Source organism: Ambystoma mexicanum, chromosome 12 (genome assembly GCF_040938575.1).
Source record: "Ambystoma mexicanum isolate Mex_15411 chromosome 12, UKY_AmexF1_1, whole genome shotgun sequence".
Classification (NCBI taxonomy): Eukaryota; Metazoa; Chordata; class Amphibia; order Caudata; family Ambystomatidae; genus Ambystoma; species Ambystoma mexicanum.
The window spans coordinates 1,209,116,021-1,209,188,109 of record NC_090936.1 but is presented as its reverse complement, the minus strand read 5'-3'; positions in this window follow the sequence as shown (position 1 = coordinate 1,209,188,109).

The window sequence follows — 72,089 nt, the reverse complement described above, 5'->3', positions numbered from 1 at the left end:
CGCTAATGTGCTGCTTTGTGTCTGATGTGCCATGTGCAGAATCTGTGGTGTGTGTCCTTTCAGGCCATGTCCTGTGCTCCTTCCCTCCCTCGCTATTGTGCTGCTTTGTGTCTGATGTGCCATGTGCAGAATCTGTGGTGTGTCCTTCCAGGCCATGTCCCGTGCTCCCTCCCTCGCTATTGTGCTGCTTTGTGTCTGATGTGCCATGTGCAGAATCTGTGGTGTGTGTCCTTCCAGGCCATGTCCTGTGCTCCCTCCCTCGCTATTGTGCTGCTTTGTGTCTGATGTGCCATGTGCAGAATCTGTGGTGTGTGTCCTTCCAGGCCATGTCCTGTGCTCCCTCCCTCCCTCCCTCGCTATTGTGCTGCTTTGTGTCTGATGTGCCATGTGCAGAATCTGTGGTGTGTGTCCTTCCAGGCCATGTCCTGTGCTCCCTCCCTCCCTCGCTATTGTGCTGCTTTGTGTCTGATGTGCCATGTGCAGAATCTGTGGTGTGTGTCCTTCCAGGCCATGTCCTGTGCTCCCTCCCTCGCTATTGTGCTGCTTTGTGTCTGATGTGCCATGTGCAGAATCTGTGGTGTGTGTCCTTCCAGGCCATGTCCTGTGCTCCCTCCCTCCCTCGCCATTGTGCTGCTTTGTGTCTGATGTGCCATGTGCAGAATCTGTGGTGTGTGTCCTTCCAGGCCATGTCCTGTGCTCCCTCCCTCCCTCGCTATTGTGCTGCTTTGTGTCTGATGTGCCATGTGCATAATCTGTGGTGTGTGTCCTTTCAGGCCATGTCCTGTGCTCCCTCCCTCCCTCGCTATTGTGCTGCTTTGTGTCTGATGTGCCATGCGCAGAATCTGTGGTGTGTGTCCTTCCAGGCCATGTCCTGTGCTCCCTCCCTCGCTATTGTGCTTCTTTGTGTGTCTGATGTGCCATGTGCAGAATCTGTGGTGTGTGTCCTTCCAGACCATGTCCTGTGCTCCCTCCCTCCCTCGCCATTGTGCTGCTTTGTGTATGATGTGCCATGTGCAGAATCTGTGGTGTGTGTCCTTCCAGGCCATGTCCTGTGCTCCCTCCCTCCCTCGCTATTGTGCTGCTTTGTGTCTGATGTGCCATGTGCAGAATCTGTGGTGTGTGTCCTTCCAGGCCATGTCCTGTGCTCCCTCCCTCGCTAATGTGCTGCTTTGTGTCTGATGTGCCATGTGCAGAATCTGTGGTGTGTGTCCTTCCAGGCCATGTCCCGTGCTCCCTCCCTCGCTATTGTGCTGCTTTGTGTCTGATGTGCCATGTGCAGAATCTGTGGTGTGTGTCCTTCCAGGCCATGTCCTGTTCTCCCTCCCTCGCTATTGTGCTGCTTTGTGTCTGATGTGCCATGTGCAGAATCTGTGGTGTGTGTCCTTCCAGGCCATGTCCTGTGCTCCCTCCCTCCCTCCCTCGCTATTGTGCTGCTTTGTGTCTGATGTGCCATGTGCAGAATCTGTGGTGTGTGTCCTTCCAGGCCATGTCCTGTGCTCCCTCCCTCCCTCGCTATTGTGCTGCTTTGTGTCTGATGTGCCATGTGCAGAATCTGTGGTGTGTGTCCTTCCAGGCCATGTCCTGTGCTCCCTCCCTCGCTATTGTGCTGCTTTGTGTCTGATGTGCCATGTGCAGAATCTGTGGTGTGTGTCCTTCCAGGCCATGTCCTGTGCTCCCTCCCTCCCTCGCCATTGTGCTGCTTTGTGTCTGATGTGCCATGTGCAGAATCTGTGGTGTGTGTCCTTCCAGGCCATGTCCTGTGCTCCCTCCCTCCCTCGCTATTGTGCTGCTTTGTGTCTGATGTGCCATGTGCAGAATCTGTGGTGTGTGTCCTTCCAGGCCATGTCCTGTGCTCCCTCGCTATTCTGCTGCTTTGTGTCTGATGTGCCATGTGCAGAATCTGTGGTGTGTGTCCTTCCAGGCCATGTCCTGTGCTCCCTCCCTCCCTCGCTATTGTGCTGCTTTGTGTCTGATGTGCCATGTGCAGAATCTGTGGTGTGTGTCCTTCCAGGCCATGTCCTGTGCTCCCTCCCTCGCTATTGTGCTTCTTTGTGTGTCTGATGTGCCATGTGCAGAATCTGTGGTGTGTGTCCTTCCAGGCCATGTCCTGTGCTCCCTCCCTCCCTCGCCATTGTGCTGCTTTGTGTCTGATGTGCCATGTGCAGAATCTGTGGTGTGTGTCCTTCCAGGCCATGTCCTGTGCTCCCTCCCTCCCTCGCCATTGTGCTGCTTTGTGTCTGATGTGCCATGTGCAGAATCTGTGGTGTGTGACCTTCCAGGCCATGTCCTGTGCTCCCTCCCTCCCTCGCCATTGTGCTGCTTTGTGTCTGATGTGCCATGTGCAGAATCTGTGGTGTGTGTCCTTCCAGGCCATGTCCTGTGCTCCCTCCCTGTGGATGGAGGGTGGACCCCACATAGGTGTCAGATTGCGAAACATGGTTCCTTATTAATTCTTTCCTTCGCGCCAGAACTCTCCTGCAGAAAGAGAGTTGCTGAAATCTAAGCAATGCGCTGGCAACATCCTTTGCCAGAAACTGGTCAGCACGCTTGTAGATCAGCAACTGGATACCACAGCTTGTACATGTACACGGTGTTGCATGTCACAATAGCACTCTTTTTAGTTCAGTAAGAACCTTTGTAATGGCAGATATACACACGTAGTCCAATGCATTTCGGATGGTATCATCCAGCTATAATGACCTTTCTGTGAAAAACACAAAAAGGAAATAGAATTGTATAATAGGAATCACTATGGGCCTCATTACAGTCATGGCGGTACGGAAAAAAAGTGCCTGTAAAAACGGTTAGCGGCACCTCTTCGGGACCAGCATATATAATTCCTAATTCACTGCAGCACCAGCACCGTTAACAGCGGTGCTGGCGCTTCAGTGATTCCATTCCCGGGACTCCACGGGAATGGGAACTTACCGATACTCCGCTGCTCGTTATATCCCGGGATATCGGGGGGCAGAAACGGTAAGCCGAGATTGCCTGTAGGCCGCCGGTAAAACCAGCAACCTTGTACGAGGGCCTGTGTGTCACGAAATCCAATCATTCAAGAAATGTGATTACTTGCCTTTCCGGTGCCGTTTCATGTGTCATTTATTTGTCATAGGACCCCATCACAGTTTTGCCAGTATGGTAAAAGTGCCGATGAAAGTGTCGGTAATTCCAGCACTGGCCGTTTACCGCACGGGCAAAACACAAGTTTGCCGGGCGGGACACTGATTTACCTCCAGCCAAGAGCTGGAGGTAAAAATTGCGCCCACTGGCAAACAAATGCCGGAATTCCGGCAAACCCCTCCCTGGAGTGGGGATGTACCGGTGTTTCCGCCACTTGGAATATGCAGGTAATTCCGTCATTCAAAGATTGCCTTGGGACTGCTCTTGGGCTGTAGCGCTGCATGGTATAAATCAACATAGCATTCTGAGTGGCAGAAGCGGTATGGCCGATTTGGTGGCCTCCCACCAGATTTACCAGAGGGATTCCACCATAACTCTAATGAGGCCCATAGTCCTAGGAGCTTGTGTTACATATAAAAAATGGAATCCAGAATCATATCTCAAAAAATGGTCCCTACAAGGAATAAACTCTCCCTGAACAGTACACAGACACAGAACCTTTTATTATTAATGACAATGGTTGTGTGGCAGCCACCCTTATTTGAAAGTGAGATTATTCTCAACATATGACTTACCAAAATGAGAGCTGCTATATTGTGGATTCCCCACCAAAAGTGTAGCACAAAGCAATGTGTGGAGCATAGGGATGGGGTGGACTATGCATAGTTGGTGCCAATCGAGCGCATGCACGGCGTGTGATGTCATTGGTGTGAATATGTCAATGATGTCATTAAATCATCAACACATTGACATCATCACATGGGTGCCACAGTAGTGAAAGACATTTAGTCTGGTACCTTGAACATTTTGAAACGGAGTGAACCGAATTTTAAACATAATAAATGTCATTGAGCACCAGTACTGCTGACAAAGAAACGCCAAAACATCTTTGACACTACTTTAAGTTGTGTAAGGGCAATATCTCGAACTTTGTCATGTAATTTACATTGTATCATTCAAGAATGCTGCTGTTTAAAAGTTCTATTGAGGATACCCAAAGTATAGTACTTTCAAAATGACTTGTTTACATGGTTGTGTTTGAGGAGGATAGGGTATATACCCAACATTATATCAAAGTAAAAAAAAAAAGAGCAGAACACATACCTATTAGAATTTTCTGAAGTTGCTACAAATATTCATAAATTCAACATACCTATCACAGTTATTGCCCGCGTTTGTACCTCATGAGCTTAGTAGTTTGGCTACCATTGTATCTATCACATCACCTCGTTGATTACAAGGCAACAGTAATACTTTGTGCACGTCCATCAATATGGATATATATATTATTTCATAGGAAACAGCTCAAACTGAGTTCCTCATTCATCCCTCCTGGGATCATGGAGTCAAGTCTGTGTATCCTGAAAGATTCTCTCAGATCTAAACTTTTTTTAATGTTGAATTAAGCATTCTTGGTCCGTATCACCTCTAGGACTTGAAACTGTAACACTCACCTGACTCCCACGGGGGCGCTGGCCTGGTTCGCGCTGCTGTGACCTCGTCTAAGGTGATGCGCAGGGTTCGGAAGACGGACTGGACCGGGCCCCAGATCTGGCTTGTCTGACTCATAGAAGTATCCTTCTGTAGGTGAGAATAGGGGGTTAACTGTCTGCGGGGTAATGCAATTGGCCTCCCACTTACCCCTCGCACCCTCCTCAAAACCCTTCTGTGCTTCCCCGTAGCGTCTCACCTTAGGGTCTGGAAGGACGAGCTCTCCATCCTGCTTCTGATGCAGGGGCGCGTTGGTATCCAGTTACGTCACTGGATTTTCGGATGGGTGAGAACCAAACTTGCTTGGCTTCCAGGTAAGTTTTTTTCTATAAGTGGTTCCCCTTGTGTCCATGCATTAATGTTCTAATGCTAGTGTCTTTTTCCCCATAGGGGCCGGGATACGGAATGCCGGGGAACAGGCACCGACCCGAGGTAAGCGATGAAATCCTTGTGGAAATCAGGTAAGTCTTTAATGAGTGTTTTGGTAATGTCTTTTCATTCACTCATTAACGCTGATGTCTTTTTCCCCTTAGGGGCCGGCGTCCGAAAATGCCTGGATGCGGCGCGGACCCGAAATGAAAAGGGAATGACCCAACAGGTAAGTCTTGACATGGAGTTTTAGCTTCCCTTTTCCCTTCTTTCTCTCACCTTTGTTCTTGTCTTTTTCTCCCTAGGCGCGGGGGCGCGACTGCGAATCCGGATGGTCGCTGCTGAACATGGAGGTGCCCTGTAAAGGTGAGTAGAATGCGGCGCTGCAGCGATCGGTGCGATGTGCTTTTAAAAATAAATGTCTTCTTTTTCAGGATTGTCGGCGAAATGTCTCTGGGATGCAGATTTAGCAGGTGAGGCCTTTTCCTTCTTCTGTTCTCTTGTTCCCTTCCTTTGCAGGAGATTCAGGATGCTGGCAGGTGTGGCAGAAGTCAAGATGCAGGAGCAGACACGGTGAGCGTCCAGCTGCTAGATGCAGAACAACGCGAAGCACATGTGGCTGATCGGGTGTGGTTTAAATAGCCTTGGAAGAAGTTCCTAGAATGTGTCCTTCCTCCAATCAGGTATGTATCCTTCCCCGACCACGCCCGGATGGTAAATGAGTCCCACAGGTAAAGTAGTTCCTTTCAGGCCTCAAGGAGGCCGGGGTTCTGCAGCATTGTCTGCATCAGGTAAGTTCACCCAAACACTTTCATAATGAGCCTGGCGCCTATGGTGCCAGGACTGACGTTTTCTATGCACTGTCCAAAGGGCCCCTATAAGGGGTTGCTGGGACCTTCCCCGGGGACTTGATGTCCGCTTTCGGGGACGCAGGGCCTGAGCCGGCTCCCCTGGAGCGGGCATCGTGACAGAAACCTTATCTGCAATACTGATCTTCAGCTATTATTCCAGCATCTACTTTAGACTGGAAAAGAGGATGGAACCATGAGGATGTGGAAGATGGTTCACAGGATTGCAGAAAAACCTTACATTGGTAGGCTACTAGTTGATGAAATATGATCATGTAGTACCACCCAGAGGGGTCAGGAACGCAGTCATCAGCAGTGCACACATATGTCATCCATGGATCATGGTCACTAAGCGACAAGTAAAGATGTTCTGTGTGCCTTCGGTGTGTAGGGAGACATGACCCAAAAACTGTGTGATAAAAATAATCCAAGAAGGCCTAACAACCAATGCACAGTTTTGCAAGGAAACACAAGGTTTGTTATATGCAAAGGTCTCAAAGGATCTCATAGAACCAAACTGATAGAGAGCTTGTCATGCTCCAAGAAGTTACAGGTTATATTTCAGAAAACAGCCCATTATCATACATGGGTTACTACTTCATCCCACCACCCTCATTGGCTACCACCTATGTGACATGCTAATAAAACCCTCTATGGTCCCTGGACTGATTGACCACAACTTATCTAAACCCATTCTCCTATTCACGTGGATCACTACATCATCACTGTTAAATCCTAGTGAAGGATTGACCAACAGGTATATTACTGCACTTGCACATCTTAACAGTCACGTGATGTACACCCTTCCGACCCAGGCATGATCAATTTACTGCCATCACCTCTGCTCCTCTTATCCCAAATCACGGTACGTTCCAGACATAGCTGCCCCCTTATCTCCTTCCGAACCCCAGGTGCCCAGTAATGACGTGACCAGTGTATCACTCTTGAAGCTGAATCTCAGGGATTTATTTGCTATGGTTATGTTTCTACTTGTAATTCAAATAGGATGATCGCTCCGTGGGTGAGTACAGTAGTGCTCTAAATCTTCGCCTAGCCTCATGGCATCACAAAACCGTGTGCCCTGTTCTCATTAATTTGTCCTTTAAAGAGCACATCCCTACCTAAGTTCCCCACAACTAACATTACATTCCCCAGCCCTTTGAGCTCTGTAGCTGGATACAATTAGCATTGTGTCTGCACCTTCCTTGTGTCTCTGACCTCGACTTCTCTCTTGGGGCTGGAAAGGGAATTTAACTTGGGATTAAGGCATTTTGTTCATCATGTGCTAGTCCTTGGCAGCACTCTTGCCATATTGACCCACTGACCTCACGTTTACCGCAATACCTTGCTGACTCCATCATCTCTCTCCACCTACTCTGCTCCCTTTTCACACCTCACTCAAAACATAACCTTGTGTATTATTTCTAAACACTGGGCCTATAACACACTGCCCTATCTATAACCTCTGCAATGGCAATATTAATACATTTGTTGCTATTTGATGTATCTATTAGGTGTCAAAACTAACTACAAGTGATGCATGCACCATCTGCCACACAAAAATCAACCTGCTCACTCTGTGGCTCTATTAATAGGTTTTTCTCAGCCTAAACCTTTTACATGGCTGGGACACTGTAAATGCATCCCAACATTCCCCCCCTTAGTTAATACTACATTAACTAACCCAGCTCATCCCCTTCTTATATAGTCTTCATTTTTGGGCACCCTGTCATGATGCCTACCCCTGGGCATCCGGATCGAGTCCATCAGCCCCGGGAGCAGGCATCCAGATACTTATTAAAACCCCAACAGCCCCGGCTGGGGGCTGTTTGGATTCAGTCCTGGTGCCTCAGGTGCCAGGCTCATCATAGAAATCAGTCCTGGCGCCATAGGCTTTACTTACCTTATGCAGACCATGCTGCAAATGAGTCCAAGCCAACATGAGGCCTGGATGGGACTATTTTATTACAGGGACTATTTTTCACTCGGGTGTGGTTCTGGGGAACTTCTTACCTGGGACTACTTTTCAGGCTATTTAAACCACGCCCGAACAGCAGCCCATGCTTAGTGTTATTCTGCATCCAGCAGCGTAACGCTCTCCGTGTCTGCAAGTCAGCATACAGTCTTCAGCCACGGCTGCCTCGAATCCGGAGCTTCTAGACAAAAGGAAAAGAAAGGAGAAGAGGTTAGATCACGGACATTATTTCATTCCTTACCTGATTCCGGACCCAGCACATCTCCGAGCCTGGAAAGGACATTATTTAAGCACGCGTCGCTTCGCCAGCAGCAACGCCACGTTATACTCACCAGTCCACCGCATCTTTCGACTTGGCGTTGCCTCCATCATTTTCATCGTCGAAACCCAGCACCTGGGGGGAAAACAAAAGGAATAACAAGGTGAGCCAAGAAAACCGACAAAGACAATCTCTTGCCACCATAGGCTTACCTGCTTTACCACCGGAGGTATTATCCTTTAATTCACCGTATCTTCCTATGCCGCACCTATAAAGGGAGAGAAAACAGCAAGTTAAACTCATGCAGCTTTTACCGGACAGTGTTTGGTAATACAGACTCTTACCTGAACGCCATCAGCTGCCTCCAGACAATATTCTTTTGGACCCAGCTGCAACCTAACGAGGGAATGGAACAAGAGTGAACATCGGACATCTTGAACTCTTTGAACTTTATAGACACTGGAGTCAATATTCCTCCGGAACTCCTCCAGTACCTTCAAACCAGTGAAGTAACTGGTAGCTACGCGCCCCTGCATGCCATGCAGGATGGAGAGCTCATCATTTAAAAACATAAGGTGAGGTTACCAAGAGGGGATATTGGAGGTGATTAGTGGGGAGAACGAGAACAGTTGGGGGGCCATCCCTCCACGGGTGGCTAAATCCCTTTCTCCACTTGCAGGAGAATACTTCTACGAGTCCAGCAGACAAGATTAGGCGGGCCAGTCCAGACTGTCATCTCTGCACTATGCATCACGTTGGTGGAGACCGCAGCTGTCCGGGTCCGATCAACGCCCCTGTGGGAACCAGGTGAGCATAACACACCCATTATAAATGTCATATCATACCCATGCCCTACACACATGGCGTAAACTTCACCCCTTGGGCATATTCTTTTAGAGTGCATTTCATAAAACAACAACCCGCATCTCCTGCTAAGTCAAACCAATGCTCTACATATTTCTCAGGATCAGATGGAGGGGTGGTCCAGGTGCCCGGCATCCGAAATCCTACTCTACCCTCACCATTCTTGGCTTTACAATGCCATCCCACTTATCAGTCTGGGGGTGCACATGACTTCTGAGAGGAGGAGCTCTACCCGTTGTGTTAGTCACCGTCATAGTTGCACGCTTTGGCAGATACTTAGTACAACAACTCAAAATCATCTGGCATGAGCAAAAATCACGAGCAGAAACACCATGATAGGATCCAGAAACTTTACTGCTATTTCCAATTTACTCTGATTTCTTCTTCATGGCAACCTTCAAGTTGCGAAGGACCCCTATCGCCTTGGTCAGGGACTCATTATCAGCATCAATTGGGGAGTTTTATGTGCACCAAGACAAGACCATTTTCTTGCACACACCCCCCTCGATAGCCGGTACCTTATCATCAGTTTTATATCCCGTAATTCAGTCTTAATTGAGTTGAGACCCTGCTCTGTCATATTCACTAATGGAAGCATCTCCGACCTGGTGATCTGCAGCCTCTGGGAATTTGGTGTAGTCTGGAAACCCAGCACCAGGAGGGAGGCAGAACATGTTTCTGTCCTGGTGAACAGACGTAAATCATCTGGGATCACCATCAGTTTGTCAGATGAGTCCTTTGACAAGTAATTGGATCTTTTCTGGTGCTGAAGCCTTGGTGAGTGACAGGCATGCTTGTGGCACCGCGGCTTAGTTGCTGCTGTGGCCGGTGAACAGAAGCTTCTCAAAGATGGCAGGAAGTGGAGGTATGCGTATTGTCCACACACCCAATACACCTCCATCAACGCCACTGTGCCTTTGTTCAGATCAGGAATAAATAGGGTTTTGTTGCAACACGTGTCCGTCCCTTCATGTATGGTGCCATTTCTTCGGAAGCAAAAGGAATAATTCAGCGGCATCTGCCCTTTTGCTGGCTTCTCGATTAACTCAATCCATGACAGCTTTGGCACATAATCTCCCCATATTTTGCCACAGTTCTGACTGACGTGTGCCACTAGATTCTCTGAGAACCCCAGTAAGGCTCCTGCTGCACAGCTCACCAATCCTGTCATCCATCTATTGTTGTAAAATAAAGCACCTTCCACTTTCAACAATGGTCTTATTTTACAACAGGCTTGTTCTTTGTTCTTGGCACACTCTTAATCTTCTCTGTCCATTATGACTGCTTGGACCATGTGCCCTTGGAAAATAATTTACTCTGCACAGGACCAGGTCTACTAAATAGTGGGCTATAAGAGGCAGTATTTTATGACATAATGTGGAGCGGGACCTTAAGAAGATTAATTACTCTAAATGTAACCCATACAATATTAAAGATCTACAACTTAAAGAGATTGAACTGTTAGCCAAAAATGAAGACCTAAAATTGAAACCGGCTGATAAAGGCGGGGCAATTGTTGTAATGGATACTAGTTTTTACCACAAGAAATGCTTGGAAACGTTAAGTGAATATTAGAATTCTCATCAAAACCTGTGTAGTGAAGGCTTACGATAAGGATTAAACATGTCAATGACTGGGTTCTGGATTGGTGGATCAAAGTAACTTGAGCATACCTGTCATGTGAGGTATCAAAGGGCATCCAAAGCAGCTCTCGTTTGACCTCACCCTCCTCACCTCGAGCATGTGATGATAACACATGGTGTCTGTCTCAGGGTGGTTCACATCTGCCATGGTATCCATAATCACTCCTTTATATTGATTGTACTCTATTTCTGTCTCAGTTTCCCTCCTGGTCCAAGTCATCCACAAATTCTGTACATCTGTGCCATTCCCATAGCCCCCTTTATATGCCCCAAACATATAAAATAAACACAAAGAGACAATATAGAAAAAACATAAACAAGATAACATATGCAACATATCATATATATTATACCCTGCATGAAGTCTTGAACCTGCAGATGGGTAGAAAAAACAGAAAAACATGCAGAAAAATAAACACCTTTTTATCAGTTTAAAGGGATAGATCACTTGCAGCATTGTTATCAACCAGGATGTTAAGTTTACTATTGCTTTACTGAATGGGTTCTTCATATTCCTGAGTAGGTGGAGTGGTAGGTACCAGGTGCTTTCTGAACATCAGACAAGTGAACCTAGTACCGCAACTCCTTCACAGGTACTGTGAACAGGGTTAAATAAAATACAGTGTACTGGCCCTGGGACCTCTTTTTGTACCATCGCCTCGCAAAGTTCCTGGTGTACACCTCGTCCCCGGGATACAACTGTGGTGCTGGTAAGCTCACTGGATCTGTTGATAATGTTACAACCGTGTCATCTCTTCTAGGAGCAATCTGTCAAAATAAGAGTTTAATGCTTTTGGTTATTTCCCTCAAATACCCCTGAAACTCCTCCCCCAATACTTCTACTGCCTGTGATCATCTGATGATGTCCGTGTAGGTATGAGAGGTGTCTTCCTTCATCTCCCCATCATAATCTCAGGCGGGGACAACTGGTGGTCCTTACTTGGCTGCATTTTCAGGCTAAGGAGAGGGAGACAATTCCACCAATTGTTCCCTACTGTATTACGAAGTTGAGATAATCTTGTTTCCAGCCATCCATTCAATTGCTCCTCAAGTCCGTTGGCCTGAGGGTGGTAAATCGAGCAGACCTTGTGTTGTGTAGGGATGCAATTTCCTTAAACGGATTGTTAAAAAAGTGCATACTGTTTTCTAACTTTAGACATTCACATATTCCCCATTGAGGAAAAACCTTGTGTACTAGAAATGTAGCTGCTGATTAGCATCTGGTTGTGCACAAAGGCCTGCTTCAGTCCATTGTAAAAATGGGCAAACAATAAGATACTGGAAATTACTGCACCTGTTTAACATGTCCACATAGTCAATGGGTCAAAAGGACAATTCACCATACATTCATTAGCATATTAATGCACGTTGAAGACAAACCAATCCTCCAGAACATCGGCTGCAATATGCTGCTTAGAAGTATGTTCTGGGTAATGCAGTTGCTCAAGAGCATGTCAGGCCTTACACCATGTGGATAGTCCAAAAACTCCCCCTCCTCCTCCTTACCTGTCAGATCCTCAGACGAAGATATGTGTCTTTTTCCCTTCTTTCTGCAGAGTACTTGTTTCTTATGAAGATATGGCCTCCCTCGGGCGGACGTCACTCTGCCGGCTCGTGGGAGAGCAGAACAGCAGGTGACACCCTCCCATGAGAGCTGAAGAAGAGGAAAAAGCCAAAAGGCACAAAAAACCTCTTCAGATCAGTGTCGAGGATTTCACACAGAAGAACAGCAGTCTGGAGGCAGTTCAATGGAGGCAAATCAGTGATGGAATTGAAGGGGAGCAGCCTGGTATCGTGCCTTGAGAGCGTGGAAATCCGGTCATGGTATAAGTAACTGAGAGCTCTGGGAGACAGTCCAACCCCAAACAACGTAGCCAGGAGAAGGAGGGCACCAAAGGACAGAAACAGGAAGGTAAGTGAAGTATAGAAGTAGCAGCCAAAATAGATTGCAGGAGGGAAAAAAAGGATAAAGAAGAACCAGGAGCGGCAACCGAGGAGGAAAGGAGAGCTCCGGAGGGATAGAGAGAGAAGCCCGGAAGCGAGTCAATACCGAAAGTAAACACAGCATAAACGCTGCAAGCAGTGGCATAGAAAGACAAGAGAGAGCGAAAGAGGGATGGAAAGCAACGGAAAGGAAATGCAGAGAGAGAGGGAGAAAGAACGAAGCACGAAAAATGGGCAGAAGGAAATCACAGAAGAGCAGTAGCTCATAGACCCAAGGAAAAGTGAAGGGTTGCAACGCACCATTGCAGGGGGGGGTGTGGCTAAGTACCTGCGCTGGCAGAGAGGAAAAGAATACTAGATCTACAACACCCGGAAGTGGGAATGAAAACAAAGGCACATTAATGACGTCTGAGTGTTCATTCTCTCCACAGCCGCCTGGAATGTCGGCGCATGACAGAGCAACCGTGAGTAATTCCTGTGGCATTACTACTTTATCTGGAATGTTTTGTCTCCATACCAAGTCCGTTGGTGAAAGTGAACCTCCTTTTAACCCACAGGTTCTTCTCATCCTTGGGTGCCTGACTTTGTAGATCAATTATTTGTGTAAGTGGTACTGCTGTATATCATATTGCTAACTGCAGCTGTCTCAGGATATGAAGTGATATCTGATTCCCGTAAATACGCTGCTTCTTTGGCGGCATCATTGAAGAGTGAAACAGTGGGCCTCATTACGACCCAGGCGGTCCGGAAATAACGGTGGCGGTAAACCCGCCGCCACCGTTGTTTCCGGACCGCCTGAGTCCAACCCCTGCAGGCGGGAGGTGATGTTCCCGCCAGGTCTGACCTGGCGGGTTTAACACCTCCTGCATGCAGGCGGACGAGGAAACACTGGCAGAATTACGAGATGCTGCCGGTGTTTCCATGATCCCCATTTCCATCGAGTCCCATAGGACTCAATGGGAATGGGGATTTACACCATTCCGCCTCCGTGATTCCCGGAAAACCGGGGTTGTAATGCCCTGGTAATTCCGGGAATCACGGAGGCAGAATGGTAATACGAGTCCGGCGTTAACCAGGCGGTTTTACCGCCTCGGTTAACGCCAGACTCATAATGAGGCCCAGTGTCTGTATTTTTGGTGTGGGTGGTGCATTCAATCACTGCCACTAGATTTGGGCAGGACAAGGCATGAATTAACCTTTTCAACAAGGCTTCGTGCTGCACAGGCATGCCACCTGACCTCCTAAATCCTCTCCATTTCCATCTAGCCAACCCTAAATGTACGGTGGTGGTAACATATGTGCAGTCAGAGTATGTTGGTACTAAATACCCTTGTGATTTTTCGAATGCTTCAATTAATGCAATTAGTTCTGCTGACTGTGCAGAATAATGTATTGGTAACCTCTTTTTAACTAGATCCTCATCTACAAGGGGCATCACTACTGCACCTGTAAGTCTCTGTGTTATCTCCTGATTGATCGTCGAGGACACATCAAGGAAAAAGACCTCCTCTTCTTCAAGTGCATCCTCTCTTGCCTCTATCAAATCATCCTCAAGACCTGCATATTTAACGCAATCATGCACTGCCTCTCCTTGCAGAACAGGTTTTGCAATAAATGCGGCAGGGTTTACTGTACGACACCTCACAATGTGAATGGACAGGCTTGATAAGATAACTTCATATGCAGAAGCACTTCGTGCAGTTAGAGTGGACTTGGATCGCCCAAGAATTGAAAATGCTATGTGCTCTACATATAATGTTACTGAGCAGCCCATGGTAATTGTGGCAGACTTTTCAATTGTGAAGGGCGCAGACGACAGTGCCTGTTCACAAGAAAATAGACCCCGTATCGCTGAATCTAATATTCCACTGTAATATGGAAAAGCCTTGTGTCCCATGGATGTTAGCTGGGTCAACACTGCTCTCATGACTTGTCCATTGGAATGTGAAAACAAATAGAATTCTTTCTTATAATCGGGAGTTGCTAGTATTGGTGCATTGCTTATGGCCTTCTTGAGTTCCCGAAAACATCTAATAATTTCTCCTGTCCATGTAAGTGTTCCTTTGCTTTTCTGTGCTGCCTTAAGTCCCTGCAGCAGAGGGTTTGTGTAACTAGAATAGTCAAAAATCCATGCTCTACAATAATTACACAACCCCAAAAAAGGCTGCATTTTTTTAACTGTGGTGAGTCCTGTACTACAGCTGCTCTCTCTGGGGTTACCCTTTCCCCTGCAGATGATATAATCTGTCCCAAATACACTACTTCCTCTGACAATATTGTATTTTGTCCTTGTCTACTTTGTATCCTTTCCCTGCAAGCAGTGTCAGCTGTGTCACTGAATCCCCTCTGCGCTGGTCTTCGTCGTTCTACACACTAGGAGGTCATCTACATACTGAATAATAGTGCTCTGTACATGTATGTTACCCAAGTCCATATGAAGTACTCGGTTTAAAATGCTGGGGTACTTGTAGTACCCCTGAGGAATACTTGTGTGATGGATGGAATCGTTGCCCGTGATACATAAAGACTGTGCAATATTGAGAATCAGGGTGCAATGGAAGGGAGCAGACCAAATTTTTCAAGTCACTTAAAGTAAAATATTTTGCTGCAATGGGTATGTTGCAGATGATCGTGGCAGTAATCAGTACTACTGGAATTTCATCTTCTACAAAATTATTCAATGGAGGAGCTCCTGTATTCAACTCATCCCCTTTGCTTTTTTGACAGGGTATATCACTGTATTGCATGGTGACTCTGGAGGTACTATGAAACCCTGTTTCCACAATGCCACAGTTGTCTCATGTATTCCCTCATCTACTTCTCTAGATAATGGATACTGTCTTTCTCTGGGTAACACTGTGCCCTGCTTCAACGTGATGTACACTGCTCCTATGCTATTCAAGAGCCCTAAATCATGGGAATCGTCAGTCTATAAAATGTTGGGTACCTTCTCTGTATCTTCCTGTACATATGTAGGCATAGATGTGACAATAAGTATAGGATAGGGTATCTGCCTATGCTGAACCATTATTTGCATACCTCAAATGCATACATGGAATGCTCTCCATCATTATCAATGTCTTCAAACAACTGTCCATCCGACCCCCCCTTTAATGGGTGGGCCAGACCAAAATACAAAATTGTACTCCACTCACCTCCCACATTAGTCCCTTTTAGCACTACCATGTCATTCTCAATCATCGAGGCTTCCAAGTCTAGAGTGATAATGGTACCCAGAGCATAATCTTGTGGAACTGCTGGCCTAAACAAAAATTCAGACAGCAATCCCGACAGTTTATTGCTGATGCCAGGCACCCTACAATACTGTTGCTGCATATATGAACAAATCCTCGTGCAAGGGTATCCCTTTAGTAGCTCTGTCGCTATGCAATGCGCAGGTTACTGCCACAGCCCTAGGATGACAAATTGCTCCCATGGAACACACTAGCCATTCTTCCATGAATGAAATAGTCATGTTTAACTTGCTCAGCAGGTCCCTACCTAACAAGTTCACTGGTGTGTCCACTGAAAATAATAGCAGGGCTGACCCTCTTGAGTACCTACATTGATGGGTAAATCTTTGGTAAAGGGAACTGACTGTATTGCCCCAGAGAACCCCTGTGTGCTATTACCTTTCCTGATAAGGGGATGTGCCCTTCCTTTATGCATGATTTTGTTGCACCTCTATTAACCATAATAACACATGATTTGTTACCTGTCTTCACACCTACCAGGGTTTCCACTTCCGGGTCGGCAGTGATCGCCAGGACTGGGCATGTCAGGGCTCTCTATAGGCTGTCCTAATCTAGATAAGTGCTTGGCCCTGCATAGCGCATCACAGTGTCATGCGGCAGAGGGTTTTTATGCCATTGTTGGGGTGCTGACTGTTGTGTTTGCGGCTGTACATCGCTGGTGCAGCATCTGGGGCTGCATTTGTTATGGTGGTGATGCCTGATACTGATACTGTGGCTGTTGTCCCTGGTGGGGCTCCTGCGCGGTACTTGGGCCATGCTGGGTGCTTGGAGGCATCATTCCCAATTGTGGATTATATGTACGCAGAACTGCTGGTCCGCTGGGGTAGGCGCCGGGATCATAAGAATATGCTTGTCTACTTCTACATTCTCACGCAAAATGCCCTATTCTCCCACATGACCAACACCGTCCTGGGCCACCAAATTTCAGCCCCATCCCTCCATATACTTCTGCTCGACCTCTTTGTCCTCCTTGAAACCCCCCTCTGCCTCATTGATAACCTCTCGGATTACCTCTTTAATCTGGATTAATTTGGTTTGCCTCTGTCCAATCCGGTTCCATCGTTGTGTCCATCTGCCCGACAGACGGGCTCATAATCACTGCTGATTCGACACTCAACTTTGCTCATTTCTTCGGCACTAATTTAGCTTCAGCCTTCTGTGCATTATCCACACGTTCATTCTCCTTCTCTCACCTTTGCCTACAGTGGTGTATTATGATTACCTTAATCTATGACACCCCTTAGCCTCAATCCTCATCACTTTGTCCAAATCTTTCGGTACATCCTTTGGGATTATGTTCTTTAACATTTGGCAAAATATTGCTATGTTTTTGTCCCATGGTTCCCCTGTCTCAGCTCTCCACATCTCCTAAATTTGGTTTATATACTGTGCAAGAACGTCCTCTGATTTCATAGTGTGTGCCATAATCAAATTTATATCCGGTGTGTCGGGGTACTCTGCCCTTAGGACAGCCCATACTTTCGTCCGACAATCATTAAAATGGGCTCCGTCATAATTAGCCATCATGATTGCCGGTCAGATAGCACAGCAAGTAGAGTGCTCGCTTTGACATCTGCAGAGCCTGCTGATGCAGGTTGAAATCCTGGCATGGCCAACCTCAGATTCTCATCCTTCTGAGTTTGATAAATGAGCACCACACACCGTGGGTAATAATAAGCAGCGCTCCGATGCCTGAGGGTTCGTAGCGCTATAAAAATGCTAAATTATTATTATCATTGCACATTTGTACTCCTTGGTATCCTGCTTTCCTCCAAATATTGTCTGCTTGGCCTCCAAACAATGCAGCAAACAAACTTTTCATATCTCCTACCGCTAGTGTAATGCCTTCTGTCTGCTTTTCAGGTATATATATCCACTTGCATGCTCCTCCGATGAGTGATGGCAGTGCCTTCATCAAATTGTTTCTATCCATGCATGGCCAGAGCACGTAGTGTGCTCTTCCAGGGGTCTTAATGTAGCAATGGAAGCTGTGGTCCCATCAGCTTGGCTGATAACGTTCTCCCCTCTCTCTTCCCTTCTGGCACCACCACGCAGCCTGGTTATGCTCTGATTCTTAGACCCCATAAACTCGCTACTCTTTGTGTCACACTGGGTGACATCTCTTCCCCCTGCTCCTCATCTGTTGCCCATTCCTCCTCATCTGCTACTCCTGTGTCTATATCAGTGGTCGAAGTGAGGGGGAGCAGTCGGGAGCGGTGCTCCTCTACTTCTTTTAATTAAGGGTGACAGTTCCTATACTTTTATTTTAAAAATAAATTGTTCCGGAATGGTTTCGTTTTAAAATAAAAGTATAGGAAGATGTTGAAACTTGCACATTCAGCGCACTGCACTGAGCGTTTCCCTAAACAGCAGGAGCATATGTTTTGGTGTTTGTATTGTGTGTGGGAGGGGCGAGGTGATGGGGTTTGTGGTGAGAGGTGCTGGCCACTAGGGAACATAGTTCCGCTACTTCTTTACGTACACTTCGACCACTGGCCTATATCCATTCTAATCGATTCATAGTTTAAACTGTAAGCATGCTGAAGCCACACTCAATGTGTCTCATTGTTGCAGCTATCATTTATACATGTATGCCCTGAATCGCTGTACTGTCAATTTGAAAAATAATTACACCCGCTTTCCATTAATCTGTATCGATTGGCGCTCTGCGCGCTACTTTCTGTTCCAGCGTTACCCGCGCAAGCTCTGCCTCTGTCCTTTGGATCAGTGTTTCTAACGCTCTCTGTGCCCTGCTCTACATCTGCATAACGAATGGGTCGCACGTTGCATTCGCTGCTGAGGGCTGTGGGGCGTTTTCATAGGTGCCGGGGACTCTCTGTCATGGGGCTGCAGGTGGCACATACTCGGGATTAGTATAACCTGCAGCTGCTTTCATGGGCTGACATCCCTGCGGGGGTGGTGGGGCTGTGGGGATTGTAGGAGCATCATAGAATGCGGGGGCTACACATGGTGTGGGGTAACACACAGTGCTGGGGTTACAGTTTCTCGACCATTGGGGTCATCAGGGACATCTTCTAAATCCTCAACCACCCACCAAAGCTCAAGAATGCACTGCCTTCTCCTCTTGTACTTTCCAGCTAGATATGTGTACATATTTCCCACCACGTTCTTATTATTTGTTCCTCCTTCGAGCCAAGGTTTATGCATCCCTTCTCTCGTATCAGTGACCCACTCAGTGACCCACTCGCAATGATACTTAGCCGGTACTGCAGAAGCATGGTACACAACTATTTGAGAGGGGTCCCTCTGGTTATCCACTTGTTACACTTTTTTCCCTCCTGAACACCGGACCAGTGGTGCTGTTCTACCCCACCGTCCCAACACTGCCCACACTTCCTGTTCTCCCTCCCCTTTCTTCTCACCACACTCACACCACACCACTCTTCATAGAACTCACCGCCAATCCACACTACAACACTTCCATAAACACCTTAAACCACGCATCAATAAAACACAATTATATACACAATGGTTTAGACCCCTCCTCAACCTCCTCTTCGAGACAAGAGAATGTATCTCCTTACACCCCCTTAGGCCACGCTAAGGGATCCCAGGCCTGCCATACATTGGACCTACACAACAAACCCACAGTTACTTACAGAATGGTTTAGACCCTTCCTCTGTCTCCTTGCCTTGGGATGAGGGAACTTCCCTTCTTCCCTTCCTCATACTCTCTTTTGCCGAGTGGAGGGATTGCAGGTCCTTCATATAGTGGACCTCTACTCTGCTTGCAGCGCTGCCTTTTACCCGCAATGGAGGAGATCCTTTATGCTCTCTCTTTCTTTTTCTCACACTATACTACCATGTCTTTTACAATCCACCTGCTCGCAATCAACTCACTCCCCATGCACTCTTCCATCGTTGTTTTCTCCCACAAAGGTGCACTTACATTTATGCATTCTCCTGAGCACCTCCTTTGTGGGGTCCCCATCAATTACCTGCACAACTGGGCATAGCGCCCCGCTTCAAGGAGCCGGCAGGCCTTCTGGCAACATAGCTCTTACAAATCTCTTTAAGTCGTGCACGAGGGACTGGTCACTGCAGACGGGCGTCGCAACCCAGGATGCGTGGCTGGGACACCCCGACCTCACGGAGAGTCTGGGATGATGTCAGTGTCACCAATTTTGTAGAGGTATGTGACCCAAAACCCGTAACGTAAAAATAATCCAAGGAGGCCAAACAACCACTGCTCCGATCTGCAAGGGAAAACAAGATTTATTATGTGCAAATGTCTCGGACAGTCCCGTAGAACCAAACTGACACGGAGCTCGTTACACCCAAAGATGTTACAGGCTATACAGTGGAAAACCGCTCATTATTATACATAGGTTACAACCTCATCCCACCCCCCTCAATGGCTACCACGTATTTAACATGGTAATACCCCCCACAGTCCCTGGATTTATTGGCTACACCTTATTTTAGCCCATTTCCCTATACACATGGCACACTATATCATCACTATTGAATCCTAATACATGATTGGCTAACAGGTATATCGATACACTGATAAATCTGAACCATCATGTGATGACCGCCCCTCTGACCCATGCACATTCAAAGTAAGACTGGCAAAGCCAACTCTGCTTTGATAAGATAATGGGCCTTCTCATTATACCAGACGCTGTGGCGTACACTGGCCTCACTCTCGACCTTGGACTAAATTTACAGGCATATCCTCTGCTCCTCCTATCCCAGATCACAGTACGTTCTAGACACGGCTGTCCCCTTATTTCCTTCCGTCCCCAGGTGCCCAGTAATGACGTGACCAGGATATCACTCTTGAAGCTGAATTTCAGGGATTTATTTGCTTTGGTTATGTTGCCACTTGTAATTTAAATGGGATGACCACTCCTTGGGTGAGGTCAGTAGTGCTCTAAATTCTCACCTGGCCTCTTGGCATCACAAAATCATGTGCCCTGTTTTCATGAATTTGTCCTTCAAACTGTGCATCCCTACCTACGTTCCCCACAGCTAACATTCCATTCCCCACACCTTCGAGCCCTGCAGCTGGAAACAATTAGCATTTATCTGCACCTCAGCTTCTCTCTTGGGGGATGGAAGGGTATTTGTCATGGGACTGGGATAAACATAGCCGCAGCTCAACATCAGGGCCTTCTTTCTGTTCATCGCGTGCTAGGCATTGGACTCCAATATGGTGGCACTCTTGCCACGTCGACCCGCTTGTGCCGCATTTACCACATTAATTTTCTGACTCCATTTCATCTTTCCGCCTACTTCAGCTCCCTTCCCGTTGCAAGGGTGTAGAAGGAGAAGACTGATAGACAGGTGACATAGTGGTTGCTACCCCTGTAAGGGTGCAGAAGGAGGAGACTGACACGCAGGTGACATAATGGTTGCTACCCATGTAAGGGTGCAGAAGGAGGAGACTGACACACAGGTGACATAGTGGTTGCTACCCCTGTAAGGGTGCAGAAGAAGGAGACTTACACACAGGTGACATAGTGGTTGCTAACCCTTTAAAGGTGCAGAAAAAGGAGACTGACACTCAGGTGACATAGTGGTTCCTATACACTTTTATTGTTTAAGAAAATAAAGAGAAAACCTAATCTTCCCTAATTCTGGGAAGGGTTTCCCCTACCTCAACTCAAAGTCTAATGGGTCTGTCAAAATGTCCTTGTAGATCAATAGTCCACCATCCCGTGTCAAAAACCCTACTTTTGCCTCTAATACTTAATACTAAACTAAACATAAAGTACGTTTTCATGGTCCAGAAAAATGACTCCCTTGCCCAGGTCAACATACAAAAGTTCAAAACAGTTCTCCTTGGCAGATACCCTGACTACTTTCTAACAGTTCAATGCATGAATTCCTTCTCCTGGAAGCTTTGCTTTAGACTTCGTACAACTTTGGTTACTGGGAGAATGCCTCCCTTCCCTTAGTATCTTGACAGTTCCACACAACCAGGGGGAATGTCTCCCTTCCCCTGGTCTTTTTTTCACAGTTCACAACACCTGGGGGCATGTCTCCCTTCCCCTGGACTTCGCAGGGTTGATAGTCCTAAACCAGAAGGGGGATTGACTCCCTTCCCCTGGCCTTCTCAGGCTTGATAGTCCTAGACCACAAGGGGGAATGACTCCCTTCCCCTGGCCTTCTTTATGGCTTTTTTCACAGTTCACAACACCACAGAACACCACACCAGGAGGAATGTCTCCCTTTCCGTGGCCTTCTCAGGCTTGATAGTCCTACACCACAAGGGGGAATGACTCCCTTCTCCTGGTCCTGGTATCTTTTCAGTTGTTAAAACAGTTCCAGATCACCAGTGGGAGTGGCTCCCTTCTCCTGGTCTCTCTGTCTCTCTCTCTCTCTCACTTTAGTTTCACACTTCAGATCCTCCAGGGGGAATGGCTCCCTTCCCCTCGTCTACGTCTCGTGTAGCTTCAAATATACAGTTCTCAAATGTTAGAAGGGTCCCATTACCCTAGCCTCTCTCTCTATTCAATGGGGTCCACTTGGTTCACTCTCCTGTTTTGAATGGCCCTGAGGAGGATGCCTCGCTTCCTTGTTTTCCAGGCTCTTCAGTTCAGCTCTCTTGGGTCACATTCTCGTCAAGCACAGATATGAGGAAGATGCCTCGCTCCTTGATGTGGGTCCCCGACCCCTGTGTCTCTTACTCTCGGGTGGTCAGTGGTTTTCGTTAGGCCACTGGGCCAAGGAAGTGTGCCTCTGATGCAGGACCACTTTGCTGCCTGCCCAGTGTTCCTACCTGGTCTCCCAAACCTCCCCGTACCTGTTGTTGGAATCGGATAGCTCTCTGGTTCTTTCTGGGATCGGGCATGCCTGCCCCAGCACTGGCGTTCCCACTCCCTTGGCTTGCTGGCTGTTTAGTACTGCAGTCAGCCTCTCAGAGCCTCGCCACCACACGGTTCTTCAGTACTAGTGGGGAGGTTCCTTTTTGCTTGGCCTCCTCTGGGCTTCCACGGGTGGCTGCCTGCATCCGCCGCTCTGCCTGGTTCTTCTGTGGTTGCGATTTGAAAATCCTGGGTTTGTCGCGGGATAAAGACTCCAAGTCCTTCCTCGGTTTCCCCTTTGTTATGCAGGCTCCACTGTGCGACAACGTCCACACCTGCAGGAGTGGCTGCCATGTCAGCCCTTATTCCTACTGTGGGCCACCACATCCCAGTCCGTGGGTCAGGCAAACCCTCAGGACTCTCAATGATATTCTAAGCCCTAGTACCTTTGGTTAGGTTAACCTCACAGATGTTACAGAAGTACAAGGGTCTACTCTCGCTATGGGAGTCTATGTTGGAAGAGGAGTCTAAGGACTACATGGATGTATAGGGCATGGGTGGGTATACTGCTTTCTCCCGAGATGTTCTCCCGATATGTTCCCCCTTGTCTCCAGAGGGGAGGTCTCTTCCCATGAGATCATCCCACTGAGCACCACCCTAGGGGGCCTATTGGGTAATGGCCTCACCACACTGGCTTCATGGGGAGGGGCTACCACTCGGGGAGAATTGGCAACATCTTGGGATTCGTTACACCGCACTTCACTCAAAACATAACCTTGTGTACTATTTCTAAACCAAGGGCCTATAACACACTGCCCTATCTATAACCTTTGCAACCGCAACATGAATACATTTGCTGCTCTTTCTGTGTTGCTGTTTGATGTATCTATGAGGTGTCAAAACTAACTACAAGTGATACATGCACCTCTGCCGTGCAAAACCCAACCTGCTCGCACTGTAGCTCTTACTAATCGGCTTTTCTCAGCCTAAACCTTTTGGCCTGGCTGGGATGCGGTAGGTGCATACCAACCGGTGGACCTTCCAGTTGAAATGTAGATTAAGGGTCATTATGCTGTTTCCGCAGTGCCAAGGTCATCAAGGCTTCAACAGCTCCTCTATGGGCCCCTGGAGCCCCCTAAGACACACTGGGGCATGGTGGCAATTGAGCTCATAGGGACCTTTAAAACCCTTACACCTACACACTGTATGCCATGTTGGCAATAGAGTTCTACAAGAAGTAGCCCACGGCCAGGTTGGCTTAGCTGTTTCTGTATTTAACCTTCATGAACAATGGCGTCCCAGGCAGAATGTGCAGCTTCTTGAAGAAATGGAGGCTTGCCCTCTACACGGTCACTCTTTATCATTCACAGGTGCACGGACTTGCTTAGCCGTTTAGCAGAGTGCTGGTGGAGGTCATCCAGCAAGGTTTGGCCAAATGTCTGAGGGTCGAGGCCAAAGTGATGACAGTGGTTGGCATGTACAGGAATACCGCCCACACCCCAACCACTCTGTGAGCAATATTCTAACCTTCCACCTTATGAGGGGTTGCATACTCAGTCAGCTAGGTAGTAAACCACAATGGTTGGCTGGTAATGTGGAAGAGTCCAACATGACCACGGGTGACATTAAAGCTGTACGTGCTGGCATCCGCAGGGTGGAGATGAACAGCCAGGTCAGATATTACAGCAACAAGGGCGCCATGAACCCAATCTAATGGTAGAAAACGACCTGAAGGTGAAGCTCCGGGGCTGCCCCGGTAACGGTTGATAGAGAAGTATCAGTAATCGGAGAAGGCTTCTTCACGAATTCCTGTGGCTCTGTGGATTTGGCAGCCTTTTACAGGAGCCATATGAAGAGCGCATATCAGTAGTCGGATTCTCTTCACTCTCTCAGTCCTGCACTCTGGTGAGGGGACTTCAGGGATTTGAGTAGTGTCTCTGGAGATCCAGTAGGAGTTCACCAAAGTTTTGGACAGATTCATACTTTGGAAGACCATGCACGGCACTCAGGCTTAATGTCCCAGGGTATTGGCGGTTTGCAGTTCAGCAAGGTCGCAGCATGGAGTCATCGCATTCGGGTCCCCCAGGTTGATGGTAAGGAAAGGTTGCATCAGGCTCTGGTTTCTGGAAATCGCTACAGACATCTTTTCTTCATCCTCCTCTTCTTATTCAGCTCCAGTGGTCAACTTGGCAGCAGCTTCTAGGTTCAGAGTATTTATCAGGAGCTAGAAACACTTGTGTACAGGCGCGTTATAAATGCCACATCATATTATATCATATCAGATATCATACAGCACAACTTCTGCAAACTCTCCCTTTTACAGTTTACAGAAAGGGGCAGCCTGGCTGTCCAATCAGGACCACCAGTCCCCCATTGGGACTTGGTTCCTTTCAGACAAGGTGAAAGACAAAGGGCTGCAGAGCTTTGGACTCCTCCCTCACTTCCCTTCTTCTCAGACAGTCTGGAGTCTTGGCAGGGAATACAAAGGATTCTACTGAACTTCAACCAAGGTTATTCCCAGCTATAATGGCAGGAGTAGACCTACGAGACAACAAGCAAACAAAAAATGGGGAGAAAAGAAGCAGCCCACCATTATATCAGAATGGTGCCCTCCTGTGAATTAGCAAGGCCGATTAGCCTTGGCCGAAATTAATACTGTATCTCTGTAATAGAATAATTTACAAAGTGTCCGTAAGTTTATACTTACCTTTGAGTTGCTCCTCTAACAAGCATATGTTATTTTACTTACTTTGAATGTTGTTTGCCCCTTCTGAAAAGTAATACGCAGTGGTACTGTTTTATTATTCTGAACTGAATGAGTGTAAACACTTAACAAAGAGGGTACACATTGCAATACATTGGGCCTCATTACGAGTATGGAGATAGCCATGCCGCTTTTAGTGGCATGGCTACCCCCATACCGGGTACCGGGTTCCTGGAATGGGGAAATACCGGGCTATTCCGACCTTGAAGGGCCCAGTAATTCCCTTTCCTGGACTCGGTACATCCACATTCCCATTTGAGCCTCCATAGGGCTCAATGGGAATGGGGAGGATGCTAACAACGGGCCCGTTAATGACGGGCCCGTTGTTAGCATCCTCGTCTACTTGTTAAACGACTTCAATTCAGCAATCCCACTAAGTCAGTGCCTTGTCTGGGACACCCAAGGGAAGCCCTTATTTATATATTTTTATGACAAGTTATACTCTGGATGATAAACCCTTATATAACGCCCCTCTCTTAAAATCCCCCTGACCCCACTGAGCCAAGAAGTAGGTTTGTTTTGCAAATTAAAAAGGTTTATTTGAAAAATTAAACAATAGATATATATCACACTTTTATAATAAATTAATATTTGATATCACACTTAGACATATGACAGTGAGTGATCAACAATGGATGATGTTATACTAGCACACTGGTTTAATTACTTAGGAGTAGTATAGAGGATAAGGTAGCTGAGAATGCTTTATATGGTACAAGGAAATGCAAGGTGTAAAAGAAGCAACACAGGAATAAACTTGATATGATTTCAGCAAAACATAATATAATCACTTTTCCCCTTTTGGCAATTCACCCCTCCTCTATGCAATGTAAGGAGGTGGAAGTAACACACACAGTCTTCAGGAATACAATCACAGTACAATACGAATTCAGTTCCCCCCTAGCAAGCTTAGAGAAACAGGGATGATTTTAAACACAGGCACAGTACTTTAAAGTTGGTATGCAAAGAAGGGAAAAATATGCTAAAAATGATTTTAATTCCCTCTAGAGGTTCAGGGTGAGTGAGAGATACTTTAAATCAGTTCAGGCCAGCCCTACCAATGATTCAGGGCTGGTTACCAGGTTGGAAACGGAATTCCGTAATGGAAGCAAAAGACAAATATTTTTACACGTGGCTGAAATGAAACAAAATGTCAAATTGTGGCAATGTAGTCGTGTGCGTCGAGCGCAATTACGAAGGAACCATAAGTCTGTTTACAGCCTGTTGGAAAGCTTAGAATTCCAGCTTTAAAATAAAAGTTAAATCTCGCTTCTATCACAAACGGTTCAAGAGATACGGATGATTTTGTGAAGGTAGATTCTCAAAATAAAAGTAAAGCTCAGAATGACAGATGACAGTTTTGCAGCTTTGAATCAACAGGAGGGACACAATTTCTATGATGCAGTTCTCAATAGGTTAAAATATTTTGGATTAGATTATTTTAAATTAAGAGATTGGTTTTGCACAGTTCTGGCTGAGTACTCGCACTATATTTTGGACAGGAATGCGACTTCGTCACGGATCGGGTCAGGATTGGCTGTGGTTCTCTCGCCACTGGGTCCTGGTTCTGTGCACAGCGATCTGGGTCAGCTCTCAGTGATCTGGTCTGGGTCTGGTCTCTCTGGATCTCTGGTCTCTCTGGATACAGCACTGCTTTCTGGGTCTGCTACCGGTTCTGGCAAAAGTTCTTGGCAAATAATTCAAACAGCTCGCCCGGCTGTTGAATAGTTTGCAAATGATTTTGAGGGCTGTTGAGAATACTTTTTCTTGCAGTAGGCCTTCTTGGTTCAAAGTTCTGTAGTCTCTGGAGATTGATGGATTTGAAGTCTGGAGTCTCCCGGCAAAGCGTCCCGCAAGAAAGGGGAGAGTGAATCTCCCTGTCTGGCTTCCAGTGGCTCTTTTTATGTCTTTTGAAAATGGGTGTGGATGATAACTTTCTTTGCCCAACCCACTCACGATTTGATAGGTCAAGGATTTCTCTTTGACCTGATTTGAGAAGGGAGCAGTAGGTCAGAGTGAGTCATCTTTATGGCATAAAGAAAGAACACTCCCCTTTGCTTTTACCTTAGAAAATCATTTTCATAACTGAACACATTTCCCAGATACACAAGTGGTTCACATTACATATACACACCATATATCACATAAGGTAGTTTCTGTTCCAACTCTGATGTTTCTAAGAGCTTGGATTAAGAAATGACAAAATTTTGCGCTTTTTGGTTGGTTTACCAATATTGGATTTTTACCCAAATGTACACAGAGGTACCCTGTCTCTCTACACATATTCCAGTACAGTAAATTTCCATGCCTCTAGCTTAAACCCAGTGTCTGCAACATGAATAAATTGCGGGGTTCGGTCCCAGAACATCGTACGGAATTGACTTTAGACTCAAATTGTAGGTACATATTCCATTTTAAGGATCTCCAAATTGTACATTCCTGTCATCTGGTTACAATTAGTTATCAGTGTTTTTATAAAACATATATTTGCCTTCAATTCAATTCACAAAAAGTGTCTGGGTCCGCCCCCAGAAGCTTGGTGAGTCAGAGATCACATGTCTGGCTTCTCCCAGAGCAGTGTGTTGACAGTAAACACCTAAAATCTGCATACCCTATTCAATGGAAAGAGTCTACTGTGTTGACTGAGGTCAGCAGACCAGGGGGCCACTCTGCATTTGGTTAGCATGACCATGTGATCTCCTGGGCTGTTGCTGGTAAGGGCTGGTGTGAATGCTTCCCATGGACAAAGGCCCTTTGAACTGTTTTAATTGAATCAGACTGCCTCCTGGGAACAAACCTTTGAAGTCCCAGCTAGCTCAGGATGCTGTTTAGCTTCTGCAACACAGGTCCCCAGTCAGAGTTTAGACGGCTAGCGCCGGTTTGTGTCCAATGCCGGTACTGCACCTATTTTTGGGAACTGTCTTGAATTAATACATTTCCAAAAGAAAGGATTTTACTTGATAGTATATGATCCTTGCTTGACATGGCATTTATGTGGATCTGTAATAGAGTAAAGTAAAACACTCAACCATAGTTGGATTTTAGTTTGGTGTTTCCGGGCCCATGATCTTAGCAATTTTTGACATTAATAAAAACGGGTTTTGAACAGAACCATCTTTCTTTGCACTGGTGGGTGGCAGGTCAGGGGACCATTTTGCTGTGCGCAAAACTTCACGGTTCTCCAGGATTCTGGCGCAAATGTGGGCTTTTCCGCCCTCTTGGATTTCCTAAGCCCACAGCACCAAATGTTGCAGCATAATAGTCCAAACGTGGGTCAGGACACCCAACATACTAGCGGGTCCCGCTAAGGACGTCTGGTTTTACCAGACGTCCTTAGCGAGACCCGCAAGCAGACCTCGTAATGAGGCAGTAGAGGGTTAATGGTGCCGGCAGCTCTACCAGCGCTGTTAACCCTCTACCGCCTGGGTCGTTATGAGGCCCATTGTGTCTTTCTTAAAGTGTACTATTGGGTTTTGACTTCCCTGATTTGCTTTATACCGTTCTAAAACAGTCTTAGGGTTTATACTTACCTTTAAGTAGCTGGATGCTCCTTTAAAAAGTCTGCAAATCATTTTACTGTAACAATTGTTGGTGCAAGCCACAACTAGTTAAACAGTGGAACTGTCATTACTGTCATTTTACTGTATCAATTGTGGGCTCCAGCAACTACTATTTAAGTAGTCACTACTAAGTATCGGTACTATTTAATTATTCTTAACTGAATAAGTGTAAAAGCTTACCAATAGGGTTTACCCACCTTGAATAACAGAGTGTCATTCTTAAAGTGTATCATTGAGTGTTGCCTTCCCTGATCTGCTTTATGCAAATCTAAAACAGTCTGAGAGCCTCATTACGAGGTGGGCGGTAAGGGGTTAACGGCGCCGGAGCTGTTAACCCCTTACCGGCCTATTACGAGGTCCCCTCGGGGGACCCGCTCTGAATGTCTGTTTTTACCAGACGTCCTTAGTGGGTCCTGCGAGGGGGCCAGCATGCTAACAATGGGCCCGTCATTAACGGGCCCGTTGTTAGCATTCTGTCCATTCCCATTGAACCCTATAGGGGCTCAAATGGGAATGGGGATGTTCTGGGTCCGAGTTCCCTGAATGGGGAAATACTGGGCCCTCCAAGGTCGAAATGGCCCGGTATTTCCCCATTCAGGGAATCCGGACCCGGACCCGAATTTGGAGGCAGCTATGTTGCCTCCAAACATGTAATTGAGGCCCTTAGAGTTAATGCTTGTCTTTCAGTTGCTTGTAGCACCTCTTAAAGGTATATGGGTCTTTACTTACCTTGAACAGCTGCTGCTCTTCTAAACTTGTAACATTGGGTTTTGCTTTCCCTGAATTGCTTAGTGCGTTCTAAAATAGTTATTGAGTGTTCATACTTATCATCGAGTCGCTTTAAGCCCTCCAGAAAGTATATAAGTTTCATTTCTAGCTCTGAACTTTGTTCTTCAAAGTAATATCTGTTACAAGGTGTATACTTGTAACTGGGTTGGTTTATTACGTGATTTCTGTAACTGAGTGTCACTGATTAACTGACAGGGTCTACTACCCTTGAATTACTGATTGTATACTAAAAGTATATATTACCTGATTTTACTCCCCAAAAATAGCTGACTGCCATTCCTAGTGTGTTGTAGTTTTGACTCACCTTGACTGCTTATTGTAATCAAAGTAAGGTCATACTTTGGGGCTGTATTGAGTTTTTTTTTATTGTGTTGATATAATATGTTATAGTACTTACTTACCCAAGATTTATCTCGGTCTCCTTGTATTTAAAGAAACAACTTATTTTTTTACAGTACATAGTGTTTCAGTGTTTATTTGGACCATATGCATGCTACAATTTCCTTGACCAAGCTACAGCCCTCTCTCCCTCCTAAGAAAACCTGGCTGCTCTGTCTACACTACCAAATGTTCTCAGGGGTACAGCCTTATACTAAGAGTGGAGTTTTGTACTGCCTCAGATACAGTTTTATAAAGCCCTTAGTTGATATGATAAGTCATTTATAACGTGCCTGTACACAAGTGTTTCTAGGCACGACAAGACAAGGAGGTGGGACAGAAGGAGGACAAAACACCGATCTTACCAGGCCTTGTGTCAATCAGATTGCGCAAGTGCAGGGAAGAGAAAAGGGGGAAGTGCCGGGGGTTGGGGGGAGGGAGAAGTGCAGATAACTCAATAAGTGCTACCTGGAAGGTGAACTTTGTCTTACTGTTGTATGTGTAAGGCAATAGCTCCCTCTAACATTGATAACAGGGAAAGCAGACAGGAGGGCTTCGGACAAACTTACATCTGGCCTTTTAGTATATAGTATGATGAGTTTGGCCTATGGGGGCGGGTAGACCTTTGAATTCCCACAACTTTATTGCACGTGACATTTGGGTAGCATTTACCATGCTGTCTCTGTCACGACTTGCAGCTGTGAGGTCTACTTCATAGTACCCCCTGGAGGTCTCTCTCGTCTTTTACCAGTCGGGCCTCCTTTGCAGAATTGGAGTCCATTGCCCCTTGTTGTCCTCCCCTTTTCAGGACTGGTTTGCACGTCTATCCACTCATTTTTTTAAGAGCTTTCTAAGCTATCATCCCTTTCATGCAGCCCCCTAGAGGAGGAAACGGGTATTACAAGGGAATGAACCTATGATTTAACTGGTGTAAATTTAGGAGGTTTTATTCTTCTCTTGGAATTGAAAGTAAAGAGGGGGAGTAAACCTTCTTCTGTTAACTTTCCAGACTCTTCTTTGCAATATTTTTTGCAAATAAAAATGATGATGTATTTTATTTAAATAATGTATTTATTTTATTTTAAAATTATGATTATTTTTGTCAATATTTTGAAGAAATATTGGTAAGTAGGTGTGCGATATTCCCCTCATGAAATAATGTGTTATCCAAGCAGCCAGAGGGGTCTGTGCTCTGATGGCACCATTCCATCAAATCCTCGTGAGACATCTGTGCGGCGCTACTTCCGCTCAGGCGCTCAACACCAGATCACAAGAAGACGGCGCTCTCAAAGAGAATGTAAACACTGCTTTCCACAGAGCACCTGGCACGCGTCGAAGATAATCCATGAAGGGGGGGCGTCGAATGACACCCCTGGAGATGAGCACCAAGAGCCAATTCTGCTGTTAGCTGACAATGTCGAATCCTGAATCCTTTTATTTCAAGATCACTACAGAGTGAAACAAAGTTCAGGAAGGTCCTGGTCTCCCGCATTGGACATGGCTCGTCCCAGGATATCGCCAGAGTTTTTCTTGTTGTTATTTTTCTGCAATACACGCTGGGAGGTCACAGTTACACTCACGCCCCTCGTGGCGCTCTTTGCCACTGCGCTCTACGCGGGGATTCTGAGATGTCCAGCGGAGGTCCAAGACATACACGAGATGGACTGCACACACCTTTGCATACTGCAACCATGAAGGAAACACACACCTCAACAGACAGCTGGTCTGTGATGTGCACCTTCACGGCAGACGCATACCTCAGTTCACGGCTGTGGTAAGATGCAGCCACCCAGGTGTCTAAACCTGCTTTACCGCACCAATAGAGACTCCAGGTACTGCTCGGTGAAGTACACGAGGCCACTCACACAACACACTGCAGTTTGGAACCAATGCAATACTAAATCTGTAGTGCCACCTGACAGCAGGCATCCTCTGCGGTCACGGCGGGTGACACCCTGCCACAACTCCACAATGCCGGATTAGAGGAGAAATAAATATGCAAACAGGCTGAAAGAAGCACCACCGGAACAATGGGAGTCCTTAATCAGCACTTGACTTGTTTGTGCCCGGGAATCCTATGAAAGAAAAGGGTTTATGAAAACGAACGTGCCCTTTTAAAGATTGTGTGAGCTCTGTGGGAGGTATTGAAGGTCTGCATTAGAGGGCAGTTAATAATTCCTCTGGTGAAAAAGCAGAACAAGCACGTGATGGATGAATTGCCTTTGAAGGGTGTGAAGTAGCATCTTCTGATGGGTGACATTGGCCAGGGTGTGAAGTAGCACCATGGTGATGGGTCACCTAGGGAAGGGTGTGAAGTAGCACCATGGTGATGGGTCACCTAGGGAAGGGTGTGAAGTAGCACCATGGTGATGGGTCACCTTGGGAAGGGTGTGAAGTAGCACCATAATGATGGGTCACCTTTGTGGGAAGGGTGGGAAGTAGCACCATAGTGATGGGTCACCTTGGGAAGGGTGTGAAGTAGCACCATAATGATGGGTCACCTTTGTGGGAAGGGTGGGAAGTAGCACCATAGTGATGGGTCACCTAGGGAAGGGTGTGAAGTAGCATCTTGTGATGGGTCACCTTGGGAAGTGTGTGAAGTAGAATTTTGGTGATGGGTGACCTTGGGAAGGGTGTGAAGTAGCACCATGGTGATGGGTCGCCTTGGGAAGGGTGTGAAGTAGCATTTTGGTGATGGGTGACCTTGGGAGTGATGTGAAGTAGCATTTTGGTGATGGGTCACCTTGCGAACTGTGTGTAGTAGCACCATGGTGATGGGTCACCTTGGGAAGGGTGTGAAGTAGCACCTTGGTGATGGGTCACCTTGGGAAGGGTGTGAAGTAGCATCTTGGTGATGGGTCACCTTAGGAGTGATGTGAAGTAGCATCTTGGTGATGGGTCACCTTGGGAAGGGTGTGAAGTAGCACCTCAGTGATGGGTCACCTTGGCGGGAAGGCTGTGAAGTAGCATCTTGGTGATGGGTCACCTTGCGAAGGGTGTGAAGTAGCACCATGGTGATGGGTCACCTTGGGAAGGGTGTGAAGTAGCACCATGGTGATGGGTCAGCTTGGGAAGGGTTGAAGTAGCATCTTGGTGATGGGTCACCTTGGGAAGGGTGTGAAGTAGCACGATGGTGATGGGTCGCCTTGGGAAGGGTGTGAAGTAGAATCTTGGTGATGGTTGACCTCGCGAAGGGTGTGAAGTAGCCCCTTGGTGATGGGTCACCTTGCGAAGGGTGTGAAGTAGCATCCTGGTGGCGAGTCACCTTGGGAGTGATGTGAAGTAGCATCTTGGTGATGGGTGACCTTGGGAAGGGTGTGAAGTAGCATTTTGGTGATGGGTCGCCTTGGGAAGGGTGTGAAGTAGAATCTTGGTGATGGGTCACCTTGGGAAGGGTATGAAGTAGCACCTTAGTGATGGGCCACCTTGGTGAGAAGGCTGTGAAGTAGCTTCTTGGTGATGGGTCACCTTGTGAAGGGTGTGAAGTAGCATCTTGGTGATGGGTCACCTTGCAAAGGGTGTGAAGTAGCACCTTGGTGATGGGTCACCTTGCAAAGGGTGTGTAGTAGGACCATGGTGATGGGTCACCTTGTGAAGGGTGTGAAGTAGCATCTTGGTGATGGGTCACCTTGTGAAGGGTGTGAAGTAGCACCATGGTGATGGGTCACCTTGTGAAGGGTGTGAAGTAGCATCTTGGTGATGGGTCACCTTGCAAAGGGTGTGAAGTAGCACCTTGGTGATGGGTCACCTTGCAAAGGGTGTGTAGTAGCACCATGGTGATGGGTCACCTTGTGAAGGGTGTGAAGTAGCATCTTGGTGATGGGTCACCTTGCAAAGGGTGTGAAGTAGCACCATGGTGATGGGTCACCTTGTGAAGGGTGTGAAGTAGCATCTTGGTGATGGGTCACCATGTGAAGGGTGTGAAGTAGCATCTTGGTGATGGGTCACCTTGGGAAGGGTGTGAAGTAGCACCATAGTGATGGGTCACCTTGCAAAGGGTGTGTAGTAGCACCATGGTGATGGGTCAACTTGGGAAGGGTGTGAAGTAGCACCATGGTGATGGGTCACCTTGGGAAAGGTGTGAAGTAGCACCATGGTGATGGGTCACCTTGGGAAGGGTGTGAAGTAGCATCTTGGCGATGGGCACCTTGTGAAGGGTGTGAAGTAGCACCATGGTGATGGGTCACCTTGGGAAGGGTGTGAAGTAGCATCTTGGTGATGGGTCACCTTGGGAAGGGTGTGAAGTAGCACCATAGTGATGGGTCACCTTGCAAAGGGTGTGTAGTAGCACCTTGGCAATGGGTCACCTTGTGAAGGGTGTGAAGTAGCACCATGGTGATGGGTCACCTTGGGAAAGGTGTGAAGTAGCACCATGGTGATGGGTCACCTTGGGAAGGGTGTGAAGTAGCATCTTGGCGATGGGTCACCTTGTGATGGGTCACCTTGGGAAGGGTGTGAAGTAGCATCTTGGTGATGGGTCACCTTGGGAAAGGTGTGAAGTAGCACCATAGTGATGGGTCACCTTGGGAAGGGTGTGAAGTAGCACCATGGTGATGGGTCACCTTGGTTGGAAGGGTGTGAAGTAGCACCAAGGTGATGGGTCACCTTGGGAAGGGTTGAAGTAGCATCTTGATGATGGGTCACCTTGGGAAGGTTAAGTAGCACCATGGTGATGGGTCACCTTGGTTGGAAGGGTGTGAAGTAGCACCAAGGTGATGGGTCACCTTGGTTGGAAGGGTGTGAAGTAGCACCAAGGTGATGGGTCACCTTGGGAAGGGTTGAAGTAGCATCTTGATGATGGGTCACCTTGGGAAGGGTGTGAAGTAGCACCATGGTGATGGGTCACCTTGGGAAGGTTAAGTAGCACCATGGTGATGGGTCACCTTGGGAAGGGTGTGCAGTAGCACCATAGTGATGGGTCACCTTGGTTGGAAGGGTGTGAAGTAGCACCAAGGTGATGGGTCACCTTGGGAAGGGTGTGAAGTAGCACCATGGTGATGGGTCACCTTGGTTGGAAGGGTGTGAAGTAGCACCAAGGTGATGGGTCACCTTGGGAAGGGTTGAAGTAGCATCTTGATGATGGGTCACCTTGGGAAGGGTGTGAAGTAGCACCATGGTGATGGGTCACCTTGGGAAGGTTAAGTAGCACCATGGTGATGGGTCACCTTGGGAAGGGTGTGAAGTAGCACCATAGTGATGGGTCACCTTGGTTGGAAGGGTGTGAAGTAGCACCAAGGTGATGGGTCACCTTGGGAAGGGTTGAAGTAGCATCTTGATGATGGGTCACCTTGGGAAGGGTGTGAAGTAGCACCATGGTGATGGGTCACCTTGGGAAGGTTAAGTAGCACCATGGTGATGGGTCACCTTGGGAAGGGTGTGAAGTAGCACCAAGGTGATGGGTCACCTTGGGAAGGGTTGAAGTAGCATCTTGATGATGGGTGACCTTGGGAAGGTTAAGTAGCACCTTGGTGATGGGTGACCTTGGGAAGGTTAAGTAGCACCATGGTGATGGGTCACCTTGGGAAGGGTGTGAAGTAGCACCATAGTGATGGATTACAGAGCCAGCAAGCTTCTTTCCCCCGCTATGCCGTCTCACGATTTCAGAGCCCAGTAAGCGTCTTGCTTTGATCATTGACACGGTTATAACACACAGGTCACCTCTTCTAGTGCTTAGTTTCATGGCTGTATAACCAAGCGCCTATCTTGTCTCGGTGTCCATGGGCTATGCCAGATGCCGACTCATCACTCCGCATCCAGGGATGTAGCACCCTGCTCGTTCTGCAGCACCTCCTTTCTGCCAAGCTGGTTAGGGATATACTGTACTTCAGGGTGAAATTTGGACATATCATTCTTTTTTTGTTGCTGTAAATGCTTATCTGGTGAGCAATTCCAGAGATACAACTTCCTTTAAAAGTTGGGGCCCTTGACTGGGCATAGAACTGCATGTATGCACTGACCTCGCTCAAGATGGCATCCATCCAAAGGCCCAGCATGGAGCAATCAGAAAACCAAACAATGGCCCTCCATTCTTTCACAAATGAAAAGAATTATTGTGTGAGTCAGAACAGGGTGCGGTCACTTGTCAAGTAAACACTGATGTGCTGTTGTGTTTTCTAGCGTTGTTGACATAATTCAGCCACTTAAAAATCAGGAGTTGCTTTTTCATCGTCAAACACAACCTAAACACAATATATAAACAGCTATAAACGTGGAAAGAGCGAGAGAATGAATGAATGACTGAATGGACATATTACACACTGTAGCATGTGCTCGGATCACCATTCCAATATGGCCTCCACTGTTCAACAAGGAGTTTTTACTTCAGTGTTTGGCATTTAAGGAGGCAACAAAGAAAGTGAGTGGACTGAGAAAGATATGCAGCCAAGTGAAAGCGCATATCTCTCTCAACAAATATCGCTGACAAGTACTGTTGTGCCCAGCACGCTCTGCACCCAGGGGACGCCTGGCCCCGTCTGAGTACCCGTCTTAATGTGCCTGTAGAGATATTGCACACAGGGCGGTCTGCCTCCTGCAATACATCACCCAGCTCACACTGACGTCATTAAAAGACGGCCTGAATTCAGAATGGGCGAATGAACTCCTGGGGCTGGTACAATGTATACATATGTTGCCCCCTCCCCTTGCCTTCAGCGGGAGTGAGACGACTCTGCAATCTGACATTTGACATGGTTCTCCAGAATGCAAGCGATCGCGCATGGTCCTACACCTCGCGAACCAACAACCCTTCGCCTTCTACCCATCAATGGCTCTCCAGAATGCAAGCGATCGCGCATAGTCCGACACCTCGCGAACCAACAACCCTACGCCCGCTACCCATCAATGGTTCACCAAAATGCAAGCGATCACCCATGGTCCTACACCACGCGAACCAACAACCCTACGCCCTCTACCCATCAATGGCTCTCCAGAATGCAAGCGATCGCGCATAGTCCGACACCTCGCGAACCAACAACCCTACGCCCTCTACCCATCAATGGTTCACCAGAACGCAAGCGATCACCCATGGTCCTACACCACGCGAACCAACAACCCTACGCCCTCTACCCCTCAATGGTTCTCCAGAACGCAAGTGATCACACATGATCCTACACCTCGCGAACCAACAACCCTACGCCCTCTACCCATCAATGGTTCTCCAGAACGCAAGCGATCACCCATGGTCCTACACCTCGCAAACCAACAACCCTGTGCCCACTACCCATAAAATGAATGTTAAACTGCCCAATTGGGAAGCTACTCCATTCATAAAACTAGGGAATAGGCCCTGTTCTATCTTACAGACGGCACGCAGAGTCTTGGGAGAATGCCCTAAAGGACCATACCAAGGTGCGGAAGGGTCAGAACAGAAATCCTAACAATATATATTTTACCTTCCTTTCTCTTACCTCTCGTCTCTTTTCAAGCTCTCAGGTTTATTAAACATGTCCCCTGGATCTGGGAACTCAGCCCCGAGCAAGGCTTGCTTTTCACTTTCGCAACTCTGGCCTTTCTAATGGGACAGGATCTGAGCCAGATATCCCAGTACTTTGCGGGCATGAGTCCTTCCCTGCCAACCCAGAGAGGGTTCACTGTCCCCAGTCCACATCTGATTCCCTGGATCCACATTCTCAATACGGGTTCACTTCATCGTCCCACTTCTCTCACTGCTCCAACGCCAAGCCCCCATAACATCCCGGATCTCTTTTTCCTTCTCCTTGATCTCATGCTCTTACCTCCAAACACAACCTCACCCTCCCATCTCTCTTTCTCTCCTATACCTTCTTGATCCTTCCCTCCTGTATATTCCACTTTTCCCATACTCCCCTTCTCTTGGAGTCAGATGGTACTGTCAAGGTGCCAGACCTTCCTAGTGCTCCAACCATGGGCTGCCTGGATCCTCTGTAGGTTCTCCATTGGATTCCAATCTCTCAAGCAGTTCTTTCCTCCCCTTCTCCAGGGATCAACCTTGGTGAGCCTGCAAGCCCTTTTGCGATCCCTCTTGCGGAGTGTGTATTCTGTAGTACCTGCCTGCAGCCATTGACTAAGCTTGCAGTCCTGATGCAAGTCCATCCATGGTGTCTACTGGGTTTCCATGTCGCTGGGGTCTAGTCTGACCACTTAGTGAATGTTCTTGCTCACTCCCTTTATATCCACTCAACACCTCTTTCATCAGTCACTCAATATCTTGCCTTCTCCTAATAAATAATCCATTAAAAACAAAAACAGTTCCTATTCCTCGTCTTAATGCTGCAACAACCCTTCAAGATCTTTGGCTTTCTGACTTCATAAGCAATAGGGGACTATCTCAAATCCCTTCTCCCGCACTCCACATTAGGCGCTCCTCACTCCCCCGCCACATCCATAATCTCTCCCTCAGCCATTCCTTCACTCCTCACTACCCCACTCATTCCTGCATTGGAGTTGTGCAGATGTTGCCTTGGTAAAGTCCCTGCTTGTGGATGGGGAGGGGCTGCCTGTTTTCTCGCACCCGTTCCTTTGCAGGGCTGCTGCACCCCAGGCACCATGACCTCTCACACACTGTCCCCTACAAACCCCAATCATGCCCCTGTGTAGACCAGAAGGTCCTGGGGACTGAGAAGGCTGCCCGGTGTCTCATACTGCTTGGCAGCTGTTATGGAGGCTGCTGCGCCGATGTGGAGGCCTGCCAGCTTAGGTCTGAACCGCATCCAAATACATGTATCACTTCGAAGAACTGTTTTTTAGATATAATGCGAGTTGACAGAGACAGAGGATACCTGCCTGCAGAGCTTCAAGTGGCAGACACTCACACAGCATGGTGGTGGCCACAGCAAGCAGACACATCCAACACTGCTGAAAGGACAAGCAACACAATCATTTATCAACAGACATAGAGTTTTCAGGGACGTCATTTCACCAAAATCCCAGGGGTAGCGGAAGTGACATCACATGACCCTTGACCCCCGGATGACATCACAGGAAGTGACCCCACTCACGACCTTTCATCCGTTGACAAAACAGGAAGTGGCAGCACATAGCATTGTACACTACGAAAAATATGGTTACAATATCACTATAATGTGATGTACATTTCATACAAGAATGGATCGCCATATGCATCGTTAAGATCAGTGTGTATAGGCCCATCTTACCAAATTACTGTGAATGCAAGCAGACGTCCATGACAAATGATAATGATGTGTTATTATATAGCACTTACGTTTAAGCGATTTATATAGAAAAAATATATACCCAATATCACCCAACCTGTGTTGGTACTAATTTATCGACCTAAAACGGATGAACGTCTGAGTTGAGGCGTTTAAGAACAGACTAAATCAGTGACTCACCCCCTGAAGTGTGCCTGAAATAAACCTTTAATGAGTCTAGCAATTATTGTATAGATTTCCAGAAAGACACATTATTTGGTATTCCGATTCTTTCATATTTAGGGTCAGTGCTGAAAGTGTTAGACTTGTGGCACTCCTGTTCTTATTTTTCTTCTATTTTTAAGGGACCTGAACAAGAAAGCCAGCCACTCCAGAAGTAAAGAGCCACATGGTGCTGGCCACAGCCCAGGAGCTTGCATTAGCAAAAAAAAAAAAAAAGACTTTACATTTTTTTTTTGTTTTTTTAGAGGTGCATCTGGCTACCCCTAAATGACGTCCCTGAGAGTTTTCTGCTTGTGTTTTCCAAGATAGGTTCTTCAACCTTTGAACCTATATTTCAAAGCACCAGGCAATCATGACCCGCTAGCATGTCTATGTATTTACTAAATGGTGACTACACACGTGTATTGTGTGGGAATCCCAAATAGGCCCTACAGTTAGGGTTTCACAGACATTTTACCAAACAACATGGACATAATGGCGCATAATCACTTTTATCCAACATTGTAAGCAAAATAGATGCTATTCATCCAGCACACACCTCACTCTTCTCTTCCCCCATAAATTACTTTTTTTAACTCTATTCATTTATTTTATTTGTTGATAGCGCCCAGACCCGCAGGGATCAATGCTGCTCATGCCAATTTGAGACAGCGCCATTGAGATGCCACCCTATGAGGCGCTGGTTGGACACTCATCCTTGCACCTGGACCTTAAGTAACTGAGCTATTTTACCGGCCTAGCAAGGTTGCATGCCACCCTCAGCATTCTCCTCCATAGCAATGTGTGGTAGGGCAGGGAGCATCTAACTGTGGCACTGCTGTAGCTGAAAAATAGGTGACAGTCGCCCGCTGGGCCAGTCATCCCGCCGTATGTAGCATAGGCTGATAACTATGTAAGCCCATATCAAATATGATCACATAAGAGCTTGTGCTACACATCTACAGATTGTGGGAGTGGAACATGAGTGACCGGATAGTTTTAGTTCAAATACATTGAATGCTGGGAGCTTTGAAACAGTTTTGTTAATTGTATAAGCGCCTAATAAATGACCAATAAAATAAAATAAAAAAATAAAGGTATCCTTCACTCACTAAAGGAGGGATACATGCCTATAGTCCCTAGAGCAAAATCAGAACTAGAACAAAGCTGCTGGGGTGGGACACGGCAAGAGAGTGACCCCCTGTTAGCAATGATCTCCCCCCAAAGCCCGTCTTCCTGGTACCTATTTCTCTACTCACTGGAAGTCCCTGCCTCCGCAGGGACACCCTAATCTACAAAGGAAAGTTCCACAGAAGAGAAACACAACATCTCACATTCTAGTCTTCCTAGTCTGCAGCCCAGTGGCTTCCCTAGTCTAAATCATGAGTGGCAAGGTGGCAAGGTTTACCCGAAATTAAGGGATTGTGAATTTCCATAATTATAATTGATTATTTATAACGCGCTTAAAACCCAGAGTTTTCTAAGCGCGGACCTGTGAATCGAACCTGTGTTGCTCCGCGCGTCTTGCTTCCAAGGCGAGCGCATTGCCCCTGAACAGTAAGTCGTAATAAGTCGACCCCAATGCTGATATGTAACAGGTTCCTGCACGTGCTACTCACAGTCTGGGTTCTTCTTCACCTGCTCTGCTTTCACCTGGTGTCCCTCCACGGAGCACCAACTCAACACTCTAGCTGAATGCCTTTTTCACCGCCTACTTGTGGTTTACGCATGTTTCTTGCAGTCCAGGTTCTCCTCCCGTCTCTCTGTTTTCACCTGGCGAGTTCCCTCTTCCACTGTGGCTTACTCTACTGGTTCATAGCGAGGTCTCCCAAAGGCAGCAGATTTCAGACGTGCACGGTTCTCCACATTCTTCCTCTGTATCAAGGGAACAGGACCGAGTGCTTTCGTATCTCTCGGGATCACTGCCTCTCTGGGGTCTCCCAGCTTTTCTATTTCCTCTGCCCCTGTTGTTGGTTCTCACTCTCCAGCCCTTCTTTGATTGCCTATGTTTAAAGCTTGAAGCTGGAATGCTGATTGGCTAATCATGTAACGGCCCTAGTGTTCTCTCCTTAGTGCCAGTGATGGTTCAAAACAGGCCCGGCTCCAGGGATTATTATCTGGGTGGGCCAGGTTTGTGATGAGGGGGGCCTGACTTCCATTGTGTGTGGGTGTGGGAGTACCCTAAAAAAGTGCTGCTGTTAAGCCAGATTTCTCAGATCCGTGATCTATCAAAAAATGTGTTCCGGGATCTGGAAAAATCCATTTGTACCCTGATATAGGTTTAGTCTGTAAGACTGCTTTAAAATGTGCAGACGCCTGGATGTTAGTACCAGGCTTGACACATTTACCCGCAAGTCTTCTTTAATGTCTGATACGCTTGTTAGGATTGCAATCCGTGGCACATTTAAGTCAAAGGTATTCTTGGGCAAGGCTGACAGATGGTCCTGGGTAGGTGGGGCATGGGTGTGGAGTTTATGGTGGAAGTATTTAATGGCAGTCATGAGAGGAGCTGTGTGATTAGGGGTATGGCTCTGGCTGGAAACAGCCTGTTTACCTCACCAGGTCTTGCAGACATAAGATCATTTTCCCAGGTCCACTCAATGTGTTCAAATGGGAAATTTGCTCTCGCCTTCCACCAAAATCACAGGCTCTCCAGTACCCCTTCCACAGTCGTCTGCTCTCTTCTTCCATTTGCTCATCTGTTTCCTTCCTTAAGCTCCCTCACTACTTTGACCTTGCATTCGCTACTCATTTCATCTTCCATACGCTCCCCCATCTCCATAAGGAAAACTATTGCCAAAGCATTAAAAATGAATGCTGTATATGGCAGAATACTTAACAAGAGTCTGAGAGATTAATCCCAATTAATCATGTCCTAAGACAAGTGTTTTGTCCCTTTTCTCAACATAATGCTATCATTGAGATTTAAAAAACAGTACAGAGAGAAATAGAAGCAGAAAAAATAGTGAGGCAACATCAATCGACCCATCTTCGGTTCCCATCTGCTCCTTCCCATCTGCACTCCCCTTTCTATTCTATCCACTCCTCCTTCACCTTTCACCCGTTGTCACCTTCCATCAGTTCCCCCTGACTCACCTTCCAATTTACAACCACTCCCACCTACGCCACCCTACCCCCACCATGTCTTTTTGGCCTGGCTGCGGAGAATCGAGGATAACGCCACCTCCTCCTCTGCAGGGGTTAAGCGATGAGGCCTCCTTATTCCATCTAAGATGGTGTGCGCTCAACAATACCTCCCCCAATACTGCGGCTACTCCCACCAGGCCACTGAGGAGGTGCTTGTGGTCCAGCAGTTTTATTGTGCAAGACAGCCCACCTCCTCCTGGATAAATATTGAAGCAAGGGTTAGGATATTTTGTTTCTTACACAATGACTTTTTGAAGCACGAAAGTGTATTTTTTGTTGCAATTTTGCAGTTGATTTTAATTGAGTTTAGGGTGAGTGGCAGTGCTAGCATGCAGGACAGAGTGGGATCAGGAGGCAGACAGTGTAGGTTGAGTGGTTTCCGGCCTTCTCGCATTGCTCTTGGTTGCATGTGGGAGGCAGGAAGAGCCGCCGCTCCCCCGCTACACCCTATACATCATTATCTCGTATACACTGTTTAAATACTGTTTATAATATGCAATTGTCCATGATGACTTCTTATTTGACATGTTTACTTTGCTTTGCTATTGAATGTCACAATTTGTTCAATAAATGTGGCCTTATTTTTTCTAAAGAAAGATGAGTGTGTGTGACTCTGGCTTTTTTTAATAGCTCATAATGCAAACTGGATCACTTATAGGGGCTCCTACCTTTGACAGGAAACACACAGTGAGATTTATTGATTTGCCCAGGACTACACACTTTGGTTACATTTTCATGCTGCCTGTGGCGGTACATTTCCATGCTGGCTGCACCAATATACGCCAGTATTCCCAAATGAGAACATATTCATGTTTGATAATGCCAGTAATAAGATACCATAAGAAAACATGCCAAAGCAGCATCTGCCAATATATGCTAGTGCTCCCACGCAAGAACATACTCTTGTTGGCTTTGCCTTTAAAAATGCCATGCCACATTAAGAAAATATGTCCAAACTGGCACCAATATAGAACAATCTATTCACGCAAGAACACTTACCATGCTTGCGTTATTATAGATGCATAGCAAAAAATGTCATGCCACAGTAAGACATAGCTAGGCTGGCTGCACCAAAATGCCAATCAAACATTTATTAACACTCATCAAGTTGACTTTCCCCAAAAATGCTAGTAAAACATGCCATGCCACTTTAAGGAAATGTCGACAATGCTCCTGTGCTGCCCCAGCGCCTCGACACACACATAATCACATTCATACCCATTAACCCACCAGTCAATCACCCGCACACTGTCTCTCACATTTACTCATACTGCATGGAGTCCACCTTACGCCGTTAACTCAGATAATCCACGTGCTACAGTTCGCTTCCAGGATCGGAGAGCATCCACTTCAGAACTCTTGGGACTTTACTCAGGAATAACCTCTTCTCTCAACTGAGACTTTATGTTAACCACCTTGAAGGAGGAAGGCATTGAAAATAATACTGTTTCTAAATGCCTCCAAAGAGTATTTCCTTTTTTTGGGACCGACAGACACCCTAAAGCCACCCTGTTGGGCACAGCACACACAATGCATCACAGCTAAATAGATAAACCTATGAGAGGGATGGAAAAGTCCTGTGGGAATTGGAAAACCATTACCAAATGTCCTAGGAGTATGGAAACCATTTATTGAGAATCTGGTTTAGCTGTTGATACGTGTCCTTCCCAGCCCCCCCGTATTAAATGGTTTTTGGGGTACCTGCTCATTAATTTACCATCAGTCCCCTTGAGCTGGACAGTACTGGTTAACCATCAATTTCATTGAGAATTCTCTGCATGGCAAATGGCGGGTAACTTGATTGTGCATCCGACATGCACTGAGCAGACAAGATCATGCTCGTGGTATGAAGGATATCACCTCTCTCGTGTTTTATTCTTATCTGTGTCTTTATTTATTGTCGCCTTTCCTTTCCATGAGATGATGTCATCAATTCCTTGGTGTAAGACATGGGGGCAGCTCTTCGATAATCGAAGACAGCGAACTGGTCCGGCAGTCAGACTTGAATATTCATGCATTAAATCTGCATCCAATTGATCCACATTGGAAATCATTTACATATTTAGGGCCCGATTCAAGGAATTTTTTGCACAGTTCAAAGTGACTTTTCACTGCTGAAAAGTTACTTTGCACAGCCGACAAAAACCCTGATTCATGGAACTGTGCAAAGTGTATTTTTGCAGGGCAAAGTCAGTGCAAACTTCATTTTGTACTGCAAAAATTACTTTGCCCTGCAAAAATACACTTTGCACTGTTCCATGAATCAGCGTGTGCATTGGCAGTGCAAAGTCGCTTTGCACCAGTGAAAAGTCCCTTTGCACCAGTGAAAAGTCGCTTTGGACCAGGCAAATAATTCCATGAATCAGGCCCTCAGTGGTCGACCTGAAAAGATAATGTGTCTGGGCCTGAGGGCCAGAGTTCGGTACAACTAATGAAAGCGCTCCCCAAACATGTCTACTAGAACGATCTGCCATGAGAGCGTCCGTTAAGTCAATTGTACACTTCTGGGTGCTCCTAAGTGTCTAATCTTCAAGAAGACTGGGACCCTCTGTAAACTGCACCGGCGACTAGGCCTGGTACATGAAAGAGTGCCCCAGGCACCACAGCAAATTTGGCACTTACCACGTTTTCTCTTATAGAATGTCTCACTCCTTCCAGATAGGAGTAGACAGAAGCAAAGTAGAACTTTTTAAAGTGAGGATAAACTGCTAATGTTTACCAGCCTGTACACTGGCCCCTTCTCATCTCCCGCTCTTGCCTTTCCCCTCCCATCCTCACCCTGCTTCTTTTCCATGTGCATCCCCGAAGAGCAGGACCACCTTATAAAGCAGCCGAAGAATGCTGGCAAGACTGAAGTTCTCTTCTTCCCTGCGACTAGCCCTCTACCATTACCTCCCGCATCTATTTCTTCCCCCAATCTCTCTTCTAATTTCCTCGTCTTCCCGTAACATCTGAGTCATCTTCAACTCTACTCTATCATTGTCTTCTCGCATCTCTACCATCGCCCGCTCTTGTCGTTTTCATCCCTTGTGTACTCTCGCTTTTCGACTGATCTGGTCTTCCTGTCCATCAATAAGCACCTCTCCATTCTGTCTGTAACTTCTAATTCGTCTTCTTTTTCGCTTATCCTCTCATAATTCTATTCTCCCTGCACTGCCAGCTCTTCTTTGGCTTTCCTTTGGTTCTCCTCCGTCATTTAATTCTCTCTATATTGCTTAAATACCTTCATGGCATGGCTCCTTTTTACCTTACTTCTTTGATCTCGTTCTACTCCCTGCTCTATTCACATGGTCTTAATTCCTTCTATTCGTTCCTCGTCCTCCATGCCCTTAATCTCGTTTGCGTTCATTCTATCTCCTTGAAACCAAATTTGGGAGTGCACGTCCATTCCGTCTTCGATCTGTTTTTCTTTGCTAATTTTCCTTCTCGTCTTAAGGCTCACTGGTTATCGATTTGAATGCCCCAATACGGGAGCGCAAGACCCTCTCTGATCTCTGTCTTCCTTTGCTCATTTTTCTTCTCGTCTTTAGTCTCACTTGTTATCGACTTGAATGCCAACATACAGGAGGGGTCGTCTGCTCCCTCTCCGTTCTCGGTCTTTCTTTGCTCATTTTTCTTCTCGTCTTTAGGCTCACTTGTTATCGACTTGAATGCCCAAATACAGGAGCGCACGTCCACTCCCTCTTCGATCTCTGTCTTTCTTTGCTCATTTTTCTTCTCGTTTTAAGGCTCACTTGTTATCGGCTTGAATGTTCATTTAAATGATTTTCACATATTTGTACGATTTAGTCTTGTTTGTGTGAGCTCTTCGGCGTATAGCGCTATCTAAATTCAATAAAATAGAGAAAAACCTACAAACGAAGGCCCGAATACACATGTTTGTGATACTTGCTCAACTTCTTCCTTCTGCCAAATGACTAAGGGAAAGAAAAATGTAAAGAGCCTAAGAAAAATGATTCACTAATTACATTTTTTTATATAAATCCTAAAAAGTATTTAGAATCTTTCATCTAACAACTCCAACTTGTTTTCAACCACGAATGGGGACGGGGCAGTAGGATGCTAAGTGGAGATGTGTTCTCACTCCCCAAAAACAAGGCACCCTGAGATGCAAACCACCTCTGCCACCCCACTGCCTGCCCTCACATCCACGACTCTCAATCACTCCATCACGTCCTCTTAGCTTCAAGGAGAAAGCCACACGGGGCATCGATGGGTACAGGAGACACAGATTTAAAACTCCGAGGGCTGATGAAAATGGGCCAAGAAATTGGAGTAAAAGTCCGATATTTGTAAAACCCAGCCTTGCAAAATAACTGTGATCAACTTGGAATAATCCAATCTGAACTACTTGGCTGTTTGTATTGGAATCTAAAGTCCATGTTGTTCCATATCTGCCTCTGTTTGGCAGACATACAAATACAAAGCATTAAGCCAGAGATTTCCGCTGCAATTTAAAGAATGGCGTTTCATTGCGAGCTCCTCTAAAACCTTGATTAACAATAATTGTTAATTTTCCATTCTTGCAGCCCATGACATCGCCACGCATAATGAAGCCAGAACAGCTTGAATAGGCGCAAAAAGGCCTCTCTGGCAATTTACAAGTCAATATTTCTGTCGCAATCCTTTAACAAAATATGCTGCCACTGCTCCCTGGCAGCCGCCCAAAGCCCACACTGTTCTAATTTCATGCATTCGCAATTAATGTGCCTTTTTCCTGCTGCTTAGCTCCAGACATACAATTAAAAATGATGTTAGCCTTCGATACGACTAATGATCAAAAAGGCCAAAGGACCAGCACTGTTCAAAAATGCAAATTGTGTTTATGCAAAGATTTAAATGAGGGAAATGGCATGGTTTAAGAAGATGTAGATTATTTTAATTGTGCTAACTAGGTCCATGAACTTTCTTCCTACGTCAATTTCTGAATATGAAAAGGTCAGCAGAAGCCATGGCCAATACTCCCAACATGCCGAGGGTTACGTGAGCCTGAACGATCAGAACTGCCGGATAGCCTCAGCACCTTCTGTAGCCGGCTGGAAATCATCTGCCCCCCAACCCACTGTGAAATGGGAACAGTACCACACATCCAGCCCCACTGTGAAATGGGAACAGTACCACACATCGAGTCCTCACTGTTAAATGGGAACAGTACCACACATCCAGTCCTCACTGTGAAATGGGAACAGTACCACAGATCCAGTACCCACTGTGAAATGGGAACAGTACCACTGATCCAGTCCCCACTGTGAAATGGGAACAGTACCACAAATCCAGCCTACACTGTGAAATGGGAACAATACCACACATCCAGCCCCACTGTGAAATGGGAACAGTGCCTCACATCAAGTCCTCACTGTGAAATGGGAACAGTACCACACATCCAGTCCTCACTGTGAAATGGGAACAGTACCACAGATCCATTCCCCACTGTGAAATGGGAACAGTACCACTGATCCAGTCCCCACTGTGAAATGGGAACAGTACCACAAATCCAGCCTACACTGTGAAATGGGAACAGTACCACTGATCCAGTCCCCACTGTGAAATGGGAACAGTACCACAAATCCAGTCCCCACTGTGAAATGGGAACAGTACCACAGATCCAGTCCCCACTGTGAAATGGGAACAGTACCACAAATCCAGCCCACACTGTGAAATGGGAACAGTAGCACTGATCCAGTCCCCACTGTGAAATGGGAACAGTACCACAAATCCAGTCCCCACTGTGAAATGGGAACAGTACCACAAATCCAGTCCCACCCCACACTGAAATGGGAACAGTTCTACAAACCCAGTCCCCACTGTGAAATGGGAACAGTAGCACAAATCAAGCCCACACTGCTCCACAGAGGCAAATCCCTATCATAACTGCTGTGGCAATGCAGGAGGACACGGATCTGGAAGCCCAGAGAAAGGATCAACACGGTGCCAAGGGTTTACTTGTTGAGGACGTCGCCCATCAACGTTGTTACAGTGGAAACATGAAGGATGGCTCCTTTAAGGAGGATGGACTGGAGACATGGGAGGGAGACGGGAGGAGGGAAGATAGGAAGGAGAGGGGTCGGTAGAAAGGAAACACAGCTATAAGGATGAGAAATAAAGAGAAGGTTGAGACATCCCATGGTTCCTGCGTTCCTTATTGGGGCTATGTTGGGGGCCTAACAACTGGCAACGAGGTGACACGTCCCCATGCTGCAGGACATCGTCACTGAATGAAAGGCAGAGGACGAGGAGGAAATGGCAGCCGGGCAGGGACGTCATTTCACCAAAATGCCAGGGGTAGCGGAAGTGACATCACGTGACCCTTGACCACTGATGACATCCAGGAAATTATGTCATTTGACCCCACCCCGAAGTGATATCGCGGGTAGCGATGGAACACAACCTTTAACCTGTTGACAAAAGAGGAAGTGGCATCACATAGCATTGCACACTACAAAAAATATGGTTATGATATCACTCTAATGTGATGTACATTTCATACCTGAATGGATCGCCATATGTATCATTAGGATCAGTGTGTATAGGCCCATATTACCAAATTACTGTGAATGCAAGCAGATGTCCATGACCAAATGATAATCATGTGTTATTATATAGCACTTACGCCTAAGCACTTTATATAGAAAAACTATACACCCAATATCACCCAACCTGTGTTGGTACTCATTCGACCTTAGAAGGATGAAAGGCTGAGATGAGGCGTTTAAGAACAGACTAAATCAGTGACTCACCCCCTGAAGTGTGCCTGAAATAAACCTTTAATGAGTCTAGCAATTATTGTATAGAATTCACATTATTTGGTATTCCTATTCTTTCTTATTTAGGGTCAGTGCTGAAAGTGTTAGACTTGTGGCCCTCCTGTTCTTATTTTCTTCTTTTTTTTAAGGGGCCTGAACAGGAAAGCCAGCCACTCCAAAAGTAAAGAGCCACATGGTGCTGGCCACAGCCCAGGAGCTTGAATTACAAAAAAGAAAAAAAAAATCTTTTTTTTGTTTTCTTTTATAGAGGTCGCAAAGGAGACCACAGAGGTCGCAAGGGAGACCTCAGAGGTCGCAGTTGCGACCTCTGGCGACCCCCAAATGACGTCTCTGCAGCCGGGGTAAGGAGCACTCAGCGAAAGGCTGCGCAAGGTAGGAAAAGCCGTTAGAGGGGAGGTGTGGACGTGGAGGAGTATGCAGAAGGACCACTGCGTAAGTCAGCCGATCCGGAAGGTGGAGCGGACCGGAAACCGGAAAGCAGTAAGCAGGTGAGGAGGACCCAGCACGTGAGGATGCAGCCGACCAGAGGAGGAGACTTGCAGCACAACCAGCAACAACCCAGAGGGTGAGGAAGGCCCAGCAGAGGGTGAGGAGGACCCAGCATGCAAGGAGGAAGCTGGCCGGAGGAGGAGCACCCCAGCACGACTAGCAACAACCCAGAGGGTGAGGAGGTCCCAGCACCACTGCCGGTAAGCCACGCATGATGACTGGAAGGAGGGACAGGCACATACGTACCACGCAAGCATCACCGGAGCTGCGAAGCTGCATATGAAGGCTGGAAGGAGGGATAAGGACATACGCACCACGCGCGTATCACCAGAGCGGATACTGAGCACATGGCTGAAGGGAAAGAGCAGCACGTGCTACAGGACAGAACACAACCCACAGGCAGATATAGGCACTGTGCGCATCCCGCCCAGGCCGGCAAAGAAAAAAACAACACATGTGGCAGCGCACGCAGCGAAGACACACACAGAACACACAGAGGAACAAATAGAGAGCAGAAACACCCCGAATGAGCCGTGGCAACGCGTGGCCACCATCCTATGCCACCAGGGAGGCAAGAGCAGCGAGAGACGAGCAAGCGGTCACCACAAGGAACAAACAAGTGATTGCCGGGGGAAGAAATAACCAAAGACAGGGGAATTACCAGCACAAGCACACGCCCCTCACGTCCAGCCCACAAGAAACACAAGAAACCCAGGAACCAAGTACATCCAGAAATCGTTGAAATGGCAGATGAGGCACAACTAGCTGCTGGCATGAAAGTGGAGGAGCTCAAGTCACCATTGGAACAGGACCAGCCTCTCGGGTGCCCTATCTAAGGTGGCCCATCCCGTTCACACTACACCCACATAATGACCAGGGACAGAGGTGGAAAGAGTGGATGGAGGAGTCTGAGGACTTTAAGAGAGCCATAGGGGACCTGAACTCAATGAACAAAATTGATATCTTTGCCAACCTAGCAGGAAAGGAGATCAAAGGGATGATGACAACAATCCCCACACAAGAGAAAACTACCTATCAATGCCTAACCTCCGCTGTCAACAGGAAGCTTATCATACTCCCCAATAGGCACTATGAGTGATATGCATTTAATCAGTGCACACAACTATCGCATGAGACCATAGGAGAATTCGTCATCAGGCTCCAGAGGAAAATCACCTACTGCGACTTTGCAAATTTCAATGACGATGAAGCAATAAGACTCAGGATAATTGAAGGCTGCACCTCCTCACTTTTTAGGAAACACCTACTAAAGACGGCGGCGAATAACCACCCATGCCCACTACAAATAATATCACTACCGGATGGGCCGTGGCAGAGAATAGCCATGGACTTTTATGGCCCACTAGAGGAAGCGGGCTACTTACTTGTAATAGTGGATGAGTACTCCTGATTCCCACTGATAAAACATGTACAATCTATGTCATTCTGCCATGTGGCGGGAGTGGTCGATGAACTGTTCAGTGAGTGGGGGATCCCAAACACCGTCAAGAAGGATAACGGCCCACCGTTCCAAGGACAAGACTTTCGGAAACTCGCTGTCCATCTAGGATTCCACCACCAGAGAATCACACCGCTGTGGCCACAGGCCAATGGCATGGTGGAACGGTTCATGTCCACCATCAAACCATCCCGACTAAGGCCACTGTGGATCAAATGTCGCTACCCCAAGCAACATGGGAAATGCTGAGGAGCTACAGAAATACACCACATGAAGCAACAGTACGGACGCCACTAGAACTAATGATAAAGTACAAACCTCGGACCCATCTTCCCCAAGTGGAAGACTAGACGCCAGAACAGGATGCAGAAATCAGAGAGAGAGCCGCAGGTGAGAAAAGGAATGCCAAAGAATGGGCGCATCAAAAGGAGAGAGCAAGGGAAGAACAATTCCCAATCGGGGAGACAGTTCTGGTGAGGCAAAGACAGCAAAAGAAGACCGACCCGAGGTACAACCCAGAACCCCTCCTAGTGACTGAAGTGAAAGGGCCGATGGTGAAAGCAACAGGAGATAGGGGTGAGATAAACCGGAACACCTTGTTCTTCCGCAAATTTAATCTCAAAGAACCTGAACCAAGGGAAGAACCGACAACAGAAGTGGAGGAACCAGGAAATGAAGAAGGAAGTGAACCTCCACGAGCAGAGAAGTCAGGAGAGAACCGTGAATCACCTGACCGCCCCCAGGGAACCACAAGGAAACCCTTACGCCTGATCGAGCAGATGTGAACCAGGAACATCCATGCTAAACAAGGGGGAGGTGTTACAGTGTAGATATGGAGGAGGGCTCCTTTAAGGAGGATGGACTGGGGACAGGGATGGCAGGTGGGAGGAGGGAGGAAGGGGAGCGGTCGGGAGAAAGGAAAGGCAGTTGTAAGGAGGAGAAATAAAGAGAAGGTTGAGACTTTCCATGGCTCCTGCATTCCTTTTTGGGGCTACATTGGGGGCCTAACAGACGTATCAGAGGTGACAATTTCAGCAAACGACAGACTCAACAGGGATGCTATGAAGACTTCCCTCGAGAAGGAGCTGCAGTCCAGGAGTACTATCCTGAAGGCTATCACACCCCTGCTCAGATTTCTATAAATTCAACATTTCTGTCCAAGTAACTCATCCCAGAGTAACATTGGCGAGGCGCATTGAGTAATCCAGCATTTATTTTCCAACATCCTGACATGTATACTGGATGCAATGATGAAGTAGGTATGGAAACAATTCCCTACAAACTTACATACCATCTTCATAGTCAAGTGGCCATTTATTCTACTACTGGCTTCCCCAGTGTGGGACGTGCAATGGACTGCACCTATGTGGCCCTTAATGACTGGGAATAGGTGAACTGCAACAGGACCCCTTAATAATCAGATGGCACACCATCCTGACCTGCTCATCAGCCACTTAACACACAGATGCTGGCCTCTTCTCACACCTCCATTACGCCTGCCAAACCTCCCGGGGACTTATGCTCCAGGCAGTGTCTTGTAGGAATGTAAACCACACATACTCACACACAGGGCTTGCCCATCTAAACTCGCACTTGACTGTACCTACATGGCCACTTTAGGATACCCCCAAAACACTGTGTGGACCTGAATAGTATCCGCATACAGGAACAGCACCCTGTACCCCCAATCCTGCCATGCACTATGAGAACAGAAAGGTGGACTGTGCTGGTGGCTGGGGTGCCAGCAGCGCACTAATAACATCACGCTGGAGAGTGTAGTTGAGAATGCAGATCACAGCAAAGGATACGTGAGGAAACATAAGAATGAAGGAATGCAAGCATTACAGAGAATCAATTGAAAGGCAGGTGGGTTACTTCCTGGCGATAGCACACCGCCAAGCTAAGCACGCTTGTGACCATTTTGCAGTGTGCTCGCTGGATACAGATCAGGTTAATGACACAAGTGATGAGATAAGCAGCTTCAAGGACTTGCACAATCTGAATGACAGCATTAAAGAGTATCACCGGATTCTGCAGACTCTGACAGCACCAATGGTAAGCCCGGCTGCTCTGTTCACTGCAGCAGTTCACAGTGGCCTCAGTGAAGCGCTACTACACAGCCCACGGAAACCCCTGCAAACCAATCAAGGACACGTGTGTAGTCCTAAAGAACAGAGTAGGTTCCCTTCACAAAACCTGGCGCTCGCGCATGCTCGCAGTACATAGTGTGCTGTGCTTCCAGGCTACACAACATTGCTGGCGTGTGCTACATGCAAACGTCGTCTTGGCATGGGTGCTTTGGGGTGCAATAGAAGCACTGATGAAGCTGTTTTTTTAGACAATCTCATATACAAATCCTCCAGAAACGTGGAAAGGAATTCAAAGTGGAGATTTTTAAAAACGGTCATGTTTTTGATATTTGAAATGGTGAAACAAATGTCTTTCATAAGCCACGAGGGATCGGTTTGTAAAGCAGACAGCTATTTGACGGTTTAATGCATACATCTAACGCCATGTGGAGAAAAAGACTGGAACAGTTGCAAGGCCTGCATTGCATTGCCAGCCAAGTTAACATGCAATGAACATTACCATGTTCTGAAAGAAAAGGGCTCTACCGCGTAGTGAGAAAACACGAGCATTGTCTGTCACCCCATTATTCCTTCATAATACATCTGAGCTCATGTTGTAAATAATCGTAATTTGACAGTGGGGTGCAGTTACGTTTGCACTGCAACGTAAACGGATCCCCACCACCAAATGTTCATCATTTGCACAATGGAGTGCAAAAGTGCAGGAAAAAAGGCGATATGATAGTTCATTTATATAGCGCCTATACACAATGTGTTTCAAAGCGCTTCAAGGCATTGGAGGGAACAAGGGAAAATGCAATGACATTTTTACAGGCCATGAACAGCAAGGACGTGAAATGAACTATTGTACTCGGCCTGACTACATCTCAGATAATGCAAGAGCTAAGACATAGATGAGGAAGGGAGAGGGAGAGTGGGAAGGAAATGGAAACAGACAGGCGACTACCGTAGTAGGCATATGCCACCTTTTGCCCTGCACATTTGCACTCCGACATGCAAAGTGACTAAATGCTGCATGTCCTGCTTGCACACTTACTTGTAATTATGGGCGCCCTTTGCCATTCTCGCATGGCAAGCTGCGCTCACTGTCGCAATTAAACCCTCCCCGACATGGGAGGGTTTAATTTAAATTGGGAACACTGCTTACAATGCACGCATTTCAAGAAGTGTTTCCAATTGAAATGATGCCCTCCCCTGCATGTCAGGGAGAGTTTAATTGCAATTGTATACGCTCTGTGCCATGCCGGCATGGCAGGCAGCATGTACAATGGATCCTTATGGGGTCTGCCTGCTTTATGTTGGTGAATACAGCTGGTGGACCCCAATGGGATCTCCAGCATTTATGCCGGCGCAGATGCTGGAGCATATGTATGGTGGAAAAGAAGGGAGTGGCGGGAACGCAAACTGTGCCAAATCGTTTGCGTGTGTGTATGGAAAAGGCAAAGGGGTACCTCAGTGAGTGAGCATAAAATAACCCATGGAAAACAGACTTGGTTCTCACCACTGCCTTTCTCTATTCTGACATTTCACTGCCGAGATCAATGCCTCCAGCTTTACATCATGCGTACCTCCAGTGTTACATTGTCAAGTTTTACTCCTGAGCCTCTTTCCTACCGCTTCGTATCATGAGGCTCTTTCTGTGAGTCATGAGCCTCTTCCCTCAAGATTATATTGTGATATTTGACTCCTGATCCTCTTCTCTCCCGCTTCACAGAGTGATGTTGTACTCTTGAGCCATTTCCCTTCAGCTTCATAATGTGCGCTCCAGGGTGTGACCGAGGGCACAACAGTTATTAAGGGCCTCATTACGACCCAGGCGGTAAGTTACCGCCTGGGCCGTGACTTTACCACCATGGCGTAAACTACGTTTACGCCATGGTGGTTGGCGGACTTACCGCCCCATTCCGACCTAGGCGGGGCGGTAAGTCCCCAATCCCCATTTACCCTTCCCCATTCCCATTTTTGCCCCATAGGGCATAATGGGAGTGGGGAAGGCGCTAATTACGCCACCGTAAATTACGGTGGCGTAATTAACTCCATGGTCCCTTAGCGCCATGGATTTTAACACCTGCTAAAAGCAGGTGTTAAAAGCACCATGGCGCTAGGGGACCTCGTAATTGGCGGTAAGGGGTCGGCGCAGCTAACGCTGGCGTTAACCCCTTACCGCCAGGGTCGTAATGAGGCCCTAAGTGTGAAGCATTGTCTTGAGAGCTCATGGGGTGGGGTAACCATATCGTCGAGCTACTACTAAGCTGATGTTTATATATGTTTGTGTTCCAGGTCAAACTCTGGGCATCGGATGTCAATGACTGCACAGGGTTGTAAAGCTTGGTAGGGACTTGCTTGCTATTGACACAACAGCAAAACTTGATTGATTGTTTTGAAACGTATTTCGCTAAAATAACCAGGATTGACATTTAGATGGCATGGTGGCTATATAAAGCAATGGCAAAAATAAATGATCATATCAAGACTTTACTGTATAAAAACAATTTGGGTCTGCTAGCATTTAATTTGAAGAGCTAGTGGTAAACATAGATGTATGCCAGTGACAGGCGTGTTAACCCCACGAGATAATGCACTTTTTTAGAGGCGTTGTACCCAGTAAGTTTTCACAAGTCACCAGTGATGACACAATATAAATATGTTAATGGGGATTTACTTTTGATCGCACACGTATGAAATGGCTTCACGGTTCAACTGAACAATATTGCAACTGTAGCAACACACATCGTATTGTAAAGAAACCTATCGCGTCCTTATACCAACACAACACCCTAGCCCTTGTACCAATTTAATTTAAAAAAACATTGGCATCCACTTGTGCGAAATAATCTTGGCTGCAGCACTTCACCCAAAGTGTGATCTCTGACACATGATCAAACCCTGTCGTGCCAGGTCTGCCAAACTATAAATCCACATTGTCAGCATTGTCAATATTGTGTGAAACACAGCGAAAATATTGAACTGTCCTTTAAATTGCTAGCAGGCCCTATCACACATCTAACTTGCAATTAATAAAACACACATTGCGGCTTTCACATGTAAAAAATGAATCCTAATACTTTGAGCCTCCCTTTTTTATATTTTTGTGCTGGTTCATACCGCAAAACAGCTTGTAACTGCTCCCAACCTCTAGGGTGTTAAACATTCCTCATAAAATAGCTTAAAACATAGCGCCACTCATTTAAAATGTAAAAGACTCTTGTGCCTAAATGTTACAAAAAATATTCTTAACACCTACACAACATTTTAACACTAAAATCTGAAGGCCTGTTAATACAGAGTCCATCCCTAATAACATAGTTAAACACCTACATTGTCACTCATTAAATGCCCACAGTTGTTTAATGTGAAAGTAAATACAACACACCTTTTTTTCTTTCTGGAAATAATCTGCCTAAACGAGACTTGGCCAGTTCTTAGTCAAAAGCCTTCCAGGGGGTCCACTGTCCCCGGCTTTCAGATAAGAGGTTTCCGCGCAAAGCTGACGGCAGTTCAAACCAATTGTCCACACCGCAGGGACTCAATCAGCAGGTCCTTGGGATCTCCCGAAAACTTGAAAGTGCTAGTTCTGCTGGCTTCCTTCGAAAGTCTGCTTTTAAACATGCCTGTCTACATTTACTTGCATGCTGCTTTGCTATCAGCACCCTCAGCTTGCTGATTTCTTTATACAAAAGTTGGGAACCCACCCTGTACAAAATCCTTATCCACGGGCACATAAATATATGTGTGCTTACTTTGCAAAAATAGACCTTTATACGGAAACTAAAATAACTAGCCACCTCTGACAAGTGATAGATACTAATATTGTGTGTTTCAGAAATCCTCCCCCTATGCTCCATCCAACTTAACATGTCTTATGAGGCCTTATCAGGCCCGTCATCTCTCTTTTCTGCTGCACTCTGTGAAAATGTCAAAGTCTTGGGTTTGGCAGATAAGACCCCTCCCCACAGCTGCCCTGCTTCACACAGCTGATCTGCGTCTTCATTTCTCTTTGCATGCCCCTGCAGCCCTTTTAAACAGCATTCATTCTAAGAGAACCAGGCTCTGTGCACATACTATCCAGATCAGCAGACTTTTGTGTAACTCTAGTGAAGACACTTTGCGCTCTGTCATTAATATTTTGCCATAGCAACAGTTTGGACTTTTTTATAACTCTGGTGAAGAAATTTTACTTATATACGAGACACTCATTATTTAAAAGAAACACACATTGTTAAACTAAATAGATTGACTTTTGTATACACTGTGTGCCACATACTTCGCACTCTGTCATTAGTATATTGAGCTGTCAGCCTCTATTTAGAGTCTATTTAAAATCTACACCAGTGTTACTAGGCAATGAAGCTAACTCACATATAGAGGGTTATTTATAGACCCTGTCAATACTCTGGAATGCTATAACCTCCTCTATACCATGTATAGACTTTATGTCTAGTTCATATAACATTGATATACATGTTATATCAAAATTGACATACATGTTTTGATATCTAATTTTTTTGTGACCAACTTTATATAAAAATGATATATTCATTTTATATCAAAACAATACTAATGTGTATATACATTTTATATCAACAAATTCTTTTTATATGCATTTTGAGTTACATTTTATGTCAAAAATATGAATTTGCATATGAATTATTATTTAAATGTTTATATTAAAAATAGTGTGATATACATTTGTATATACAGTTTTATGTTATATTAACTTTTAGATCTATTATATATAAAAGGTATCAGAATTGTTTGATATCATTTTCCGCTTCCTATCACATTAAAGGCCAAACCCCGCTCCGACGTCATTGTTGCGTTACACTGCAAAAACCTACGTTCACAGTACCTGTCTTCAAAGCTCAAGTCGTCCTCCATAGTCCACCAAGCAACACCACAACACGCTGCTCTCTTGTTTACATCATTTTTATCTAACATGTATATTCACTTTATATCAAGAGTGATATAAATTATACCCACTTGATATCAAATATACATTTAAAATAAAATCGATATATTTTTTTATTATTGTATTTATAGTTTGTTAAAAACCTTTAGCAAATTTATCATTGAAAAAGAAAGATAAGAAGGTCCATTCTAAGCACCCGCTTGCAAATCCAACATACAGCAATATTACACAAACCATTTTTATATATTTTTTATATATAATATATATTAAATTGATATGAAAAACGCATCAAAAGGGGCGGGACTAAAGACACCGGTCCAAATGTACTTGACGTGGAAAAGAGGCTACATTAACTACTATTCTGTTCAGTGCTGGTTGCCCAATGGGGTTCAAAGCCACCTTTCGGGATACAGAATCCAGTCTCTTATCTGTTTAATCAAGGCAAATCTTTTGTATCCGCTTGGGGGGAAATGTTGTTCATAGTTTTTCCAATCATCGAATTAAAATGAATCTCCCGTGCATATGTGTTTGATCGTTAAGAATTGTGAGTACGGAAAGCTTCAGTCAAGGTTGGGAGGTGATAAGAAAATGCCTGTAAAAGAGTGTTCTGATCATCTGATTTTCTAAGCTGCTTGCAGAGTCTTTTATTGGGATCCCTCAAAACCAGTGAGCCTCATTACGAGGTTGGAGGTAGCCTTGCCAGTTTTACCAACAAGGCTACCTCCAAACTCCCATCCTGGTCCGGCACCCGCGAATGGGAAACTACTGGGCTATTTCCGGCCCAGCCGGACCCGGTAATTGCCCTTTCGCGGGTGCCAGGCCCGGTACATCCCCAATCCCATTTGAGCCCCATAGGACTCAATGGGAATGGGAGGGTGGCAGCACCGGTACTGTTAATAATGGTACCGGTGCTACCATCATGTTCTGCTCACGGGTGCCAGTACGGCCACCAGGTCAGACCTGGTGGCTTCAAGGGCACCCACGAGCAGAACTCCTGGTATGGCGGTACGGTAGCAACAGTGCCGGTAGCGATACCGGCGCCGTTGTTGCCTTACCGCCATACTTGTAATAAGACCCAGTGTATCCAAAATCGAATTTCTATATTGTCTGGATGAAACGGGTTACAATGCTTCAAAAATATATGCAATGCTGTTGACTGCGATCTAGAGACGCGCAAGCCTTAAAGTGCTCGACTCGAATGCTATTTCTAAAAGTGCGAAAAATGTTTTGATTCAGCACGAGCCATTTGAGCCTCCATAGACATGCTCACAAGTGGAGCAGAGCGTTGTTGGTAAAATGTCCGATTCGACGCCTCTGCGACTCAAATTGTCTCAATCGAGGTCAAGCCAATTCGTCACTATTACTTGAATTGGGTCAAAGCCTTTTGAACAACAGACATATATTCATTCAAATCAGTGCAGTCTTTTTCGAACCATGGTGGGCTATTAATTGGAACCGTGTCTGGTCGGCTTGAACTAGTACGAGAAACCGAAAGCAGAGAAAAGGCCTAATATGAAGGAAGTTCTGAAATTAAGTGTGATAGGACAGAAATAAGGCAGCCCTGGATCAGGGGGCAGGAGTATCTGGCGGGGCGTGGGGGGGATCATTATAATTTTGGTGATGAAGTAAAAAGATTCTATTTCCAACACTTTTTTGGGAGTGATGGTATTACTGGCACTTTTTCCACACCTTCCAATTTCAGGTTTGTCATTAGAGTGGAGGGGATGCCTGTTGCCATGATCTGGAGGTATATCTTCAAGCAATAAGCCCCGAGCTCGGGGGCTTTACTTATTCAGTTAATGTCCCACCAGCAAAGGGCGCATTGCTATTAGTATACAGGTCTCTTAGACCGGGATATTAATAGTGTCTTTCATCAGTTACACGTTTCGCAACTGAAAAAAAAGAAAAAGACTAAAGATGGCCACCATGGGTCAGGTGAGAAGGGACTATGTAGTCTCTTCTCCCTTTCCATGGCATTTTGTCATGGAGCCGGATGCGCCGGGAACTTTACTGTTCCCGGTGCAGCACAAGAAAGGAACAGGTAAGTGGAACGGGAGGGAGAGAAATCTGTGGGAAAGCAGAGTGGTGGAGGCAGAGGAGCACTTACCTGTGGTACCCGGTGGTAAAATGGCGGACACCAGTCCTAAGGGGGCTGGAAGCAACGGGATTACTGTATGATAATGCCACCGCTCTGAGCCTCCCCATGGGCTGGGATGACAAATCCACGCCCCCACCGGGCACTAATACACTTTGATGCCAAAAGGTGGATGAACTAGTGCTTCAGAGGTTGGGCAAGGTTGTGCAAGGCTGACGTGTGTGGCGAAGGTCTGTGTGTGTAGTGTAAAGGTGAGAGTAGATTGAAGGATGGTTTGGTTAGTTGGTTAGAGGCATAGGTTAGGAGGTTCTTGACGAGTTGTGTGGCTGGCTCGCCGAACGAGCCACTCAAGCCATTTTTGTATAGATCCAAGCTGAGCACTCACAGGCTTGTCAGACTCCTTCCCTAGGAAACCCAGACTGACATGACAGAAAGCACACAGCTCTTGCATATTGTACCACCAATGCACATTCTCGGATCGAGCTCCCCTACATAACACAGCACCTAGAGGGTGTTGCTTCCCTCTGCATTTCTGGGGGTTGATGACCTTGAGGACGGCATGTGCTGTCCCGTCCTTAATATTTAATTCTGCAATGCTAATGAATGGGCGCGCGCGGGGGAGGGGAATTCAGTCACACTGTGAGATTTTGCACAAGCGCTACTACCGCTGGTTATTATAATAACATGTATTAAATAAATATTCCAACTATACACGTGCTTACGGAATTAAACACCAGTTCAGAACTGCATTTTATTTATATGTATACCTCTTTCATTTTTGTCTGTGATAAAAGTATTTTGACACATTGACCTTTTTTTATCATTCAGCGAATCCTGCTACCTCCAGTGCTTACGTTAACTCAGCAATGACGTCATTTTCTAGCTTTTTAAAAAACTATTATAGCTAAGCTTTCAGGGTGACTTAAATGTAGCCATCACGTCTGCAGGGGGCAACTGGACTTTATTCTTCCACTGGCACACAAGAGGCGTCAGCAAAAATAACACCATACCATTTCAGTTTGCACCAGGGGTGCAGGTACTGTTATGAGCCCTGGGAGATACCATGCTCCCAGGAGGGGTGACACACCATAGATACCCCTCAGATCACAAATAAAAGTCAAAGGAATGTTTAATTAAGAAGTTACATTGTGGGTTATGCCACCCCCTCACCACAGAAGAGAGGAGCTTCTGAAAAATAGCAGGACCCACCAATGCTCGTCTGAAAATATTACTAGGTGGTTAGGCCAGAGTGGGCTCTACAGGGAAGAAGCGGTTGTTTGTTGAGGGAGGCAGGGACTTGGCGCCTCCCCTCAGGGTGATTGGTGGAGATCAGCCAGGGAGGGGCGTGAGAGTCATGGACACATGCAGAGGGAAACTTGAGGGTTGGGGAAGGCGGAAGTACGTAGCATGGACACGGAGTAGGTGCGCAGTTCTGTGCAGAGGGCCTCAAAGCGTTAAGGGCGCGTTCATGGATTTTCGGCTAGGGCTGGGCCCTGAGCTGCGTGCAGGTGTGCAACAGGTAAGAGGAACACCCTCAAACAGTATCAACAATTTAATTAGAATATCTTGAGCTTTATAGACATCATTGCATAAATGAAAATCTTATTAAGCCAGCCAGTACTTATATTTACACTTTGAAAACAATCACCAATCCAAAATGACGTTAGTACTGCAGAATGAATTACTATAGCTCCAGTAGTTTGCAAGCATCAGGGCGCTAACATATAGACATTTGATACAAAACACGTAATCGCGGGACAATTTGCTCAAGTATGTGGTTGGAGTTTTTGTCTCTTACACTCTCACACTTTTACACACTTACACACAAAAAAGACATTCTTACCTCCGAAGAAAAAAGAAGAGATGAGATGAGTGAAAGGAAGAAAGGAAAAGAGTGACGTTGGGGAATGGCGCAGGCGCAATAAATGAAGAAGGTTAGATGAGAGGGTTGAAGAAAGGCCGCAGAATGGATGTAAAATGATAGTGGGGCAAGGAAAGGGATGAGTTCAAACAAAGAAATGAAGAAGAGATGATCGGCAGAGGGTGATATGAATGAGATGACAGGAAGAAAAGAGAGTTTGAGAGGGAGAAAGGGAGATGTTGAGGTTCGAGCGAGGAAGAAAAAGAGATGATGACTGTTAAGGCGTTTTTTGCGCAGTCCTCTGCTGAGAGCTGTATAACCACTAACCTAAAGATGGGGTAAAGCACCCAGCCCAGGAGGAAGCCAAACCTCTGCTAAAATGCTAGGGAGGCTGAGCTGTCAGGCTTTGCTCTAGAAAGGGGTAGCAACCTGACACAATGGTACAATTAGTTCACACACCTACACATAGAAAACACACCACACTGGTATACTGAAAAATATACACATTTATTATTGTATAGATTTCTTTTACACAAATGAAGTGCCCGATTCATGGAAAAGATTGTGCGGTAAATAGAGACGTTGCGCGTCAAATCGCACCCCAAACCCCATTTGTCAATTCATGGAATCGACTATGCAGTACTTTTTTTCGTACACTGCAGGGACTTCACGCTGACGTGGCACGTCTATGCGAGTGGCCGAGTGCCTTGTGCGGGACACTTTGCACAGCGTGGGCGTGGCCTGTGCATAGACCAGAGTAGGGGGGCGGAACTCGCAAAATGTGGAAGAACAAAGGAAAATGTGGGCATTACGAGGGGCCGCTCACTCGAGGCGATCGCACGCCTGCAATTGCTCAGGTAAAATCGTATTCATGGAGCTGACCGCGCAAACTGACATGGGGGAAATGACCATACAAAGCTCTCGTTGTAACCGCCACCCGAAGGCAGGCATACAGACACCTGCGCATATCGATATTTTATTTGTATAGCGCTCATACACAAGTGTTTGAGAGTGCAACGAGGCAAGGGAGGGGAACAAGGGAGAACAAAAAACAACAATCTTACTAGGCCCAGTGACATTGAGAACATGCAAGTGCAGGGGAGAGGGAAGGGGGAAAGTGCAGGGGGGTTGGGAAGAAGTAGAACGTGCTGAGCAGAGGAATACAAAACAAACAGTGGTAGTGCAGCCAGCAAGTGGCAAGTGCTAGGTTTAAGGCACAGACAGGGTGTGTCTGATAAGTGCAGGAAAAGGGGGGGCTGTAGGGTTACAGATACAGACCCATCTGCAAGGGTTGCCAGGAGGCGGTGCTGGTGCGTGGCAGGGTGAGCAAGTACCTGGGCCCTAAACCAGAGAGTAACCAGGTGCACAATGCCGAAGCAGAGCAGATCAGCAGGGCAGAGGGGGAGCAAAGGCAGAAGCAAAGAGGAAGGTCCTGAAGTGCTTCCGGAATTGGAGATGGTTTTCCTCAAGTTTAAGAGTGGCAGGGAGGCTGTTCCAGAGGGAGGCCCCAGCCGAAGACAGAGATCTACCCCCAGCTTGTTTCTTTAAGAAACGACTAACCCTTAGGGAGTTGGAGGTGGAGGAGCGAAGACATTGAGAGGGAAGGTGTTTCCGGAGGGAGAGTTGAAGGTATTTTGGACCTAGGCCCCAGAAATCCTTGTGGACAATGCAAAGGGTCTTGAATTTAATCCCTGCAGCCACTGGGACCAAATGAAGAGTTTTCAGGGCTGGAGAGATACGATCCCAGGGCTTGAGGCAAAGGAAAACTCTCGCAGTCTTGTTCTGGATGAGTTGCAAAGGGCGGAGAGTAGAAGCAGGTAGATTTAGAAAGAGGCTGTTGCAGTAAACCAACCTAGAGAGAACCAGGGCTTGAGAGACAGTGAGCTTCTGGGGGAAAGAGAGGAAAGGCAGAATACCTCTGGGAGGTGCAGTCGGAAGTTTGACTTTTTGGAGACATCAGTGATGTGGGCAGAAAAGGAAAGCGTTGAGTCGAAGATGACCCTGAGGTTCTTAGCTTCGCAGGTGGGGGTAGTAGGAGGGCCAAGGGAGGACGGCCAAAGAGGGACAGGAAAGGATGTTGAAGGTGTGCTGATGAGGAGGATCTCTGTCTTGTTTGCATTCAGGCAGAGAACGTTGGTGGCACACCACTCCTGAATAACAGACAGGCAATCAGAGATGAGCGAAGGAGAAGAGGTGGCCGGAAGAAGCCTGAAAATGAGTTGTGTCATCCGCATAGCGCCAATAATTGGAGCAGAAAATGGCAATGTGATGGGTAAGAGTTACCAGGTATTGGTTGAAAAGCCAGGGTGAGAGGTTAGACCCCTCGGAACACCGCAGGTAGAGAGGGAGATAGAGGAAAGGAAGGACCCTAGTTGGACCTGAGAGGGTCGATCAGAGAGGAAAGAAGTCAGCCATGCCAGAGCGTGATCCGGGATACCCAGGTTGTCACAGAGACGGTTGAGCAGGATGGTATGGTTGACCGTTTCGAAGGTAGAGAGAGATCGAGTAGGATGAGGACAGAGGGGATGTTAGAGTCAAGGTTGGAGAGCAGATCTTCACAGATGTTCAGGAGAGCAGTTTCCGTGCTTCTGGCAGCTCTAAAGCCAGACTGATGGTCGTGATAATGGCGGTTGGCAACGGTAAGCTCCGGATAAACAGTTGTTATGCCAGTGGTGTAATTTAAGGGAAAATGACGTTACACATGCTTTGACCGCTGATATGATATGATAGGTTATTTATAACGCGCTTAATACCCACAGGTTTCTAAGCGCGGACCTGGGGATCGAACCTGTGTTGCTCCATGTCGTCTTGCTTCCAAGGCGAGCATGTTGCCCCTGAGCTATCCTCCCGTGGAGATAACCAACAGAATCGGAGTGAAGGTTAAGCTGCGAGATGGGCAGCTTTTCCAGTAGTTTGCCCAGGAAAGGAGTGATGGAGATCGGGCGATAGTTTGCTGGGCAAGAAGTGTCCGCTGTGGGTTTCATGAGAAGAGGGTGCACAAGATAGTGCTTCAGGGGAGAGGGAAAGGGTCCACAGGCGAAGGAAATCAGCCAGGGCAGGAGCAAGGGTGTAAATGTGGTCCTTGATGGTTTTGGAGGAACAGGGAACAACCTGTTTTGACGAGACTTTCATAGATCGGACTTGTCTAGAGACCTTGTCAGGGGAGAAAAGGGGAAAGTATGAAAAAGAGGGTGGGGGAAGCTGCAGGAGGGCCAGAGTTTGCAGAATGAGAAGAGAGAAGAGGGGGAGGGGACGAGAGGGAGGACAGGATGTCCTGGGTTTTTGAGATGAAGTGAGAGGCAAGAGCCGTGCAAAGGGCCTGAGAGGTGACAGGAGAGGTAGAGACTGCATCAGGGTTGGCCAGTTCCTTGTAGATTTTGTAGAGTTCGGCCGAGTTGTTTGATGACACAGAGACACTGGCATGGATGTGAGCTGTCTTCTTACTATGGACAGACAGACGGTATTGCCTTTGGAGTAGGCAGCTGGCCAGTTTGTCAGAGAATGAACAGGAAACTCTCCATTTCCTCTAATCCACCCTTACGTTTAAGGGTAGCTAGGTCAAAGTCGTACCAAGAATTACACTTGGCTTTCGGCTTCAAACGGATCCTCATGACAGGGGCAAGAGCATCAAGAATATCAGAGATAGAGGAGTAGAGCATGGAAAGGGGCTGTCTCAGGATGTGAGTCAGCTGTAGGGGGGGAGAGAAGCTGGCGGTGAAAACCTCAACTGACACACGCTTCATGGGCTGGATGTCCGAGAAGGCAGTGTTGACTTGCCTTGGGGGTAGAGAGGGAGAGAGGGGCGCAGAGGAGGGGGTGATCGCTCCTGGAGAGAGGAGTGATCAGAGGGATGCAGAGGAGATCAAAACATCAAGTGTGTGCCCCGCAGAGTGAGATGGGGCAGAGCGGAGGATAGAAAGGGAGAGGGAATCGCAGAGGTCACAGAAGAGTTCAGAGGAGGAACAGGGAGAGTCTAGATGGATATTGTGGTTCCCCAAGAAGGAGGAGTTGAGTGGTTGAGGCCAGAAGGGAAGAGGAGAGGTCCGCCCACTCAGAGAGAAATGAGGTGATCTGACCAGGAGGCCGATAGATAGTAGCCAGCATGGGAATCTCCATGCAGAGGTAAGATGCCATGGTGGATTTAGGGGTGTGTGCACGCAGTCTGTGTTCTGATAGAAGTTAGGGGTGCGTATAAGCATTGTAGTGTGGTGCAAGAATGGTTAACGGGGGTTTGAATGCAGATTTGACAGAGTTTTACCAGGTTTACGTAAATTTGTACGCATGCTGTCGGGGTTGCAGTAATAGTTACGAGGTATGCTGCACAGTGTCCCCGAGGTGCATTCCTGGTTGCAGGGGACCCCATGCTCTGTTTCAAGGGTGCATGTGTTTGCACCCAGGGAGCACGAAAAGCTAGCTGTATCTGGCTCTTTTTGCTTTGCGTGGGGGCATTTTGGGGGGCGTCCCGCCACGAATTGGGTGTACAGTCACTTTGCTCCCACAATTCCATGAATACGTGGCGACCGCAGAATAACCTCTGCGTGCAGGCTCGCACAGAGGTGTTCACGACACGCAGGCTTTGGCGGATCTCTTCGCACTTTTCCATGAATCGGGCCCAGTGGCTTTCCAACAAAGCACAAAATATAAAATATCTACTGCGTTATAAAAACTGTAAATGTTGGAATGACACAACACATCTGTTCTGTTATATTGTAGGTTTACTACTTGTGGTGGGCACGTTAGATATAAAGACAAGGGTTGGTGAGAGAAGGGAGCAAAACAAGAATTCATTTAGAACAGTCCTACAGTATCATAATGGCAACATTAACAAAGTCACAGAATGTCAGGACCTCCTCTAGGACGAAGTATTTAGCAACATACAAAATGCACCCATCACAATGAATAATGGTTCTAGAGGGATTGAAAAAAAAATCTAAATCAGAGTTACAAGCCGCCAAAAGGCAATATCCATTTTAGCAAGAATTGCGTACACTTTAGGCAGAAATAGTTAGAGTGCCACCAAAATAGATACAGTGTAAATGTGCATTCACATTTGGAGAAGTGGAGAGAAAGACTTTCATATATGAAAAAATCCCAGACAAGAGCTGAAATTCTAGTCTTCAGCCTAAATGTTACTGCATCAAAACTGATCGTACTCGTCCCTTCTCCTGAGTGGTGATATTGCTCTCCTCGCCCCCTTCTTTATGGAGTTGCCCAAGGCCCTGTACTTGGTCCCCTGCCGATTTCTTTCTACACTACTCCTTTATCTGCCTTTGTTCTCCTCTAACCTTTCCTGACATTTCCATGCACGCGCACCTCTTCTCCTTCTCTTCTTTCATTGGCACTCTCCACAACGCATCTTTGACTTTCTGCCATCCAACATTGGATGGCCCTCTTCACTTTAATCCCACAAAAACGGAAATACTCTTCTTTCCTGCTAATACGACCTCAGCCCAAAAATACAGGTGTTACAGTTCAGTCCTCTGTATCAATCTACTCCCACATTCCCTCGCCTCTAACCTGTCTCTCACTTCCTCTACCTCCGCTCTACTCTAGCACTTCACCCATCATGGTCACACCCTGAGCAAAGCTTGCCGTACCGCCTACCTGCACTTTAAAATGTCCAATGTTCACTGTCCTTAATCTATCTATCTTTACCTGTGTATTGTCCCCGGTGACTGTCCCATTTACTCCCCTCCACAACCTGGTCAGAAAAGAGGGGAAAAGAGGGGAAAACACAACATGCTTTCAGAGACAACAGGGCCTCACGGATCTGGCAACGGGGGGAGGTTCGTTTTGAATCTCCATGTGGAAATTAGCCCCAATAACCAGGATGCTCTACTTTGCTTGTCACAATATCTTTCTTTAGGCATGAAGCATTCCTTATAATATGTTCAGTTGGCTGAACACTTTTCTCCCCGTGCTCATTTACAATTGCAAAATACACACACTTCAGGATATTTCAGTTTCTGTCCCTTAATTGACACACAGCAACGTGTATTATTGTTGCAAACTTTAATGTGAGCTTCTGTGTTGAAAGGTGGGCCTTAGTCCCCTTAAATAAACAATATTACTTGATTTTGACTTTCACATGCAAGGCCCAGTTTCCCTTCATTTCTGGTGTACAAAGCATTTCAATAACTGTCAGTTTCAATGAAAAATGCTGCTTTAGTCTCTCAGCCAACACAGTGATGTGCCTTTTCAATTTGCAATCTGATTTTACTTTCCAGCCTACTTTGTGTTTTAACTGCAGAAAGACACACACTTTTCTTAATACACTGTTCCTTGTGTCATCTTCAGCAAGACCCATATGTTCCTTTGCCAGGCCCTTTACTGTGTTAAGGTTTTAGGCCTGTCATTTTTTAGTGTGCCTTGCGATTAGATTAATGCGTTTGTAGTAAGGCCTAACCTGTCCCCAGTTATATCAGTTGAAGCTGTCACTCCACCCCAAAGGGGTGATGGCAATTGTTCTTTGAGTGGGCAGCCACCAGCAGTGTGCTGGGGCCCCAACGTCTTCTCTTTGGCTGGTTTGCTTATGCAAGGTGCAGCCCAGCAATCAGATTTTGCGTGGGGGGGATCCCATCTTTGAAGTTACTCAGGCTGTGTATGTCAGATGCAGCCCGGCTCAACTGTAACAATGGGGGTTCCCCCAACAAACTTCCCATCCTGAGCCACATCTGCCAGGAGTGACCCGGTGAGTAGTGGTGGGCGACTGGCAGGGGGAGGCCCCTTCAACAATGATATGCATCCTAGGGGGATGTGACAACGGTGGGCACTCCCCACTGTGGGGAGTTCCAGTAATTATGGTGCCCTGGGACCCCGCGGTTACAGGCATGACCCGGGGAGGCAGCAGTGATCATAGGCACTCCCCTGCCTGTGAGGGGAGCGGCTTGATTCAGGCTCGGACAGTGGCAGTCAATTCTTTTTTCCTTTTTTTTAGAGTAAAGGATCCCTCACTCTGTCACATTTCTTTCCTTTTTGGATCCCTGTGTGGCTTTTTGTGCCAGGGATCCATTTTATTTCATTTATTTTAATCCCCCGCAGGGGGTTACACACAGGTAAAATCAGTTAATTCAATAGTTTCTAACAATCTGTTTTTGCCATAAAAACATCATTACTTCCAATACGTTAACCCAGGCTGCGAACGACAATAAGTAGCGGGTCATTACAGTCAATTAGTACCGTGGCGGGGCCGTCAGGCAGCCTCCTGGCCAATCATGAAGCTCACAACATGATCTTTATGTTATGCTAAAGCCCCCTTCTGAGCCTTCTCAGAAGCAGAAAATCACCATCTTCCCCACCTGGACGGTATGTAAACGCCCCTCATGTTCCCTTCCCACAACTCCCAATTGGACGATCCAGACGTGGACCCCTTGCTCACTGTTCTTAGAGAGGCACAGTTTCACCTCACCGATGAGGCCCAACAAGGCTGAAACACGTGTCTGGGGATGCTGTTGGTACTCTTGTTCTGAGAAGAATTGCCTAGCATTTCGGTGCTGGACTGCCTCAGAGCAGGACAAAGACTGATATGTAGGGAAATTTCTTCTCTGTGAAAGGGACAGTGAGCTAAAGACTTTGTAGAGTCTCTCCCAGGGGTTATTCACCCAAGAACAGGTCATTGGGCTGTGTTCGTGCTGGTAGAGAGATTCCCAGACCCCCTTTGTTTTGCCCAATTGTAACCTCTTTTGTCCACCCCCTGCACACATACCTGGAGCTTCCGTGTACCTCACCTGTGTGGGAACATTCTGTGTTCCCAGCGCTTGCTACTTGTGCTAATGGCCACCATGAAATTGGAGAAGGGACTACATGTAGTTCTCTTGTCCTCTGTCCATGGCGGTCATCTTGTTTTATAGGTTTTTTTAAAGGTGAGAAATGGAAAACACGCCGTTTCTAAACTACAAAAAAAAAGAAATATTAGTACCCTGGTAAAACATGCTGGGATGCTAACAGCAATGAACCCCTCTGGGCGGGGGCATTACCGAGTCTGGTAAAGCCCTGGGGTTAATATTAAGGCCCTTGCTTTGCTCTGGCCTGTTGCTCAATTTACCCGGTAATGCACCCGCCTGTTCGGGTTTATTGCTTAAGTAGGTCCATCCTCTAAAGTCATTATTGTATAATTATTACTAATATGCTTACATTCCAAAAGCAGTGAAGCTAACACATTTCTTAGAGATTCAGAAAATGAAAGGATTTTGGGGCATTTCTGTGCTTTTCAAACACTTCTGAGTCTTTGATTTACACAAACTATGCAACTGATATGATCATTAAAAGCTGCTCTTTTGAAACAAGAGTTCAGACCTGGGAAAGATCAGTCAATGTATAACTCCAGACAAAAATCATTCTTTAATGTGCAGTTGCACACAAAAGCTGCAGCCCTGTAATATCTAATGCAGGGCGCGTCGCAGCCTCCAACTCGTTGTCTCGGGGTATGTGAGTAATTGCAGTGTCTATGAAGGAAATGTGTTGCAAAGTCAACGTGTCACCTTGCTGTCACATAATCCCGGAATTAGCATAAACAGTGCTCTGGCTGGGCAGGGATGTGACCTGAATCCCAGGCCTTAGTGAGGACATGGCTCCCATTGTAATCACCTGCCCATCACAAGGGCTCCTTCCGCCTTCCTGTTTGCTTACCTGCTGCCACACATCCGCTCATTACCATGTTTTCTCAATTCAGGACCGTTGGTGGCGGTGGCCTCTGCGCCGCGCGCGCGGTCACTCCTTCATTATGATGGATATTGTATTACCATCACCACTTCCTCTCTGGATAAATGTTTTTTTATTTTGTTCATTTATGGTTAAATTGGAAATTATTCAAACACCTGGGGTCGATTTCTCAGTGTTTGCCTTGCATGGATGAGAGCTTAATGGGACTAATTCTCAAATCTTGGCAATATTTCTTTCTTACTTTTCAGGACTAATAGTTTAAATTTACCTTGACAAAGCCCAGGATGAACTTTGGTCCCATGTCTTTATGTCTACTGCATGGATACCTTCATGCACTTTCTTGCCGGGGCATTTTGAATAAATCCCTCATCCATACTATAAGGACTAGCTGACACAAAGGTGGCATGGTGGCGGTTATAGTCTTGTATTTATGAAAAAAAGCCCCTCACTATCCCTATCATCTAAAAGGGGTTTCCCTGCCTGAAATGAATACTAAAGGATGCGTCAGTATGTCTGTGAAAATAAAAGTCCACCATTCTGTGTCTCAACCTACTTCTCTCCTCTGCACTATAACTAAAGAATAATATAAACCAATAGAAAGTTCCTTCCCCAGGAGAATGGCTTCCGTCTCATGGCATTTGGGTGGTATTCAAAAGAATGTTCTCTTATAAAAGGGTTACCTGGGGGAATGACTCCCTTCCCCTGGTGTGTGAGTTCCACACAATCTTTGAACACCTCCACGTTCTGGACCAGGAGAATGACTCCCTTATCCCAGTGCTGGTCTATACAGTTGGCAATAAGACCAAGGGGTATACCTACATATTATCCCCACCAAAAATATCGCCGTACATATGGTCGTTTGTTTCGCCATAGGCAATATTTTGGGGGGGGGTAATTTGTGGGAGCAGGGGTTGCGAGGGGATCCCCCACACATTTAAAAATAATGTACGGGTTGCGGGGGTGTCCCCCGCAGGGTCCATGGCTCAATATCGCTGCAAAAATATGGTGATGTTTTTGTATCGCAATATTTTTGCAGGGATATTAACAAATGGAACCGACCAGGAGGAATACACCCTTCCCCTGGCTTGTTGTTTCCAAATAATCTTTGCACGAGTCCACTTCTGGACCTGGAGAATTACCCCCTTCTCCTGGTATTAGTCTGTACAGTTCTCAATAGGACTAGGGGGAATTACTCCCTTCCCACTGTGTCTTTAGAATATGTCCCAAATG